Source organism: Carex rostrata, chromosome 35, assembly GCF_964058835.1.
Source record: "Carex rostrata chromosome 35, lpCarRost1.2, whole genome shotgun sequence".
In the NCBI taxonomy this organism is placed as follows: Eukaryota; Viridiplantae; Streptophyta; class Magnoliopsida; order Poales; family Cyperaceae; genus Carex; species Carex rostrata.
Window position 1 is genome coordinate 3,664,776 of NC_135952.1, and position 71,856 is coordinate 3,736,631.

A 71,856-nucleotide genomic window follows, 5' to 3' on the forward strand; every position below is an offset into this window, starting at 1 on the left:
AGGAACAAGAAGAAGTTCAAGTTGGGCTATTATGCTTTGAGGGGTAAAGTGTATGCATTTCTTTCTACTCGTATTTTCAATTTTGAAGTTTAAATAATAAATTTGAAAAGTACAACATGTTATGCATGTTAAAATATGTTCGGAAATCAAATTTTATATTTTTTTTAAAATTTTTTTACTATTTCTTGAAAAAAAAATTAAAATCGTTGTTTTAACATGGTAAAAAAATTAGTACATTTTTTTAAAAACAAGCTTTTTTAAAATCTAAAAAAATAATAAATTTTTTTTTAAAAAGATGTAAAATTTGAAGAAGGATCCGATTTCGTAATAGCCGACCCGATAAATTATGAGTATGGCAGAGTAGACTATGGGCCAACGGACAAGAAAAGAAAGAAAGCGACTAAGATGAAAATGACAAAGCAATGTCAAAAGGAATCAGAGTTTATCTAATTCAATCAATTGATAGATATATTATATATATATACACAATGACATGACCTGAATTAAATTCCCTTTCTATGGAGGGAACCTGTCATGAACCGTAATATTGGCATGCGTGCCATTTACTATGTCGAGGAAGAAAATTAATTAAATACAACCTTCACATTTATCTTCTCTCCATTCCCCTTCATATCTCCATTGCTATGGACCCTAGTTCTACTCAACAAATAAGTCATTTCTAGTTATATTTAATTTTAATTTTTTAATGACTAGAAAATAAACAATGACAAATAATATTGCATATCATTTTGAACAAATAATAATAACTATATTAATAAACAAAAAACAATCACTAATAATTTTAATAAACATACCAATTATTAATAATAATTAGAGGGTTCAAATGCACCATGATTATTGTGCTCCAATATGTTCCATATTCTTTTTCTCCGTTTTCAAAATTTGAACAGTCGATCCGAACCGCTCAATATAATCTTCATGATAAAATATTCTTGGAGACCAAATTTTTTACTTTTTAGAATTTTTTTTTACTATTTTTTAACATAGGTACAATATCACTTTATCGGATGGTCCAGAATCTCTGTAAAACAGTGACTTTGTACCTTTCTAAATAAATAGTAAATAAATTCTAAAAAATATAAAATTTGGTCTCCAAGCATATTTTATTATGAAGATTATGTTGAGCGGTTTGGATTGACTGTTCGGGCTTTGAAAACGGAGATAAAAGATGTGGAGCATATTGAAGCACAAAAATTATGGTGCATTTGAACCCTTTGATGGGTTTTGACGGTTCAAACCCATTGATTAAGTATATTGGGGTTTTGACTGTTCAAACCCATTTGTTTGCTTAAGATGCGGAAAGAACGTAAAACAAAATTTTACTTCTAACTTAAGCCAAGGATTAAACAGGATATGTCAGTATTCCTTTGGCATCAAAACCCAATTTAATCATTTTACAGATCTACTCCATGATTGATTTCTAAAACTTTAATCTACTTACCTATTAAATAGATTAATATAACATATTTATACCTTGATTCCAAATTCTAATTGGAATGCAGCAGAGCGAGAAGAGCGATAGCTGGGAATGACTCGTCTCGGAGTATCAGACGTCTGATACCTCTATCGGTTATCCACCAGGACTAACCGGAGAGCGATTTATTTCTTTTGCCAGAAATACTATAAACCGCGGGATTCTGCAAAAACACTATTCACAGGGAAAAGACGAAAACCCGTAAACACGAATTTTCGGTTACTCAGTTTCACAAATAAGCAAAACTGAAATACCGTGAAATTCATAAAAACACTATTCACCGATCCCGTAAATCTACTAATCAACAACCCGCAAGATTATACGTCAACTACGTATAACTTTCTTTTCTCAACCGAAACACTATTTGGGAGAGAAACCGAGAAAGAGAAAAAAATACCAATTCGATTCGACACAAAACGATACGAGTGAATTATTAAGTTTTTCTCTCATGTACCCCTCTATTTATAGGCTTTTGAGGAGGTTCGCAAAAGACCGAAATACCCCTCAACATATGCCTATTTACAAGGTATGTCATTGAATGGATAAGGATGATGACATGTCATATGGATAAGATCGATGACGTGTCATGTGGATAAAATTGATGACATGTCATGTGTGAAAAGACCAAAATGCCCTTCGGCCCAAATTCAATTAATATCCGTATAATTATTATGAGCAATTATATTTCTTGCGGTTTGTTGTTTCGGTAACTTTTATACAACGTAACGTGTACGTTTATAAATTAACCTGTGTTTTTGCTTGTCATCTTATATAACATTTATAATTTAATTATATCACGTATAATTAATTAGAACCATCTTAATATTAATTATAATTAATTTATAATTAATCAGTAAGATTCTCCGATTAGCTCCTATATGGTGTGACCCAATAAGATCTGTGTTATGTTGGTAAATATAATTAAAAACCGTTTTAACTTCTATAATCATAGGAGTCACCTGGCAGAATGCACTATGACCATCCAATTACACAAATGATGCTGTACTGTACAATATCACGATCCAGTAAACTATTTTACTCGTGTCAATTCTTTTGTCTCATAGCTATCAGATTAGTTTCAAGGTAGGTGTGTGTCATCCTTGCAAACTTAATCTTTTATTGATCTTGAGCAGATTATCAAATATAATTACTCTTGTAATTATACCGCTAGCATATAATCTAACTCTATCCACGGACCCAGTGATACTATAACTCGTACAGAGATACGAGGAACAATAGTACTTTTGGTAAACCATCACTTCCTCAGCTAAGCTATACATACGGAAGTGCTACCGTTATGACTGCTTTTTACGGACAACGTTAGATAACACTCACACATAAACATCTCTTAGTAGGAACGATGAATACCTCATACTGTAGAACTTAACACTAAATGAAAACATTAATGACACGAACACAATTCCATTTAATGTTTCATTCGGGGTCTGTCAAATATCATGTTCCTAGAACATGTATCTGTGTGATTAAAATAACATCTCTTGTCAGTGGTCTGTAAAACTTGACCATCTTTTAATCCACACACTAACCTTGTAGCGGTAATTAGTGTTCCTGCTAATTACCTCGGTCAGAGACTTTTAAGAGTATATATCATCTGTATTGTGAAGTTTCACAATTCCAGTCATGAACTCGGAATGATTCATAAATGCAATAATACTCAAGGCAACAAAATGATTAATCATTCAATTCATGAACAAAGTTTTATGATAATTTATCGTATTATTGACTTCTAGATTATTACAAACTAACACCCTCCTCTAATAATTAATAATTATTATTGGAACTTTTAATATAATAATTGTAACAAAAGTAATACTTAAATTATTGATAGTACAAGTAAAAAAATCACATTACTAAAACAATTACAATCGATATTAAACAAAATTGATATATAATATTTATAATCTATAATTATTTTAATAATATTTAACGTATGGTACGTAAATTACAAATATTTGTCTGAAAATTACTAGAATTGCATCATTAGTGTGGTTCAATATATTTTTTAAAGATAATAACTATCAATTCATTTTCTGATGATTCGATTTTTAAATGTAAAAATAAATAGAAATAATTGACAGGAACTGGAGAGGAAGAGCAAAAGAAATTGATGGGACCAACAAATACGGCATGATGCGACTCAACCATGAATGTTGTATACATTATATAATCTTATTCTTATGTCATATCCCCCAATTCCCTATCCATGTTGTCACCTTTTCCCATCTCTTGTACTTGCACCAATTCCGGCGACTTTTTATCTTTGTTCCTGGTTAGGGGTGAAAACGATAATGGATAATATTCCATTCGTATTTAAAATATTAGATATTTAACATGTAAATATTTAATGAGGAGAAATTCAATTACATTTTTTTTGGTGACACAAAATTACACTCTTAATTTAAAAAAAAAAAAAAATTTAAATAGTCGATCCAAACCGTTCAATATAATACACACACACACATACATACATATACACATACACATATACATATAGAGTTGGGCTAGGGTGAGCCATGGCTTATTGCGGCTTGTGAGCTATGGCTCATTTTAGCCATTTTAAAAATTCAAACAACCGATCCGAACCGTTTATCTTGTTCTCCATATTGAAATGTGCTTGGAGACCAAATTTTACATTTTTTTGGAATTTGTTTGCTATTTATTAAGCAATTTTGAAAATCGCTGATCCAATGGTCTAAAAAAATTTACTGTTTTTACTGTTCACAACAAAATAGCAATTTTCAAAATTTCTTAATAAATAGTAAAAAAATTCCAAAAAATGTATAATTTAGTCTCCAAGCACATTTCAATATAGAGATCACATCTAACGGTTCAGATCGGTCGTTTGGACTTTTAAAATGAAAATACGGCGTGGAGTACAAACGCTTGGTGAGCCATGACTCATCCAAGTCAATCTCTATACATATATACAATTTTTTTTATAAACTCATTTTTTTTATAATATATGTATATATGTATATATAAATATAAACATATACATATATGTATACATGTATTATATTATATATACATATATATACATGTAGAGTCAGGCTACGCTACTTCGCTAATTAAACGGGGTGTTTTAATTCGCGCCCATATCTCTAGTTTCGAACTCCAAATAGCTGATCCAAACCGTTAGATGTTTAATCTATATTAAAATATGCTTGGAGACCAAATTTTACATTTTTTTGAATATTTTTACTATTTCTTAAGATGGTTTGAAAATCGTTGTTTTTTAATACCTACCGTCGAACGAAAACTTAAACTGAGTTTTTGAGGCACTAAACGATATTTTTTTGAAATTCTGATGCTTTAAATATCTGGGGGAAACCTCTCGGGTGATACTCGGATCCGTCTCGTCCTCCCCTTTCCGAAAAGTGGTCATACGCCCAAATCTGACTTTCCTAGCCAAAGTTATGAATGTTTAAAGTTTTTTCGAAAGCTGGACTTTGGAAATTCATAATTATCTGTAGAAAAATCCAAATAAATTGAAATTTGTGTCAATTCTATGTATTTTTTAATGCTCTACATGCTGATATAATCACTTTTACAATTTGATCCCTGTATCTGTCAAGACTTGCTGATTTACCAGAAGAGGTCAAATGCCGCATGCGCCCACCGCATTTGCGGCCGTATGGGCTATGTATATATGTATAATATATGTATATCTAATATAATATATGTATATGTATATGTATATATCTCCATTCTATTATTAAGCACGTTGGGTGTCCGATCCGCCAACGGCTACGATTGAAAGGTTAAACTTCAGATTTAATCTCTGCCCTTCAATTACATAATTTGTCTTCTTTTGATTAAATGCATCTGTTTTATGTATAGAAGTCTAAATTTAGTTAAAAACATACCCACCACATGTGCTGCCACACGATACGTTACAATTAAAATTGAACAAATTCTGAAATTTAGCGATATATTTATCTGTTTACTTATTTTTTTGTATATTTCTCCTCTTCAATTGAGAAGACTCCACCTTCCATTTTTTTATTTCTTTGTTTCCTTACTTCTTCTTCGTTTCTCTTTCTTTGTTTCCATACATATTGGTGTGGGCAATTTAGAATATATTTCCAATATAGAATATATCAATGTGTGTGTGTGTATATATATTCTATAAATTGGAAACAAAGAAGAAGAAGAATATAAATTGGAAACAAAGAAGAATATAAATTGAAACGTGTGTGTGAATATAAATTTCTCTTATAATATGTGTGTGTATATATATATCCTATACATACACACGATAACACTTTTTATTTATGTTTTTTGATATCGTATATATTACATATTGATATTGAATTGTTGTATGATATTTAATATTAGATTCAAATCGAGCTATTATTTGATACCATTGGTACTTAAAAATAAAGAATCATCACATCATCAAATTGTTATCAAAGGTCACGATTAAAGTTAATTAAAAATACATAATCATATAAATTTTCTATTAACATGTGTTTTAATTTTTAAATAGTTATTAGTTTTATTGATATATTTGTTTCTTATAATATGTCCCGTTGCAACGCACGGGTATAATACTAGTAATATAATATATGTATATGTATATGTATATATAATATAATATAATATAATATAATATAATATATGTATATGTATATAGAGGAGGGTTAAAATGCACCATTCCTTTTGTGCTCCTAACGTGCACCTTTCTCTCATATTTTTATTTTCAAAGTTCAAATAGTTGATTTGAACCTTCCAACGTGTTCTTCATATTAAAATGTGCTTGGAGACCAAATATTACATTTTTAGAAATTTTTTACTATTTTTTCAGAATTTTTTATTAAACTAAACAATAATAAAAAATTCAGCAAAGTGATGATTTTCAAAAATTTTGAAAAAATTGTAAAAAATTTCCCAAAAAAATGTAAAATTTGGTCTCTAAGCACATTTTAATATGAATAACACGTTGGAAGGTTCGAATCGACTATTTGAACTTTGAAAATGAAGATATGAGGAGAAAGTGCACATTAGGAGCATAAAAAGAAGGGTGCATTTTAACCCTCCTCATGTATATATAATATAATACATGTATATGTGTATATAATATAAATAATATAATACATGTATATGTATATATAATATAATACATGTATATGTATATATAATATAAGAGGAGGGATCAAGTTACAACAATTTTTGAGTTACAACAAGTTACAACAACAATTTTCTACATTTTCAAAGTCCAAATCGTCGATCCAAACCGTTAGATGTGATCTCTACAATAAAATATTGTTGGAGACCAAATTTTACATTTTTTTGGATTTTTTTTTACTATTTATTAAGATGGGTACAAAAACTAGTCAAATTCGGACCATTGAATTTTGTACCCATCTTAATAAATAGTAAAAAAATTCCAAAAAATGTAAAAATTGATTTGAAGGCACATTTTATTGTGGAGATCACATCTAACGAATTGGATCGATGATTTAGACTTTGAAGATGTAAAACTTGTTGTAACTCAAAAATTGTTGTAACTTGATCCCTCCTCGTAATATAATACATGTATATATATGTATATGTATATGTATATGTATATGTATATGTATATGTATATGTATATGTATATGTATATGTATATGTATATCATTGAGGCAATCTAACTATATTTTCTTATGTATAAATAAAATATTTTTTTTAGAATCAAGACCAAGTCCTTAAAATCAAATCAAAGAGTTACAACATCACTTCATAAATATATCAAATGTCTTATTTTTTGACATACACTCTAAACAAGAAAAAAATTTCTTCACAAAATTATTTAAATCAAATACTAAGATCTCTTTAAAAAAAAAAAGAGTGGACTGCCCGTGAGGGGGGCGGTCCGCTTGTGTTGTGATCCGCCCGTGGACCTGGCGGTCTGGTGGTATTTCTGGACCACCCGTAGGCCTGACGGTCGAGGCATTTATAAAAAAAAATGAAGTCGGAGTGTATTTAAATTTTTTTTTTTTTTAGGGCAGTAATAGAAATGGCCGAGCAAATACATAGCGTGTATATTATACAATTTAGATGTCTGTTTTTGTTTATGAAACCTCACGTGGCAATGTTTGACCAAGTATGTAACATCTTGTCAATGCTTCCTTCTTTATTTTTTCTACCTTTCTTTTCTTCATCGGTTGTTGTGTCCTTCTTTTTTTAGCTGTGTTGAATAGCTTGGTCCGATGGTCATTGGATTCAAAGTGGTTCTAATGGATTCGCTCACCGTCAGATCTGTTTTAAGATTTGCATCCGCGTTTTGCGTATACGTTAAATTTCGTGCGCACGAATTCTAAAACAGATCCGATGGTGAGCGAACCCATTGAAACCACTTTGGATCCAATGGCCATCGGACCCAAACTGAAGTCGTGTTTGTGTACTTCATTTTTCTTTCTATAAACTCTGACGACTGACGAGTGGTTTGGTCCTACGTGTCTTGGTTAAGGTGCCCATTACCTCAGCAATTACCTCCAAATTCTTACCATTTCTATTTTAAACCACATTCCCAAAAACGACCAATCAAACCTTCTTCTTTTTTTGTGGGGGGATATTACAGAGCACATCTAAAGTATGGCTAATCTTCTATATTTGAAGCAAGATTTATTCAACTACAAATACTCTGCGAATCCTATGAATCCTGGTAAATATTCGTCTGGTTGGATGGAGATTGATTAAATCTCGACCGTCCATCTTAAGGAGGATTAGGAGTGTGGGGGTTAAATTTTAATTTAATCTAAACCCTTACTTAGTCAAAAGCCAACCAATTACGCGCCTACAGATTCCACACTTTGAGCCCTGTGCAGTAAATTGGATACTTAATTTGTAAAACAAAACAAAATATAAAGAATGATATGAATATGAGAAGGTGTCAACCAAACCAAACTAAACCAACTGTAAAATCTATAATCGTTTTTATTCTCCTATGATCATGTGTGCATGCTATATATGACCCATCTTTGACCTGAATTCAAGAACACCTTTTTTATTCCTACCCTCACAAACTTATATCTTTACATATCCACATTTTTTTTTTTTAGTAAAACCTTATTATAACAAGGAATTTTCTCTATTCGGGTTTCGAACTCATGACCTCTCACATAGAGACTATGTGCCTTTGTCACTGGATCAAATGTTAGTTCTCTTTACATATCCACATTGAATTTATGATTTGCATTATACACAGTTACAAATTAATATTTTTTTTTATCTTAGCAGTAGTGTTGTAAAAAAATGTCAGCTTAGATCGATTAATCGACTGATTAGTTATTGACAATGATCAAACTATTACGGATTTCTCTGACTAATCAGCCGATTATTTTCAATTAATCGCTTGACGGTACCTTGTCTGTCCGACGAATGCATACCGTTATTTGCAACCCTGCTTAGCACTACTCTACACATTTCTTGTTTAATTCACTATATATGCAGATAGCACCACTCCAATATTTATTATTAAAGACTTCAAATTAATTAAATCGGAATTTTGACAAACATAATAATGAAATATATAAATTATTTTTATAAATTAATTGAATAAAATAAGCTAATAAAATCAATCCGTAAGTTTAGTTGACGTAGTCAAAGACTCAAAGTAGTGAAATTTTTATATAATTACTCATAAATAAAATAATATTACAATGCCCAAACATTGTTATATTATTTTATGAGCGAGTCTATGGTACCATGCATATCACGGATTGTTACCGTGTTACGGCTCTATATTTGAGTTTTCAAATCCTAATGGTCGATCCGAACCGTTCATCTTGTTCTCCATATTAATATGTGTTTGGAGACCAAATTTTACATTTTTTGAAATTTTTTAACTATATTTTAGATATTTAGAAAATCACTTGATCTGAAAATTCTGGACCATCCAAAAACAGTGATTTTCAATAAATCTAAAAAAATAGTAAAAAAATTTCAAAAAATGTAAAATTTGGTCTCCAAACACATATTAATATGGAGAACAAGGTGAACGGTTCGGATCGACCGTTAGAATTTGAAAACTCGACGGTAACAAATCGTAATATGCATAGTACCATAGACTCACTCTTATTTTATTTATGGGTAATTATAATACAAGTCTGTAATATAATAAATCAATCCGTAAGTTTAATTAGTTGACGCAGTCAAAGTAATGAAATTATTATATATTACCCATAAATAAAATAATATAGCAATGCCCAAACAACGTAAAATAATATTACAAGTTTACAACCTGTATTAATATTATTTTAATAATTTACTTAACTATATATTAATTTCTAGGTCTTTGAGCCGTACGGTCAAAGCTGATATAAATTCCTTGTTCACAGAGCGGACCCACACGTCAGTAAATTTTGCAAGATTATGTAACAGAGGAGAATGGAAATTCACATCCTCTCCAATACCTGATAAGAGAATCTTTTACAATTACTAGATCTGAACCGTACTTTTTAACTTGGTACGAATCTCAAAGCCCAAAAATACAGCCCCTACAGTGACCCGAATCCCAAGTTGAGTGAGATTTAATCTCAAACCGTAAAGTGATCCTCTGCAATATCTGTGCAATACCTGAGAGGATACGAATTCGGAGAATGGAGCATATCCAAGTATGAATATATTAAACAGACATTGTATTCTACAATTAATTTAACTATTAAATTAAATCATACTGTCGCTTGGGTCATTCTACAATTAATTTGTTGTCTCCCCATGGATTTTTTTTTAAGAAAAAAGAAAGAAAGAAAGAAGAACTTGCAACAGTAATTAAATAATTTTTTTTGGTGCATTAAAGAAAAACAGCATGAAGATAGACCCAGTTGTCTGACTTATTTATTTCGTCTTAATTGGATGATTAATATTTCATGGAAATAAATCTGCTGTTATTCCAAAAGAATAAAATGAACCGGTTATTCCGATCTCAACCGTAATTTTCGTTGAGATTCGTGCATAAAAATATTTTTCAGAGAGTTTTGCGCATGAAAAAATTTGAACAGTTGAGGTTGTTATAGCAGGTTCGTTGTTGTTCCTTAAGAATAACAACGCATTTATTTTCATATTTCATGCTCTCTTTTCATTAGAAATAAATACGAGCTTGATAAAACTTTACACTGAAATCTAACCTTTTTTTAGGAGAGTGCTATTTTCAAGGGATCGAATCTCCTGCCTCCCTGGGGGCAGAAATTTCCTGCCCCCAGAGTCACTGTTAGTGGGCCCCTTAAACTTTAAACCCTAAACCTGGCCCCACCCATTCTAAACCCGACCCCACCCCGCAGTGACTGAGGGGGCAAGAAAATCCTGCACCCCGGGGGGCAGGTGATCTGCTTCCTATTTTCAATGAAGCTTTTACATGTACCAGTCGGTATTGAAGATGCTACCCAGTAATGAATCATACAGACGACTCAAAATTAATATTGTAATATTTTATTCTTTTTATTTTGTTTACATCCCATACCCCAGCTACCGTTTCTTATTTACTCTTTTTTATTTCTTTTTTAGTTTTTATTTCATGTAACTAAAAGAATTCGAATAGATTTTGTGTGTGTGTGGGAATTTTTTTTCTTTATCAATTGTTTCCTCAGTTGAATTTGTATTAATTGAGATAGATAATGGAGAGAGAGGGTAAAGGGCAAAATAGATATTTGGTGAGCAAGATTTCTCTCACCGCTCAATATTGTAAAAGCATCGCTGAAAAATAGCACTCTCCTTTTTTTATGTTTTTATGATGTGTCTGGATCTGTCAAGTATAGCACGGAGTTAGCATTGTTTTTGAATTAGTGACGATTTTTCTCCATTATTTTACGTTTGGATCACCCTAGGAATGATTTTTTTTAAATAGAATCAAATTTAATATTTTTAACGAAATAAGCACCGTTAATTTAGATTTTACAAAAAATGACTCCACTGATCCTGAGACACATAGATGTTTGCTCCACCGATCCGCTAGATCGGTGGAGCCATTTTATGACCCGTATATATACAATATGACAACATAAATCAATAGTAACAAGATCGGTGGAGACACAAAAATGTTTGCTCCACTTATCCGCTAGATCGATCGGTGAAGCCATTTTATGACCCATATATACAATCTGACAACATAAATCAATAGTAAATAGCTTCGGATCGGTGGAGCTGTTTTTTGTAAAAACAAAATCAATGGTGCTTGTTCTATTAAAATATTTAAAATTGGTTCTATTTTAAGAAAATAAAAGATCCCCTAGGAATAGAACTATTTTTGGAATTAGCGTTGTTCTTACTAACTCATCCAAACGATAAAATAGCACTAAGCCCATATTAGCGCTATTCTTGCTATTTCAAAATTGCATCCAAACGCACCCTCGTAAATTCCAAATTAATAGTATTATTTAGTATTTACATGTCTTTACTGCTTCTAAAACCAAGCTCTTTTTTTGTCCAAAATTTATGAAATAAAACAATTATTCTACTTAATTATCCCTTTCTAAATCATTTGTTATTTTGGTAATCATTTTTTTTTCTCAGACGAAATTCAGAAAAAAAAATAATCCTAGCTATATAAGGGGCATATCTTATGATAGTGGGTGCTTAGCTACCACATGATTTAAAAATAAAAATCATCAAGTGTACAGAAATTTAATTAAAAATTTGTTTTTATTAATTTTTTATACAGTTCAATCACCTCATAAAATACTAAATACATGCTTGCAGTATGGTGAAATTGTTCTTGGTAGTCTGTACCGAACTTTTAAACAAAATATAATAGTTAAAATTATATTTTATAATTACGGAAACTTGAGAAATTTAAGCAACACATTTTACATTTCCACAAATAATAAATTTTTTGTTTCCGTTTAAATTTTTCTATTTCCGTCCATTACTATACACAAAAGGTACATTATGAAATTGTGTATTGACCACAAATAGGTACATTATGAAATTGCAAAATTGTGGCAAAATAGTGGTACATTATGAAATTTGATTTTTTTAGATAAAAATATGAAGTTAACCTATCAATTTCTATTTAATTGTCTATAAATAATCTTCTATCGCTACTACAAAATACATATTTACCATCAGATGTGCTTCCGCACAGATGATATACACCTAACAATGATAATGAGATAATGCAACGTGATAAAAAAATTGTAGTAATTATTAAATCAATTATTTATTTCCTTGTTTGCGGATGCTCCAAAAGTGCACGCTCGCTTAAATTTGTACAAATAAAATTGGTACGATTGTCTAACTATAATCTATCAACTAATTGTATGACCATTAAAGTGTAAAAATAGCAATCATTGATAACATATTTCCCAACACATTAATGTAATTTTTGTTACTTGAAAACACATGTTTAGCGGCCATCATCACATTTTTGACGCAATCGCATAAAAAGATGAATATGGTAATAAAACAAATTCTAGACAAGAAACAGAAAGATTGCTTGAATGATAAAGTAAAACTGAAGAAATAGAGGGAAACAAATAGTTGGATTAAGTGAGGCTACAATACATCGCAATGTGCGAATCGGTCGTGTTATAGATCTATATTACTGTTTTTAAAGTTGAAACAATCAAGTTGAATTGCTCAACATGATTTTCACATGAGTACGTATTTACAGACCAAATTTTACATTTTGTACGTTCCTTTAATATATTCCGAGATAGGTTGAAAATCACTATTTTCAAATAGTTCAGAATTTTTGGATAATGTGATTTTCTACCAACTAAAAAATAGTAATTTTTTTTTAGAAGAAAAATAGTAATTTTTAAAATATATATATATAGGTTGGCTAATATCAAAACGTTTGTTCCAGAGCTGCGCTGAAACCAATTAGTTTTCCAATTTTCAAAGTTTAAATGGTTGATCCAAACCATTAGATGTGATCTTTATATTAAAATATGCTTAGAGCCTTGGAGACCAAATTATACATTTTTTTGAATTTGTTTTACTATTTATTAAGTCAATTTTAAAATTACTAACTTTAATAAACAGTGAAAAATTTATGGATAATTGAAAACAACAACTTTAAAATTGGCTTAATAAATGTAAAATTTGGTCTCCAAACACATTTTATTATAAATTGAATGTTGAACAGTTCAAATCAGTGTTATCAGAACCGGACCGGACCGGCTGGTTCGGCCGGAAAAAATCAGAACCGGGCACCTGTCCGGTTCGGTTCCTTTCAATTACCGCTTCTGTTGTTGTATCGGTTAAAAGTGGTTTTATCGGCCGGTTCATGTCAAAAATTCGCTAGAGAAAACCAGGTTAAACCACGGTTCAAATCACATGTTCTTATTTCGCTAGATTCTTCCTCTTGCAGAAGCAATAATTTTGCAAATCTTCCAATTTCGCTGGATTCTCTATTTCCTACCTTTTCTCCACACGCTGAGATGGAAATAAATAGGGGAAATTAGATTCATGCCACCCCAAAACTTCAAATTTAGAAAAATGCCACCTCAAAATTTTGATTTTGTTAAATGCCACTCCAAAGCTCACTTATTCAGAAAATTGCCACCATTACCAAATTAATAGACATTTGTAATGAAAAATAAACATAATATATTGTATTTTGAATAGTATTTTCGTATATTCCCAAAATACCCTTACTCTTTCATTTCTACACCCATTAGAGTCCAATCCAATCCTCCATTTCTTAAACCGTTTTATAATAAAACCCTCGGTGAGCCTCTCTTCTCTTCCGTCGAAATAAAAAAAAATCTCTTCTCTTCCGTGGAAAAGTGTTGTCGTCCGCCTCTCCTCTCAGTCTCTCGGTTCTGTTAATTAAGGGCCAAATTGAATATGTAATAAAATGGGGCCGTGGCCTTTACTGTTTTCTAAATTCCCTTATTCCTAAGCCATGGCAACACCAATTGAGGGAATTTGTACTTACTAGTTGTAATTGCTGTCTTCAATTGTTAGATTTCTTCAATTGAGGAAATTAATGGTACTAACCATAGGGTCACTGGTACAGTGGCAGTTGCATCCGCCGGTACTAGCGGAGCTGACTCTGGTACAGCGACTGCTGCAGCCAGCGATACCAGTGAGGTGTGTACTGGTTCAGAGAGATTGAGAGTTGCATAAAAGGTTTTTCTGAGTATAAATTTTGAGTTTGTGGTATTTATATTTTTGAGTATAAATTTTGAAGAAGAATCCACGGAGAGGAAGCCGCGCGCAGAGAAGAGAAAGGAATTACGATAGGTTAGATGGGGCTCTGTCGCGTTAAAAGAGAAAGGAATTTGATAAGGGCTATTTCTGTCACTTTACATATACTGCAAATTATTTATTTAAAATTATACATTAATTTGGTAATGGTGGCAATTTTCTGAATAAGTGAGCTTTGGAGTGGCATTTAACAAAATCAAAATTTTGGAGTGACATTTTTCTAAATTTGAAGTTTTGGAGTGGCATAGATCTAATTTCCCCAAATAAATATGAAATTTGCTCTCCTTTCTACTTCAATCAGGCTTTCTCCTTCAATCTCTTGGTATTTCTTGTGGTATATTGCACATAATAGGCTCAAGGACCTTCTGATTTCTGAAGGCATAAACTTGAAACGAAATCACCTAAGAACTTGCATTAGATACTGTAAGTATTCTCATTTGATCATTTAATTCGGATTTGTAGTCTATGCACTTGAAAAGCTTGAATTTTTGATATGATTGTATTGAATAGATTAATGCATTAAAGGTGTTCAATGAAATGCTCAAATTAAAATAACGTTTAAGTGAGAGTGGTAGAGTTGCCAATTACTTTGTCTAATTGTGTAGTAATAAATCTATACATGTTTTTCTCTCAGTCAAATACTTGTGAGTATATTTTTGTACGAAACCAGAATTGCATTTACAAAGGTCGTAGAAGGTAAAATGGTGTACAGAGCTGAAGCAAAGCTTGCATTTGTGTTGTTGGTTCCCAATTAAATTTATCAGTGTTCTAAACATTCAGAATTAGAAGTTCAAAATCTAGTTCTTTATTAAACAAAGATTTGTTTGTGTTCTTTTTAAAATGAACTATTTGATCTGTACTAATAGTCCCAAAGCCGTGATATTGAGAAAGGTAGAAAATGTCATTTTAGACTCACGGTTAGCTTTCTTTTTCTTGGGGGCAAAATGTAAACCAATGAAAACAAATTAACGAGCACTATAATGTTGCTTTGACTGTGGTTGGGTACTTTGTGGTTTATGAACAAATGAGCTACCTCATACTGGTATACACTGGTAACAATAAGATGATATTTTAATGAAATATCTTATAGTCACCATCATCAGATGTAGTAAAAAAGCATATCAATTAGTCATCATTCAGATAATATCATAATAAGTTATATATATTTAAAAAAAAATCAGTAATTGAACCGGTAAAACCATCGATCTGACCAGTGAACCGTTGAACCAGAGCTTTAGCAGTTCGATGTCTGGTTCGGTTCTGATAACATTGGTTCAAATCGATGGTTTGGACTTTGAAAATGTAAAAACTGAAGCGTTTGTTTCATAGCTTAGGAACAAACGTTTTATATTTATATATATATATATAAATATAAATAAATTGGTTTCATAGTATATATTTAAATGAAGATATCTTATATAAATCCATAATACATAATTATGTGCACATTACAAAGTACACCATAGCTTCACTGAGTTGGTATTTTCATCAAAATCTAAATCCCTACTTATGTTCTCTTAAGATCTCCTAGCAAATAATAAAAAGGTTAAATTTTTTATTTAGAAATACACAGTTAGATCTCATCACTTTATGAAAAGAAGTATATATGTTTAATGTTCTTAAGAAACAAAAAAAAATAGAAAAAACTCTACAACTTTTGGCATTTTTGTTAAACGAAAATTAAAAACTCCTTCTTTCTAAGCAAAAAATCCCCACGCAATTTAATTGCTAAGAAAAAAGACTAAGGTCCGTTCGGCAGCTCAGTGGGTTTTGAAAAATTTGAACTAGATTTTACTGTTCACTGTGAGAATAAAAACTCCACTCTGAACAATTTTTTTTTTTTTCACGGTGAATAGTAATCTGCGGATCGGGTCCTAAATATTATTTATATATGTATGACCCAAATTTTGGTAGAATAAAAATTGGCATTGAATCTGAAAAGATGGACTGAAAGACTTGTCACGTTATCCATCTCACATCAAATGGTCACTGTGGGTGGGACCAACCACGGTCCAAGGCACAATATCTTCTATCTCTTGGAAGATGAGATATTGATATTGAGATGAGTTTGTTTGATTGTGATTTGTGTGTATGGATAGAAGAACATGTCACCCGTTTAGAATAATATACATACGTGGTAGGACCCACTTCACCAAGACAGATTGAAGGAATCAGAGAGAGAGAGAGAATGGTAGGACTCCGTCATCACATTTCACATCCCAATGCTCCCGTCTCCCTCTTGCTTTCTCTCTCATCATTAGAGGCCATTACCTATTTACTAATTCAATCAAAATCAAGCATCCCTACATAAGAAATATCTAAGACTCTAAGTTAAGTGAAGGGTGTTATATATGATGTCACGAGCGGAGTTGGACATTCAAACTATAGATACAAAATGTAAATAGAGATCAATTGTATAAAATTTTCAGAATTAATTTTTACAGTACTTATAATGTTTTATTCAAAACTATATAAAAAATATTATATATGAACATTAAAAAAAAATGAGAGTCACCCCATTTGATTGCACTCAATTTGCCCCTGCGTGGTGCAAATTGGGTAGTACTGTATTAATTTTCAACATTCAAATACTTAATCTGAAATTGTTTACTAGTCTTTGAATGAAAATTTAATTATTTGAAGACTAAATTCTTCTATTTTTATAACTTTTTTTTACTATTTTTTAAATAGATAAGAAAATCACTATTTTTGTATGATACTGAATTTTAGATCACATGATTTCTAATCTAAAAATTAGTAAAAACATTCTGAAAAATATAAAATTTGGTCTATAGATACATTTTCATTTCAAATTTATGTTAAATGTTCTAGAAAAATGATTCGAATTCTAAAGTTAAAGATATTGATTCATAGTAGAGATCAATATACACCATATATGCATAGTATCGTACCTCACTCCTAAATGTTAGGCACCATCAGAGGCGGATTTATATTAGAACTATGGTGGTCAATTCGCTCCTTTTTTGTAATTTGTTTATAATTATGTATGATTTTCTATATAATTTACAGTAAAATGTGATTATATTGTAAATTAATTTTTATTATTTCTATACAAAAATTATATAATTAATCTCCATATATATTCGATCTCTATAATTTAAGGGTCTGTTCGGTCGTTTATTGTGCGCGTGGAAAAAAAAATTCACTCAGACTTCATGAAAATCAGTCTGCGCGCACCGTATTTTGGCCACCCAAAAATTTCTATTTCCGTTCCGCCAAACAGACTTTAAGGACTTATTCGGCCTCCAATTGAAAATGAGCATGAGCACAGGAATTGAACTGAAAAGTACTGTTCTCGTGGGAAATAAAAAATTCAGTTTTATTTTCCACGAGAACAGTAACACGGCCGAATATGACCTAAAAGTCTTGTTCCCCTATATACAATATTGTTCCTTTTGCACATGCATGGGCAAGTTTAGGTTGCTCCAATTTTTTCTTCCCATGGAACATTAAATTAAATGTTTAGTGTAGTACTCTTTTAAGTATAAAGGCCCATCTTTTTTTTTTTTTGTTACATTCAAGTTGTCCGTTTATGTTATTTTTGTTTTTATGCTAATGTCGTTATGGCGGGCCTCCTATCTACTCAGTGTTGATCTTTAATTCCGTGAGCAAATTTGTTTTGGAAATGAAATCGTGGCAGGAGTAAAGAGTCTCTGCATAGATAGATAGATAGAGTTGGGTTACGCTGTTTTGCAAAGTAAAATTAGTATTTTACTTTACAATTGTATTTTATAATTTTGAAGTTTAAAATGTCGATTCAAATCATTCAAGTTGATATATATATTAAATTGTGCTTGGAGATCAAATTTTATATTTTTTGAAATTTTTTACTATTTTTTTAGAATTTTTAAAAATCACTTATTTTGATGGTCCAAAATTTTCTAAAAAATAGTAATTTAAAAAAATTCTAAATAAACAGTTAATTTTTTTTAAAAATTGTAAAATTTGGTCTCCAAGCGCAATTTAATATGCAGATCAACTTAAACGGTTCAGATCGACGTTTTGAACTTTAACATTAAAGATATAGACACAAAATAAAACACTCATTTTACTTTACAAAGTACGGTAGCCCAACTCTCTCTCTCTCTCTTCTAGCGTCAAATCAAATTTTATAAATATATAAACGTCTCAATGTACGCCAAATTTGTTTGGTCATCAATCAATTAATTTCAAACTTTTTAATGGTAGAATTTTAATTATTTTATAATAAATGTCCAATCAAATTTTAAATTCATCCAAATTTAATATCAGCTATCTAAAATAATCGAGAATATTTCTACAATTTAATTTTCAATTTAAATAATATATTCAAAATATATATACAATCATAAATGGGAGATGTATGTTACAATTATATATAAAAATAAAATATTCTAAACATATAATACACTGGTTTAATTGGTTTAATTGAATGTGCACATGAATCTGAGACGCGATAATTTGGAAAGTATATTTAGCTTTTAGTGGCAAATCAGATTTGATTATATTAAAAAAAATTACGAGAGCATCCAATTACAAATAAAAACTATATCAGTTTTGTAGAGAAACAAATTATGTATTAAAAATGTACATTGAAAGAGACAAACACGTAATCAAGCTCAAAGCATGTACAATTAACAATCAATAATGCCTCTCTGACACGAATTCACAATACCTAAGGTAACATAATATTTCCTTTTAAATAATCACCGTTCGATCATAATGTCTCTATGATCGGACGATGGAGATCGAAAATTAATTATTCTGTTACCTGAGAGAATATATGGACTACTCTGACATCTCATCAGACGCTTCCACCTCCTGCCTTATCTTCGAATCAATCCAGTCAAAATGAAATCCACCGAATTTTTTTACTCGCTCTCTCTTTCTCTCTCCGTGTAACTTTAAATATAAAACCATGCGGCGCCTTTCTCCAATCCTTGACTGTTGGCATCCGACCCCCACATAGTCTCCTATTCTCTTCTCTTACAAATGAATCGATAGAAAGAACAGAAAAAAGAAGATGCTAGAAACGGTGAAGTACCTAATCGGCTCGGCTGGGCAAAGTGGTTTTGGCTCGAAATCAACAGCTGAAGCAGTTACTACAGCTTGTCTCAACCTCCATCAAATCACAGCTATCATTACTGGCGCCACTTCAGGCATCGGTGCTGAGACGGCGAGGGTTCTGGCCAAGCGTGGTGCTAGACTGGTGATCGCGGCTCGTAGTCTCAAGACAGCAGAGGAGATGAAGAATCGCATCTTAGCTGAGTCTCCTTTGTCAGAGATCATCGTTCTACCTCTAGATCTTAGTTCTCTCTCCTCTGTTCGATCATTCGTTTCAAGATTCCTTTCTCTTCATCTACCCCTCAATCTTCTCATGTAATGTTAATTCAGCTATAATATTTTTATTTGGATATATTATTAGTTATCTTATTGATCGTGAAGAAAATAATAAAAATAATGTAGAAATAATGCCGGGAAGTTTTCTCATGAGCATGCGATATCAGAAGACGGAATCGAAATGTCATTCGCCACAAACTACTTAGGTGAAATTGATAATCTTTTCTTTATAAAATATAAGCTTATAGTTAGGTTAGATGAGAATCGATCGATCATACATGTTTTGTTTGAACTTTGGATACCTTTATTTGATAGGGCATTTTCTTCTTACAAAACTGCTAATGAATAAGATGGCAGAGACGGCAGTTGAAACCGGCATCGAGGGTAGAATCGTAAATGTGTCTTCAAGCATCCATGGCTGGTTCTCTGGCGACTGGGTCCAGTACCTTGATTTACTTACTCGCAACAAGATGTAATCACATATTGTTTCATCTCTTTGTGAAGTCTGATTGAAGTTTAAAATTTGAATTGGTTTTGTTGAAATTTTTGTAGACCGTACGATGCAACGCGAGCTTACGCTCTATCGAAGCTTGCCAATGTTCTTCACGCAAAGGAGCTTGCTGTGCGGCTTAAGGTTAGTTATACTCACTGCTTCCCATTCCTACTGGGCAGACTTTATATTTGATTTTATGAGCTCCAGACAACAATCTTTGGATTCTGATTTTGTTTTTTTTTTAATATTAAAGAACATTGTGTTGTGGTTCTCATTGGAAAAATAATTAAATCTTCATATAATAATCAGCGCTCAACATCGCTGATATCATCTACTTTTCATCGTATTAATTAATTAAAATTTTGTTGACTTAATTGTGTATATTTCGGTCAGGAAATGGGTGCAAATGTGACCGCCAACTGTGTGCACCCAGGCATAGTTCGAACCCGCCTCACGCGTGATCGGGAAGGATTCGTTACAGGTAAGTGACCTGACTCCTGACATATCGAATAGTGGAATAAGATATTTTCTTATCAGTGAAAAATAATATATATACAGCAAATATCCTTCTGAGTTTTGACTATTGTATTGTTAACTATGATGACCATTGTATTGTTGAGAGAAAGAGAGATCCCTGACCGTCCGATTGCATCAATTGTTGCGCAGATCTGGCGTTCTTCCTGGCGAGGAAGCTCCTAAAAACTATTCCTCAGGTAAGCGCGGACTATTTTCTGGGCCCACTGTACGACGTCACCCCCACGCAATCAAATTTTGACCAATCCTTTAACCGTTCGTTCGTTCGTTCCATCGCAGGCCGCTGCAACGACATGCTACGTGGCGACACACCATAGGCTACGGGGCATTTCAGGGAAGTACTTCGCCGATTGCAACGAGGCTTCGCCATCATCTCCGGCGAGTAATTTGCATGAGGCCAAGCGGCTCTGGCTCATGTCAGAGTTGTTAGTATCCTCTCCGTTGGCGTTTAGACTGGATAACTCCGTTGCTTGTATAAGACTTTGCCAGGATGATTCGTTGAGTTGGTCTTGTACTGGAGATGTACGTTTTGTTGGAAACGGAGATGATGGAAGAGGGTAGGTTTGAGCGTAGAGGTTGACTATTTTTTGGTAGGCCAGATTGAAAGGGAGAGAAACGACAGAGCGAGAGATCAGAGAAGTGGCTGATGGTCAGAGTAAGAGTAGGATAAAGACCAAATGTACCGCGGCGCATTAAAAACACACAGCAGAGGTACTGACCAGACCTGCTGTCCCTGTAACCCTATTTTCTCTCTATTTTTATTTTTATTTTATTTTATTTTTTATTTTAGATGGTGGTGGTTGTATAATGTTAGCTTGGTTGGTAGCTTTTTATGACGGTTTAGAAAGGTTTATTCGTTATTATGTGTTTTGTATTATACGTAGTTAATATATATAGATAGAATGATAGATAGAACAGTTCTGGTGGTGGAATAGGTACAGCTAGCTCATTAGCGATGTTTCATGCGTTATATGTATAAGAAATATATAATATATGTATGATTTCTTCACTGGGATTTTATATATATAAGAAGCACTTTTGGTTCTTTAGCAATCTTTATATATATATATATATATTTATATAATTGTTTGTGTCGTTTATTGTGATACAAGGTAACGAGGACCATGTTGATTTTGTTTTTATGTTTGTTTTGTTTGTCAGAACTACCTGCGCATAGCAAGAAATCCTGTTTAAGGCAACGCATGTGAATTCCTTTCTCATGTGATATGGAAAAAAGTAAAATTTTACATGTAATAGCAGAACCTAGCTAGGGAAAAGCTGTATTTTCGCTCGTGAAGCACTTAAATTTCCTTCCTTCTGTTATGACCACATTCTGACGACAGGTGCTCTGATGTCCGTAAATTTGTTTCAATCGGGTTAACTCTAATTTAATTTAATTTTGTTTAATTTTATGTATGAACAAAAGTCAGAGAGATACTGATATTTGGACAAGCGTAAAAGGTGTAATTTAATAATTGTAATTAATAACACAAGCATTGTGCAATTTCACATTATTTACAACAAATTAATGTCATGTCATATTGAAGGTTGTTGATCGTTGTTGGATGTAATGCTTCTTTTTTCTGCAGTACGTAACAAACCTAACATATTTTCGTTAACTAATGTGAATAACAGAGTGGATAATATCCGATTCGTATTTTAAAAATTATATATAGATATCCGATATATATAAATACGGATCAAGCACGAGCTTGGTACGTATTTATAAAATTTTCATTAGATAGTTCTTTGCATGCTTAATACAAGTTTTGTTGCAGTTTAAGTCAAGTAAATTTGTATCATGTCGTGACTAATGTGTCACAATTTTAATCACATTTTGTATCATGACTAAATGCTAGAAGCAAGTATGACACATCAGTTACGACATAATTAGTTATGTTTCATACCGTTTAACTATTTAATTATTTAATTTAAAGTAGGTCATTAAAAAAATTTAAAAATTATCATGTCACGTGTTCAAATTAATTAGGTCGGTTCACATATTATCACGTTATTTTTTAGAATAACAATCACGACATGCGACTGACATGATATATAAGCAACACACATATTGTGTAATATCGTTTCGTACTTTGACAACACTGGTCACAACGTAACTACTTTAAAAAAAATAAAAAATCTAATTGTAAATTTATTAAACCATTCAAACAAGAAGCAACTACAATACTACATTATCTCATGACTTGAGCTGTAGAATTTGCAACATTGTTGTATTGCAGATAACTTTAATTCGACAATCATTCCTTCCAAAGCAAAGTTAATTTTTCAAAGGTGGATTCAAAATTTTTATTGTATGCAAAAAATTAGCGAATTGGATTCAAACCCACTAGTTAATCAGGTATTAAATGAAAACAATACTTTTACTTATAATTTTCAATACTCTGACTTTAAGTTTTCAATACTCTTGATACGTTTGGATGAAACAAAGAATAGAGCTAATTTCAAGTTTGAGAATAGTAACTAACTCAACTTTTGGTTGGATTAGTAAAATAGTGAGCTAACTCATATAGGACAAACAAAGAATAGTGGATTGGTGCTATTCTTGCTCCATCTAAACATCGAATAACTCAAAAGAATAATGCTATTCTTGCTCCATCGAAACACACCCTAATAACTTTTAATTCCAATTATGCTCATAATTCAAAATCCACATTCATTGAAGGGTTCAATTTTTGTGTAGTATGCCAACGACGGCATAAACAACACTCGCACAATTGGCAGAGTCTGCATCGTCTGCATTAACTCAAAAGAGCATCTTTTGAGTTAACACATCTCGACAGTTTGATATTAAACAGAGCAATCCTGTCACACTTTATAATTCAGGGACTCTTTAATATTAGTGTGAATCTAGTCCACACGGATCTTAAAGAGAATCAGATGGTCCAGATGCATTAACTCAAAAGATTCATTTTTTTTTTAGTTAACGCAGAGGATACGAATTCCAATTGACAAGACATGAATAGAATTTTAGAAACTACCAACAGGCTTCTTTTAAACACAGATGAAAGTAGCAAATAAAAGTTGCTCACTTTTGTACTGTGAAAGCAAAAGCTGTCACGGATGTGCGCAAATGTACACTGAATCCGTGCAGCCTCCGTAGCCTATGAAGCAAAGCAGAGGTATAGGTTAGGAGCTCAGGCCTGAACGCTTCTTCAATGCCATATTGCCATGCCATGCCAGTACAGCTATAAGCTATTACTGTGAAATCCGTGTATATAAATTATTTATTATTCAATTCAACCTTGGCTTTAGACTAATTCCTGCTCCGTCGGGCTAGTGTACTTGCCTCCTCTCTCTCTCTCTCTTGTGTAGTCATTTTCCATAGCCGACCAAAGGCTCTAGACTGCTACTCTACTAGCAAACATTGCTATTTGTAGAGAGGAAACTGTATCATTTACTCGTATTTACTCCAACACATTGTCATTGTTTCTTCCTTTGCTTTGTTGCGCTGTGCGCTGTGCGCTGTGCCCAGAAGATACCACTATTTATGATGAATGATACATTGTGAGCTGTGACAACAACAATTTATTACTCGTGAAATGTACCTGTTTACCGTTAATTGGGCCGAATCAACCCGGCCCGTTTACCGTTAATTGGGCCGAAAGTGATACGGGTATTTGATTGTAGAATCGGAAAACCCTCTTTTGTTCTCGTCTGAGCATAAACTCCAGTTAGAGCTCGAGCTCAGGTCAGCAATGGCGTTGCCTGAGGCGGGACAAAAGCTATTCACGCCGGAGACACTCCGCGCCGCTGCGAAGCAGTCTCAGCGCATCCGCCTTGTCCCGCTCTCCCTTCGCCGCGCCATCAAAAAGTATCTCCGAGGTTCTCTCTCTCTCTCTCTGTTTGTGCAAAAGGATTGAATTGAGATGATAAATTGAAATGTTGACTCTTTGTTGTAGAGAAGGGCAATGGGCACATGAATAGGAAGGTGATGCTCCTGTCAGAGTCTTTTTGCCGTGTTAAGGAAGCTAACCTCCAGCTTGCAGCATCTACTTCACGAGCTCTGGTTGAGGACCCACACCGACCTGTTGAAAATCGTGTGGCTCGGTGGAAGATCCAATCAGCCTATGGTGATATTGGTTTACGCTACAGAGAAGAAGAGACAGTTGCCTATGTGGCATCTCGTATGCCAGCTGTCTATACTGCAATCCATCGTGTGCTTAGAGAGGTTTTTTTTTTTGGTTCCTTCTCTTTTAGATTGAAAATTTTCAATGGCCTCTTAGAAATTGACAGTTACCCCCATAGTGGCAAATGAATTATTTGGGTTCGGTTCGGCGGAGTCAAAAAAATCGTGATTTGGGAATAATTCGGGTATAATTCAAGAATGATTCGGAATTATACATTGAGTCCGGACCGAAGATTTGAGTTCCACAAGGGAGCAAAAAAAAAATTGCGAATAATAATTCATAAATTCAGGAAAAAGTCGTAAAATTTGCGAATAATTCGATAAAAATTCGGTCAACCGAACGGTTTGCCGACACCACAAAAAAAAATTTATTCGTGAATAATTCACAAATCTTGTCACTATGGTTACCCCATGCATTTTAGAAAAAAAAAATAGTTTGAAATTTGAAAACCAGCTCCTGTTATTGGCTTAGTTAGCTTTTGTAGGGTTGATATGATCAATAGTAAAGGAACAGCAGCATTTGAATCTTAAAGATAGGATACAATTAGAAATTCACAGTTTGGGATGTGACTTTATCACACTTTGGCATGACAGAGGTGCTATTTAATTGAAATTTTATTAGTTTCTGATTTTACTACATGGCAGGTTAGGCGTAGGTTACCTGATTTCTCTCCCAACAAGGTGTTGGATTTTGGTGCGGGACCCAGTTCGGCTCTTTGGTTAGTTCCAGCCACTTTTCGTAGTCTCTTTTCTCTCCTATGATTAGTTGTCACATTTATTTACCTTTGTTAATGAAGGGCGATGAGGGATGTATGGCCTCAGTCAATTCAGACGGTTAATTTGGTCGAACCGTCAAAGGATATGCAAAGAGCCAGTCAAAGCCTCCTTCAGAGTAAATTAATTCCCTTTTTAGTGCCACCTAATATTACATTAGTATCTTAAAACCAAAAATATTCCAGTTATCCTGAAATTTTCAAAATTTGTGTTTCTCTTGATAGATTTGAAGGGGTTGCCGCTGATTCATAGCTATGACAGCATTCAAGAATTGAACCGCAAACTGGATAAAAAGAACAGGCACCATGATCTTGTTGTATCAGTGAGTTAATTATTTACATAATATGGTGGGCCTATTTTTGAATAATTATTGAACAGTTTTATTTTTGGATTTTCAAATGTAGTCATATGCACTAGGTGAGATTCCATCATTAACCGATCGGATCACAATTGTGCGCCAGCTTTGGGATCTTACAAGCGATGTTTTGGTAATTATTTTCTAATCAGATATTTTTATATTTGAATGCCTTTGCAAATCTAAGTTTTAAGAGTGCAAACGATAAAATTCTCTTTCTCAATGTAGGTATTGCTTGAGCCGGGAACACCGCATGGATCAAAAATTATAAGTCAAATGCGCTCATATATCCTTTGGATGGAAAAACGGGTATGATAAGCCTTGCAAAGTCAATAATTGATTTGTGTTTTTCCTTAAAGAAAGATAAAATAAGTTATTCATGCCCCTTTGTTTTTTCTTTCAAGGGTGTTGTGCTATTCGTAACTTTTTAAAGCACTAAATAATTCTTTTCTTTAGTGGGCTTCCAATAATATTTCTTAGTTTGCAATAGGTACTTGATACAAGTTAGTATTACATCAGAAACTAATCTTCATCTTTTCCCATGATTTGTAAATATATTTTTTTAAATTAACATGGTCAAAGAGAAGTAGGAAATTGGAGAAGCTAGAGAAAAAACAATCAAGCGATGTCACAAGCATTGTTGTCTCCAAACCCACATTAAAGGCTGGTTCTTTTGTTGTAGCCCCTGTAAGTTCTTTTTTCTTTTTTTTTCTTTAGTCCAGGCGTATACAACTCAAATTTGTCTTGGCTTGTTTTTTGTTGTTTTTCTTGGCTCAGTTATGTACTTAATTAACAAAAGTGACTAGGAAAAAGAAACATTGATTCAAATTTTTTATTGTTTTTATTATTGGCTGTATAATTTGAGGGTTTACTGTTCATAATTAGTGCCCACACGATGGGAAATGTCCATTGGAGAACACAAGTAAGTACTGTCATTTTGTACAACGACTAGAGAGGACTTCTTCACAGCGTGTCTACAAGGTCTGTTTTTCTTCATCCATTTTTGTTTTACCCTATAAAATATTATATTTTACGATCCTGCTAACTACTTTTTAACTCTATCAGAGATCGGGAGGCAAACCTTTACGTGGTTTTGAGGATGAGAAGTTTTGTTATGTTGCATTAAGAAGAGGGAAACGACCCCAGTAAGTATGAACTATTATGATCTTTCTTTAGTTTTTTGCACTAAATCTGTTGAGAGTAGAACTAGGGTATATTCTTAAGCTCACCAAAGAGCTTGGTGAGCTTAATTCTAAAACCTATCGAAATGATTTCAAGTAACAAATCCAAACCGTTGAAACTGATTTACTTCACGAGTGATGTGTTTGCATGTCAAATTCATTTTTTTTTTGGATTTAATTTAGTATAAAGTCAAGCGGTAAAAAAAAGAAGGTTTATAAGCTAATTTTAACATGTTCATTTTTTATCAATTTTGGACCGCTTGACTTTATACTAAATCAATTCAAAAATTTAATAATTTTGCATGTAAATGCATCACCTGTGAAATATATTGGTTTCAACGGTTTGGATTCGTTGTTTGACACTAATCCTATAGGTTTTGGAATTAAGCTCACGAAGAATTTGGTACCATGCTAGCTTTAATCAATCTATTGATACCCCGGTAAGCACAAACTCTTATGATCTTTCTTTATTTTTTTGCACTAAATCTATTGATACTTATCTGTATGGTACAGTGTTATTTTTTGTAAGCCAAGTGCAACAAGATCTAATCTAAGAAAGTAACATTACTTTTTCGATATTTTTTTCTTTCTTTTTGTAGAGAAGCTTGGCCACTGGATGGAATGAAATTTGAGACGCTAAAAGAGCAGCATGCCAAAAGGAACCCAGAGGATCTCATTATTGACTATGGTAACTACTTATTTTATATTGTCTTTATAATTAATTTTTGGGCCTTACTGCAAAACAAATTATTTCATACATACTACAGATTTTGATTCTCTCAAGTAGATACCCAAACTGTTTGTTGCTATCTATGTCTACGTAAGTTAGCAACAAAAGATACCAGATTCTGTATTTTCTCATTCTAAAGGTGCATCTCTGATATTTTGGCTTATTACCGAAAGCATGCATGAAAAATAAATAAAACCTTCTTCTTTCTTTCTTTTTCCTATTTGCATCTGGACATATTATCATCTAGCAATACTTGTTATTTCGTGAATTTTTGTAGAGGACCAATTTGAATCTGAAGGAGAAGAAGAAGAGGGATCATTTGAGGATAAGGACCTGGTACCGTACCAGTCTGATGTGGGAGAAACAGATTTATTTCATGGGGAAGGAGGGGATGAAGAGGAAGAAGAGGATCAGTTACGGGCTGGTATGGGTGGCGGGTGGGGCCGCATTATATACATGCCTTTGAGGAGAGGGAGGCAGGTACAGATGGACATATGCCGGGCCACCAAACGAGATGGGTCAGAAGGGGCTTTCGAGCGGGTTGTGGTGACACAAAGCAACAACCCTGTGTTACACCACCAGGCTCGCCGCTCCATCTGGGGTGACCTTTGGCCATTTTAATACTCTTTTTTTTTCATACTGGACTGTATTTTCTTGGGCAAGAATTTATTGGATGTGTTTGTTTTCCCCTTTTTTTTATTATATTTGATAAATTGTTGCTACTCACAACATTAATTTTGTTATAATTTAGTTCATGTTGAATATTTTTCTCTTTTGATCCCTTATTTATTAGTCGAGTCGTGTGAGTCCATATATCTACCTCATAACAGGAGGGCTGGAGGGGACCTGAACAGAATTTCTCAACATTTCAGGTACCTGATAGAAACAATGGGTGGCAGTATCTCTAACCTCCTTTTTCGAGGGTTATATATATAACTTGGCTGCCCAAATTTTGTATCGGCTGCCCGAAACACTGAACTTCCTGGCGGTGCTTAACAGCCACCTGTTATTTCTATCAGGTACCAAAGATGATGAGAATGTGTGTGAATATGCTTCTATTTACAGCTTGTATAGTTAAGCTGTGCTCTCAATTTGACCAGCATATTTTAAAATAGATAGGTTAGAATTAGATCACTGATGATATATCACATCATGCCTTACTAGTCTATTATTAATGTCAAAAATTAAAATTTGCCTTGTGAACCTTTACAAATAACACTATCAAAAGTAACAAAGTATTTTAAATTTAAAAATTAAGAAAATTATTAGTTATAAAAACTTCAGGTTCTTTAATTAACTAAACGTACTAATAAACTAAGAGAAAAAAAACTGCATTTTAATGATTGTCACTTGCACTGATCAGTAATTCAGTATATTAATGTTTCCATGAAGTACAGAACAGTGATGTAGGATATAGCATTGACTGTACTACATTATGGAATCTGTACTTACAGCAGTGTACTTTCATATTGTCATCTTATATATATATATATATCGTCATTAAGCTTTGATGCAACAAGGGAGGGACAATAATTTGTAAAATCGATGCTTCTTGTGTCTCTTATCAATGGAATTTGAAGATGTGATCTCCATATTTCTCTCTCATAAAAAAAAAAAAAAAGAAGTATGATCCTGATCGCTTGGCATTTTGAATGGATAACCTATGTTTGAATCTTCAATGTAAAGGTATGCTTGCCACTTAGTGATTTCTTATCATTTTTTCAGATTGACAAGAAAAAGAAATAAATACTATGTGCCTTTTCCAACCATTTTTGGCTACTAATCACAGGGGATTTCACGTTACTAGTAATGCAAGAATGTTAAGCAAATTAAATAACTCTGCAAGTGTATCTAGTACAATAGAATTATTTTAAAGATGATGATGCATTTTTCATATTGTAAAGACTAAAGATCAAAAAACCCTAATGTTAATTAAATAATGTAGATTATATCATATTGAAAGATTATGTTAGTTAGACTAATATAACCACAGTAATATGAAAAGCATTAATATCAGATATATAATTAAAAATAATAATTTCAATTAAATTAGATTAACTATATTGAATAACATTTTTCCTTAGTCATGTTGATTTCATTACAATTAATTATCTTAATTTTATTAACATAATTTTATTAGTTAGATTAATGTAATAATGTTGTTCACTCAGAATAAATGTACTAATCAGTACAAATTGTAGTTATAATATATTGATACAAAATCATGTTATTAATTGTTAACGTTAGATGATTTATACTAATATTAATATTTTTTTAGTTTTTTTCTGTTATAAATGGCCATAGAAAATTAATTAATTAGTTATATATGTTAATTATATCAGTGCACTTTAGATGGTTATCTTAATCATACCAATCATTAAGGTATATTACATAACTAATTTGATTTAGTTCAGTTATTAGATTATAAAACTAGCTATTACAAAAATCTTATCAGGTGCATTTCTAACAAATAGTATTTGATGGTAAAGAGGACCAAGGAACAAAGGATATTCTGGTAAAAGTATTATGTTTAGAAACCTCCTTAGTTTCTTAACTAAAAGTATTTAAGCATTTTAAAGGGGCTCTTATTTTTTAAGGGGCTCTACTCTGTAGCAGAGCCAGTAATTTCCTTGACGACATTATAAAAATCGGAATTAACAAATAGCATACAAATTGTGACATGTCATTTTTTTTTTTTTTTTTGAAGAAGAAATATAGAGGTCTAGCTTTCAGATTCCAGACATGTCAATTATATTTAATATATTTAATTAACCTTTTTAAATGGTCAAAGCATAATTAAAGCTTTTTTTTTTTCTTCCATTTTGTCAATTGAAGAGTTCACAAAAATTTGCCAGGTGCTTAATTAACCGTTGATTATGGAATATAGAATTTGAGGTTTTTGTATGATTCAAACGAAAACCTTTTAGGCAGAATCATATTTTATTTATTTATTTATTTATTTATTATTATTATTATTATTATTGGGATTGTTACTTGCTCAGAATCAAAACTTACCAGTTAGTTGTTCTCTCAACATCTTGCTTGGGGATTCGTTTAGCTGCTCTCCTAACCAAGATTTATATTCGCATGATCTAATCTGAATTTTATAAGAACCAAATTGATCAGATAGATTAAGTTGCTTGCTGCGAATTTAATAGGACAAAAATGACTTAACTGTTACCAAATCATATCTTAGAAACTTATATTGGAAATGTTCTTCTATTTATTTAATTTTCACTAATTAAGTTGGTTGGATAGGCAGCGGCCATTAAAAATGTTTACATCATTTATTCAAGAGCAATTAATCCTAGAATAAACGAGCAGGGACGCAAACAAATTCTAATTTATTTTAAACAATTTTACTTCATTAATTAATCTTTTGGGGTAAGTAGACTCCAGCAGTGGACGCAAACAAATTCTAATTTCTAAATCGAGTAGGTATTGATAGAGAAATTATTATTGCACCCTATTTTTCACATTCTTTATTTGAATCCAAAAATATTTATATACTTAATGTATAAGTTGTGCATATCAAAATCAACTAGTGTTTATACCTAATATGCAAAGTGTTTAGAATTTTTTTATTATAATATTTATAAAAAAAAGTTCCAAGTTAAATACTTCATTGATGAGTAAAATACAATTTTTAAGAATTTTAATTTTTATAGTTCAAGGTATAAACATTTTTCTCATCAAGTATAAATACTTTAAAAATATATATCAACACATCTGAATGCAAACAATAGATGCAGATAAAGAGATATAGTTATCACCCCTTGTATTGTTAATAATTTCTAAATGTCAACAGAAGGTTTATCATCGTTTAATATTTTATTATAGAGAGAGAGAGAGAGAGAAGACAATGTAATTAACGAACCCGGGGTTAGGAGAATAACAATACCTGCCCATACAAATTATTTCCATGCAAATAGTGCCACCTTATTCCTTTTCTCTATTTCAACATCACACACAATAAATTAATATCATCACATTATTCATATAACCTAATGTCTTTCACTTGATGAGAACTGCACAAGCAAAGATATAAAAGCAAAACATACTGTTTTCTCTCCTCCTGTATCCATAGCATTACATTTTACTTTGTCCCTAACACCAAAATGAAAAGATACTCTTTTATTACAACATTTTGTCTAAGCTTAGTACTAGTATCTTGTTTTGCACCAACTGTGTTCGCAGCAATAGGCCGGTACAGGCGTTGGCCAGTCGGAGGTAGCACTAGGTTCTATGAGTTCAAGGTCTCTCTCTCTCTCTCATGATCAAGTTGATAGTAGTTACATATGATCCTCACTTTTGTGATTTTTGTGGATGTTTGAATTATTAGGTGAATACTATGAAGGTTACAAAGTTGTGCCATACAAGAGATATTGTTACCGTAAACGGAATGTACCCCGGACCAGTCGTGTATGCACAAGAAGACGACCGGGTCATCGTCAAAGTCATAAATGAAGCTCAAACAAATGTTACAATACATTGGTACCTTTGCTTTTCTCATGTGTCAAAATGTTATATATGATTCCATACTCTTTATGATAAACTTATGAGATTTCTTCTTGTTTTTTTTTTGTTAGGCATGGTGTAAGGCAAAGGTTGTCATGCTGGTCTGACGGGCCGTCATACATCACTCAGTGCCCAATCCAACCAGGCCAGTCGTTCACTTACGAGTTCACAATGTATCAGCAAAAGGGCACTTTTTTCTGGCACGCTCATGTCTCATGGCTGCGTGGGACAGTTTACGGACCTATTGTTGTGTACCCAAAGACCGGAGTCCCCTATCCCTTCCCTTACCCTTATGAGGAGCATGTTCTCATCTTTGGTACTTGTCATATATACCTCCAATAGCTAGCTAACCATTTGTAAAATGTTTCCTGTCTAACTTTTGAACAAAATAGAAAGAAGAAGGCAGGTGTAATTGCCTGAAGTTGTACAAAAGGAAACTGATACCAAGTTGTTATTAGCTGATATAATAATACTGAACGATAATTAATGATTGTAGGGGAGTACTGGGACATGGATGTACTACAACTGGAGAAGGCGGTGCTAGCAAGTGGTGGTGGGGCACCACCTGCAGATGCTTTCATCATTAATGGGCACCCGGGCCCATTCTACAATTGCTCGGCTCATGGTAATACCTCGGGACTAACTTCAACAAAAAAAAAAAACATATTTTCAAAGAATATGCAAATCAAGGGCCATCATCCCAGACATTATGATTTTTTACTAGTATGGGACCAAATATTACTACTGAGTGTAATGAACAAGTATTTTAGTAATTTGAGGTACCTTTTCGGCAAAAAAAATTAGCAGAAATGATAAATATTAAAGAGCATAATTAAATTAAGGTACAATTAACAGTTTGAGACCCAACTGCAAAATTGGTATGGGATCCATTGACAACGGAATAGTTTGACAATCTCGACAAGTATAATGTGACATATATTTTATACACACCATATGCATGAGAAATGATGAAATTTGATGCAAGTGTCACCGTTTAATTATAATATATGAAATTTGCAATGGTCCATAGTTAACTGAGTTAAATGATTTACAATTGCATGAAAAATTATACAGAACCAATCTATAATGTAAACAACATGTGTATATATTTTTTTTAAATTTTGTTTGACATGATTTGAGATAGTAGTTTCAAGGTTGTCAAGATAAGGCGTTGCAAAGATATCCCAATCCAAAAAAAAATACGCACAACTAAATTGAGGTGCCATTAACAGTTTGACACCCAACTGGTATGGGTTTAACAATTGGCTTTTACAGTTTCAGTTTGACCAGTTTCACATACTAAAAAAAATGTACACTGTGTGTAACATATTTGAAATAATAACTTAAATTCCAGAAGAAACATCCACATAATTTACCTAATTATCTGACTTTGCAGATATCTACCAAATCAATGTGGTACCAGGGAAGACATACCTCCTCCGCCTCATAAATGCAGCTCTAAACATGGAGCTATTCTTCTCAATTTCTAACCACAAAATGACAATTGTAGAGGGAGATGCTGAGTACACCAAGGCCCAAATTGTGGACCACATAATGCTGGGCCCGGGCCAGACCTACAATGTACTTGTCAAGGCCGACCAGCCCATAGGAAAATACGAAATGGCCTTGGGCCCATACATGTCAGCCCAAAATGTCCCCTTCCAAAATATCTCTTCTATTGGTTATTTCCATTACTCAGGTGCCGCAATCAATTCCTTGACCCAAAAGGCCATTCTCCCCCAATTCAACAACAATCTAATTGTATCTTCTAATTTAAATGGCTTGCGTAGTTTAAATGTGACCAATCTACCCCTGGAGATTGACACTAATTTGTTGTTTACAATTGGACTGAATGTTCAGAAGTGCAACCGAAAAAACCCCAACAGCACATGCCGAGGACCTAATGGGGGCATTTTCGCAGCCTCAATGAATAATGTTAGCCTTGTGAAACCCACTATTTCACTTCTACAAGCATACTATAACATGATAAATGGGCTGTATACCACTGATTTTCCTGGGGTGCCACTAAAGATCTACGATTTCGTCAATGGAGCACCTAATAACATACCAAACAACACACAATCACTGATTGGTACCAAGGTTCATGTATTGGAATATGGTAGCAAGGTACAGCTTATACTTCAAGATACTGGTACGGTCACAACTGAGAACCATCCGATACATTTGCATGGATTTAGTTTTCACCTGGTTGGAGCTGGTTCTGGTAACTACAATCCTGCCACGGCACAACTCAACTTAGTTGATCCACCGTATATTAATACAATTGGTGTACCAGTTGGAGGATGGGCTGCCATTCGATTTATTGCTGATAATCCGGGTAATTTCTTGATAGCAACTTCATTATAACAAATTGCTACTCTATGTACATCTAGAAGTGTCTTATCCTAACATTTTATTGTCCATGTTAAACATGCATTATATTTAGCTTTAATCCTAACAACAATTAAAGTACAAGTTCAATCCTGATTATTCTATAATATTCTTTTTATTTACTTTTGCAGGAGTATGGTTCATGCATTGCCATCTTGAGGTACACATGTCGTGGGGCCTTGCTATGGCATTTATTGTGAAGAATGGTGTGGGGCCCTTTGAGACTCTGCCCCATCCACCAGCAGATTTTCCAAGGTGCTAAGTTATTCTATGGCATTCAATACTATGCAAGGGATGAAGTTTGCCTATTTCTTTTTTATTTTTATTTTTTATATTCCATAAACTTTCTATTTCATTTTGCACCTTTTAATGGAACTTTCATGTTTATTACTTTTTAATTGTATATTACTTACTTGCAATAAGGTGTTGCAGCAATTAAGTGTTGGTAATCACTATGTAAAAGTAATATTACTGTTGTTTTGTTCAACTGTATCATTACCCGCATGAATGGAAAGAGAGAGAATTTATTCATGTCGGAAAATATACAAGACATTGACTACAAGAAATACCAATTCAACTTAAATGAAACTACATACTGTTCTGGTTTTGCACCAAATGCAATAAGAAAGAAAAAACAAATGAAAAAAGAAACAATTTTTATTTACCTCAGCTGCTCTCCATGAACTATAAAGGCATAGCACTTGCATGGTTAGGGATTAATTTTCTCAAAATTCCAAATTTTCGACCCGTCACCAGTGAGACTGGATGTGAAAGCCATCCTCTCATTGCTCTTCAAATTCAAGTAATCAACCTGTGCTGATACAAAAATGAGAAAAAAAAATGTACAGTACACTGAATTTGGAACTATTGTAATAAATTAAAAAGAGAAAATTATGTAAAAGAAAAAGGTAAAACAGAAAATAACCTGATCTGGATCTAGAACCAAGAGACAGAATGCCGCAACGGGCCCCACAGAAGGTTCTAGACGTGTCTCCTTCACTGTCTCTTCACTTATAATTGGAAAACCTGGACTTGGCCCCAAATATTGCATTCTAGACTTTGTTGAACTAGCAAACCATGCCTTCTCTCTTTGCTTGAATAAAAGAAACAATTTATTTTATAATTAGATTTATTTTACTTTTTTATTAGATAAGAAATGTTCAAGAACAGCATGAATGAACCTGAAGTTTTGCCGGGTCTGGATTTGAAGAGTCGATAATATCAATCTTCCCATTAATTCGAAATTGTTCCCATGAATCACTGAAGTACCAACAAATCTGAAAAAAAAAAAAAATTAACCCATAGGTTCTTCAAAGTTCAATTTGGCAACTTTTCAATGCACACCCATGAATAATGGTAACTAAAAGATAAAAAATAGATATGTCACCAAATTCACCCAAATCTCAATATCCTCAGATTAAGAGTCAGAATTTAATATTACAAACAATTTTATAGTAAGCCGAGAGATACCTCAGAAAAAGGAAAGTGCTTGAGCTCTTCAATCTTGTTACTTCTCGTATCTGTGTTGATCTGAATCTTATCAGATCCTTCTTCAAAACCTCTATAAAATTCATCATCAGTATCTAAAGCAATCAACCATGAAATTTCAGCTTGATACTTGGAAAGTTTTATCCATCTAAACCCTAAAATCCTTCATTCTAGTCTTCAATTTCATAAATTAGGGAGACTGATACCTTCAATGGAAAAACAAAGTGAAATTTGAGCAAAACCTGAAAACAACAGTACGATTGGATGGCCTCCCGCTGGTACCGACGGTGGCCTGAGATATAAAAGCAATTAATGGGTAAATTAAATAAAAGCAGAGATTGACTGAAAAGGAAGAGATGGGGGAGAGAAAGGAGTGGGTTTGTTTACAAGCTGAAAGAAGGAAGAATGCTTAAGGTGAGAGTTTGAGTCGAGAGCTTTAAGCAACAGAGCTTTCCATGGAGGTGAGACGCACCCTGCCATCGTTCTTTTCACTCGTTGCTATTTCTCTCTCTCTCTTTCTCTGCATTTCTGATTTTTTACTGATGACGCGGGCTTTTCATACGCCAATCGTTAAGCGGCCCCACATTTCAGTGTAATGGCAGCAGGTCTATTATTTCAGATAGCAACGATGAACGGAAAGAATACAGGCAAAGTTTGGGAGAGGGTATCCTCTGAGATATCTCAACTTTTGCGTGACTGACATGTACGGTGCCTATTCGGGGATAGCGCAGGGGTATTATTATTTGTGCTTTCAGATTCGTGTAGAACGTATTTCAACGGTTAATATTTTCCATGAAAACACTCAAAAGTTTGAGATATCTTAGAGGTTTTGATGAGTCCGGATCTCTGAAGTAACTCAATTTGGAGTTTAGATTTGGACCGTCTGATGAGAATTCAGGTTAATATGATCCGAGGTGAAATGTATGGAGTTCCTTTAATATTCGTGCCATAACAAATCTGAGAATTCGGATCTAAATTCAATATTTTTAATTACTTTAGGTGATATGAATTTATGTTTGTTGTATAGTAAGGTGAAGTAAAACATACTTAAGCTGTCAATAAGAAATAAAATAATAATAATAATAATAATAAGACAAAATAAGAGATAAATTAAACTTAATCTAAAATAAGTTACGGATTAATTTATTTTATATTTATTCTACTTATGAATTAATATTGAATTCATTTGTTATAGACAATGTTCATTTTCTAATATTTTACCTTTTTTAGACTAATTAATTTAAACCATGATTTAAACTGTTGAAGAAAAGACTGTAAGATAGGATCATTATGATAAATAAGTAATTTTATCTCATCAACTTTACCTTCAAAACGAACAGAGGAAAAAACCTCTTAGTAAAGGAAATGAAGGGGACGACAATGGCGATTTGCTCAATTTTATCAATTTTCGTTTGTTCTTAAATTACATAAAATTATGTGAAGTAAAAAAAAAAATGCATACACATCAATTTAAGTACCAAAATGAGAAGTTCACTGTAACACTATGCAAAATATGTATATGGAATTAATAATTGAAAATAATATACAAAATGCTTAAATATGTTTTTCATAGAATAAATCACATTTTAATGTCCACTATCATTTTGTTTAGGCATAACATGATATATTTAAATTACTTTGTTCAATTATATTATATGTTGTTAATTTGAAATTTCCAACTGTTCGAATATTCGAAAGTCAGACAAATTAATAGATACAATAGAGGATTAAGCACCTACTTATAATCTTCCTTTTAAATTTTTGGGCTGATTTATAAAGTTTGAAAAGATTAAGGTCACTTATTCAAACTTTAAGTAATAAAAGTAAATAAAAATTAATGGTGACCAAATGAAATATGGCCACGCGGTGGTCTCTACATGAAACACCCATGCTTAATTCTTCCTTTAATTAAGGATATTTCTTCTCTCTTATCCGAAGAAATAAATAAAGTAAAATTAGAAAACAAAGGATAAATGAAAGATGAAAGAAGGAACGAGAAAAATAAAAGAAAACAACAGAAGGGCTTTTGTTCATATGTCTCTCTCATTTGTGATCATGCTTTTGAGATTTAAATCACTGGTCATGGTAATATCCTCAGGGAGCTATACGATTATTGTCATGGGTAATTTCCTCTCTCATGATTAGAGTTCTAATAACCTTTGAGAAATGAAGCATGTAACTGCTATATCGCTATCAATTGATTTCAAATAGTAATTGATTGAAAATCTTATTCCTTTTTATTTTGTCTTCTTTATATGTCGTTTAAACCCTAACTTGTTAGTACTGAACTACTGATGTCTTATGGTATCGATTTCTACTGCAACCAAAAAGTTGAGATTGTTCAGTTGATGATTTCGCATCTCTAGACACTGGTATCATTCAGTACCGTGTTTATTAATTTCTGTTATGGTATAGTTCACTGGTCAGTGGACTAAATGGTAAAATTTGCTAAATCCGTAAATTAATCATGTTAGAGGGACTAAAGTGAATAATGAAAATATGAAGTATACAGTAAGGCGTAAGCTATAAAATGGAAGAAATGAAGTTAAGTGAGTATAAAGCTCTTGGATTTAAGAAAATAGAAATGTGGTCTTGCCTTGAGCTTGATATAAAAGAAAATAAAATAGAACAGACCTGGACTAGATGTGTATGTGAAATTGATATTTGGATTGTTGAATTTGGACTTGAATTAGTTAAACGGACTTAGACTTGAACTAGGGGCCTGAATTGAATATAAGTGAAAGAAGTTAAGAAAATAATTAAATAATGATTAGGGATGGTTATAACTTATAAGTGTGCTTCGTTATATAGGTGAGTTTAATTGATATCACAAAGCAAAGTATGATTTTAAAATTAATAGAAGATATATATATTCTTTTGACATAGGCTTAAAGAGATTGACGGGACATAATGATTGGCATGAACAAACAATTAGTGACATCGCTTATTGCCCTACGATATCAGGTGCGAGGTTATTGGATTAGTCTGAGATTCATAACTAGGAATTAAATCGTAACTCGTTGTGCATTTTGAATATTTGATTGACTGCATTGATTGAACTGTTGCATCATATGCATAGCCCAATACAACTGAAACTGAATTACAGGTAAGTCCGTTGACTGTCATGTTGATATTGTTTATCGATTGCTTGATTCTTATTGTAAATGATTGATTGAGACTACAGTGACTGAATTGAATGAATATGAAATACTGTAATCCTTGAACCTCCATATAGTGGAGAAAAATGATTAATATATTGTAAAGTTTAGCTAGCTACTAAACTTTACTCCAGGACCCTTATGCGCATATGGTGAATGGCCCCAACTGAATCCAGTACCGGTTGGATAAGGGATATTGAATAAATGTGAATTGTGACTGTAAGACTAATGAACTGTGGTAACTGTCTTATCATTGATTTTCTTTCCGATAATGATAGTATTGTGATATTGATTTCGTATTGTTTCCGTTAATCAGGTGTCATGATAGTTAGAACGGTATAAGCCCTGACACGACAGATACATGTTATAGTATCTATCAGTGTTACCAGATTAGAAATTGTAAAGTTAAGAAATCAAACGTTACCAGACTCAATGGTTGTAAAGATTAGGTCCCAAACATTACTAGACTTAAAGTATTAAAAGATTTTGACCCAAACTATTTATTCTGATAAGATTCTTAGAGTTCTGATTTATTTCTATAATTTTTGTTATTCAATTGGATTATATTATTGAGCATTTGCATTCGTCATTAGGAAATGAACTGTTTATTTCTCGTGCGGTGATTTCATTCTGAATATAGATTTCCTTCGAATCCAATAATCTGAGTGGCAATCAGAACTGAGAAATAATTTATTATTTCTCACTCGTTTCCCCTTGTGGGTTACAGGTTTATTATACGAAGATAAATAGCGCTTCCGGGTAATTGACAGCAGAGCCACCTAAAGGTATGGGATTTGAGTTTATTATATCTGACAAGGTGCAGAGAATATATCTCTAGCATCATCCACTATAAAATGTCAGATAATTGTTGTAAATAAATTGAGATGTGGGAATAATAATGGATGCTATTGGCAATGCATAAAAAGATCCATGCCTTATGTTACGTATATTAATTGGTAAATAGACACGGCTGGAACTGTCGCGCCTCCGGATCGGGGGTGTGACATTCACCAACTTACTAAATATAAATGGGGATTTGCTGAGTATATTTCAATTGGATGTAGGATTATGGTATGGGGATTTGCTGCAAAAAGGTGAATTGGAAAAAAAAAATTATCTGACTGGTATCTGGTTTTGTAACACTCTTATGTGATACTGATATTGATTGCTCATTTGTTTACTTGTGTTAATTCTAGAGCTACATTGATGGCCGGAGTTTGCAATTATTATGTCTCCTTTGTATCATTATTGATTTTTATATTGTTTCTGGTTAATTTTAAGTAGTAACTTAGCTTGCTGATTGTTTGCCAAAGCAGTACAGATCTTTGCATTTTATTTTCGACAGTTACATAATGCCGATTTTTTAATAATATCCAAAAAATAAATAAAATTTTAAAAAATATCCAAATCCCGATTGAATTTCGAAAACTACCCAAACCGGTTATTCAATTACCGGATTTGGAACAAATTTCCGGTTAATGGATTCCCGGACTCAAAACAATATATCTGGTTAATCATTAACCGGAAAGTTATATTTTTTTTTAAAATAACATATCCGGTTAATGGTTAACCGGAAACTTGTATTTTTTTTTAAAAAAAACAGAAAGTTTTAAATTTTTTGTATTGAAATATTAGAAATCTTGAATATATTTCTTTAAAAATAGATGAAATACAATATAATTTGATTTATTAGAAAGACTGTAACAAATAACTCGGATCAATATTTTTCAGGCCGGATTTTTCGCGGCTGTAAGAAAAATTAATATATTTCTTTATATGTTATTGGAAAAAAATAAAAATGCTTAGATTCTGAGTTATTGATTCCGGTTCAAAAGTCACTTCTATGTAATCCAGGAAATATTGTGATCCTTCTAGGACATTTAATTTATGAAAAGTTGTATTTATTTTTGAAAAAAAACAAAAACTTTAAGTTATTTAATTATTGTTATTAAAAAAGAATTATTAAAATAGATACAACTTTTTATAAATTAAATGTCTAGAAGGATCACAATATTTTCTGGATTACGTAGAAATGACTTTTGAACCGGGATCAATAACTCAGAATCTAAGCATTTTTATTTTTTCCCAATAACACATAAAGAAATATATTAATTTTTCTTACAGCCGCGAAAAATCCAGTCTGAAAAATATTGATCCGAGTTATTTGTTGCAGTCTTTCTAATAAATCAAATTATATTGTATTTCATCTATTTTTAAAGAAATATATTCAACATTTCTAATATTTCAATACAAAAAATTTAAAACTTTCTGTTTTTTAAAAAAAAAATACAAGTTTCCGGTTAACCATTAACCGGATATGTTATTTTAAAAAAAAATATAACTTTCCGGTTAATGGTTAACCGGATATATTGTTTTGAGTCTGGGAATCCATTAACCGGAAATTTGTCCCAAATCCGGTTATTGGATAACCGGTTTGGGTAGTTTTTGAAATTCAGTTGGGATTTTGATATTTTTTAAAATTTTATTTATTTTTTGGATATTAATAAAAAAATCGGTAGATAATGCTTTTCTTGTATTAAATGCAGAAAAATCGAGTTGAATGAATCATACCAAGATTTAATATGATTTATAAAATCATATTTATACAACAAAAATACTGTTGTTCATCCAATATTATATGCTTGTACTTTGTTTTGGTTTTTTTTCCTCTCGCATTATATCAACTAACTTATTATGTTTTTCCTTTCTCGCATTGTTTTGGAAATAATGCACTATTATAGTTCATATTATATATCAATTTTTTTTTCCAAGTAATTACGAGAGCAACTTTTAAAATAATACATCAATATTACGCAATCAAAAGCTATATTAATACATTAAAAGAAACTGACACTTATATTTATCAAAATTTCTTCTTTATTTCTTTCTATTTTACCTCCTTTTGTTTCTCCCTTTAATTATGTTTCTTTCTTTGATTTACATTATTTTTTTGCATGTGCGCCACGCAAAAAGGAGAGAAGAGGGTAATGTGCCGCGTGGGCCTGGCCTTAGTGCCCCTGCCACGTTGTTATTTTCTTTTTAAGTTTGAACATTTACAAACTAAACCCTCAATTTTTATAATTTCACATAGAAGTCCAAAACTTTTATTTTTTTGGGTAAATAATTAAAATTATGATTGTGACCTAGACGTAGTTATATAATATTCAATTTTCTTTTTATGTTCGAACCATGCATTGCACATTTATATGATATTCAATTTCTTCTTTGTCAAATGCAATATTGTGAATCTGCATATTTGTATTTGTATATTTGAAGAATAGAAAGCAAAAAATATTTTTTTGCCCGTTAAAATTTTGCCATGTTATAGATAAATAGTTGTTCAGGTTGTAATTTTTTTTTTGCAGTCGTGTAAAATGACGGAGGAAGCCTGACGTATAGTTTTGTGTTTTTCTTTTTCTAAGATTTATGTAAATATAATTTTTTAATCAATATATTTGTTTAGCAGTAATCACCGGTAACTATTAAAAAAAGTTTTGGTGTCTAATAAACTAGAGCAATTTATATTCTTGCCATTATTTATTGTTTTCTGGTTTCCAAACAAGTTAACATTTGACTATACGGAGGAGGTTAATTATATTTATGTTGATACTTTGACTCAATTATTTCATTGAATCCCACAGAGACATGTGCAAAAATAAATAAATAAAGATTTGATATATTTGCGCATCTAACAAAAATAGTGCACAGACTACACACGTCACAACTTTTGAACTTTTTAGAAAGTATGTCAGAATTATAAAAGTTTGAGGTGGTAACTAAATTTTTTTTGACTCGCAATATTTGTTTATTTTGCATGCAGCTGTAACATAATAAGGTTGAACATAGAGGTGCAATATAGAAATTTTACAATGAAATTGTAGTAAATAAATCCCTATACAAGATAAGCCCGACCGACCTCTATTCATTCTCCATCCCGAAGGAAAAAGGAAAACCCATCTCCTCCGACCTGTCCCCGCGCCGCTCTCCTCCGACGTTGACCTCTCTCCGCCGATCTCTCTTCATCTCGTCGCACAGGGTCTCTAGATCGATCCCGTCGAACAACAACAGGGTCTCTTGATCTCGATCTCGCACAGGGTACAATTTTGCAACTTTAGTTTAATAATTATTTTTTCAGTTAGAAACCTTAATTTGTAAATGTTGCAACGATTTCATAGTTTTCTTCAATTACAAGTGCTAATTTACAATTTTTTCATGGGTTCGTCAGAACTGGAAAATCAGCAAATATGAGCAATTGTTGAACTATTCATTATGAGATTTTTCTTATTTAGATAAAAGCTCCTTACTTTAACTTGCATTTGATAACAGGTGCAGTAATGGCTAACTACAAGTGCAGTAGTGTGCCAAAAGGCTGGGCCGAACTAAGTCCGAATTTGCTACCCCTCATTGCACACAAGTTAGACGACATAATTGATTTTATCCGCTTGCGTGCTGTGTGCAAGCAATGGCGGTTGGCCACCGACTTGTCAGATAACCCCCCTCAGTTTCCTTGGCTTATGATACTCGAGTCATATAGAAACCCTAACATCAGTTTCTTTGCCCTTCCCTCTACCAAAATTTTCTCCATTCCTTTTGATTTTATTTCCACCAAGATTAGTCGAGGTTCTAATGAGTTTATGCTCGATAAAAAACATGTAGGGGGCTTCCATAATGAGCATTCTAATATCTCTTTATTAGATCAAGAAGACTATGTTAATGACCATATTACTATCTTTTCACTTATGGTTAACCGGCTTGGTTGCAATGTGAGTGGTGGTGATGCTGTCCATTTTCCACCCGTTGGAAATATATCTGAATTTTTTGCTTTTAAATCAAACCAACTTTCTGAAATGCATGTCCCATATATGAGATACCTTGCACATCACATGGAAAGGATTTTCTTGTATCACTATGGAGATACAACAACACGACCACATGTTGTTGTTCTTCATGACACCACTCGAGATGTAGTATCAACAATTTCATGTCCCAATGAATCTGTGCATGGTTGTTGGTTGATTTCAACAAGGGATGGTGTGTTGTTGGTTGTACATAAAAATGTTCCCCCTCAAGAAGCTTTCAATGATGTACCATATGTAGATAACCGATTTGTGGTTTATCGCCTTGAGAATTACCATGATGATAAGCAACCTCGCTGGACCAAGTTGAGCGGAATTGGTGATATGATGTTGTTTTTGGATGATTGTAATGCATTTAGCTTGATGGCCAGTGATTACGAACATGGATGTAGGGGTAACTGTATCTATTTCATCTCTCATTTCAAGAAAAATCCCATTTTTTTTGGGAGTCAATGTGAGTATGTACTACTTGGGTTTGACATGAGAGAGAACAGATGCTTTGAGGTGCGCTCCCTGGGAGAGGCTACAGCTTTTGCTAGTAAAATCTATTGGTTTATCCCTTCTCATTATTAGTTCTATAAATTAATTTGCTCTTATGTATTATGCAGTATTGTAAAGATCTTATGAATAATGTTTCGGATGTTACAAAAATCCGGGTTTTAAATGTGTTGCAATCTCTCGGACTTTGAACTGTGAAGCAGAACGAGTAACACAGGTTTTTTTTTATCAAGGCTGTATGTATCCTTCTATTTCACCTGCTGTTTCAATTTAGAATATTCTTGTTTGTTTTTCAAGTACTGCCCCATAGTATGTTTCATACTTTAGTTTTTTTTGTATATTTTTCCAGAAGGGGCAGTACAGTTTTTTATTACCAAGGTGAGATTGGTTTCTGGTTTATTAGTGCTTCCTGATCCGTACATGCCACATCACATGCTGGTAAATTAGTGCATGCTACTGCACCTTCTGCTTTCTACTGGTATTGGGTTATTTCAGCAACTGGTAAATGATCACCTCCAACTTTTATTCATGCTTACAACTGTATTTCTGCTTATGTGGGTTGGCTTTTCTGGATTTCAAACTTTTATGAACTCTATCAGTGTAATCTTTGTCTATCATTAATTAGTGCCTACGGGATTATAAAAAATATTAAATAAAAACAATTTTAACAATTTCAATTAACATGACAGTTATGCAATAATGGCTAATAGTATGTGAAGTGATTGTGTGAATATCAGCACCCAACAGTAAACTAGTTGTATCTAAAAATAACAGAGTTTTGATTTTTGAAATACTCATTTTTAAATAATTTGCCTTATTATCAACAAGAAATTTCATGTTGTGCTGTGCAATCATAGAACCAAAATTGCACTCGTGCTTTAAAAAAATAGACATCACAAAATTGAACATGGGAAGATAAAAATCCAAGTAATTAACTTATGAAACAAATTCAAGCAAAACTTTGCACAGAAATATTGAACCATTAAGTGATTATGTTAAAAATAGAATACAAAAGTGAACAGATATTATGTAGACCACCAAAATTAGGCAAGTGAATATTTTTGCAATCTCTACATTAAATCTCTCAAAGTTCTCAGGCAAATTGCTACAAAGCCTTGCAAGGAGTTGAGTCGGATTCAAATTTAAAAACATATCTTCCAAAGAAAAATTCATTTGCATGTAGTGCATCGAATCTAACCTTCCAAACTTCATACCTGCAGTAATTACAAGAATGAAAAGAATGAAAAGATCAAAGGAGTCAAATATAACCATGCACCAAAATAAAACAAGAAAGACAGAGCCTTAATTAATTTATAATATATTAAATGAACCGTACCAGTTGCTATTAGATAAGCAATTGTAAGCAAAACTGGAGGAGTAAATTAGATCCATGAACAAGGGCAACCAGTTGCCACATCATGACGCCAATCGCATGGAAAGCGGATGTCTTGGTTTATATCATTACACCTGTGCCATTTCCAAGCTCGTGAGTCGAATACCTCACGACGGAGGTACAAGGACCTGCCATGCATGCGGTAACGAGAATCAGACAATTTTGAATTCCTGCCCTGATAAACTGGCAACTATTGCAGTAGCTGCTGTCTCAAATCTGTTACATATATAGTAATTAATTACTCAGATTATTCACTTGAATAGTATAAAAAGTTGCAATATGCTAATAAAAGTAGTGAAAGAGTTACATACTAATATGTATGATAGAACATTATTTGAAAATGCTCTATAAAAAATAATAATCTAAATTTAATATATAGATGCAATAGATATATATTACCCTTTAAATTTATAATTGATTAAAAGAAAGTTTACTAAACCAGAATTTATCAATTGCTCATTATTTTTTGTTTATTTCCTTATTAAGGGTCATAACTAACTTTCTTTATTTGGTTTATTTATTATTGTAGGTTAGGTCTTGGTATGATTGAATGAATTTATTTGGTTTATATGAAGGCCTGATTGACTTGAATATTTGAAATTAACAATCTACTACAAACTTCCATTGAAATTAATAATCCATATATAGTATTCAGGGCTGAATACTATTATTTTATAGATGATTCACTAATTTTTAAAATGAAATATTTTTTTCAGTCTAATATATATTCAATCTAGACCATTCTAATTAAGAATATTATCAATTAATGTTATCATGTTAAGAGCAATATTCAAAATGTTACATGTTGTACATATGCATGCGTATGCTTATTTTCATTGTACTCACCATATTAAGTATATTTAAAAAAAAAACTCAAATGGTAGACTTGCTCATAACTTACAATCTAGTAGCATAACCACTATATATGCAATGATGCAACAGCAATCGGATTATCAAATTACAAATCATGCAACAAAAAGATTTCAAAATGCATTTTACTTGTGCGTTCTAGATAAAACTGGTATCAGAAATCAACAAATGCAAATTGTTAATTATTAGAGAGAGGCACACAAATTGAAGGCATTTGAATCTTTCTCCAAAAAAAAAATGAGCAATGGTGAAATAGCATGGGAAAGAGTTGGAACTTGGAAGGGAAAAGACATATGACTTTGATTAGGTAGCACATAAATTGTCTCTTTAATACAATTTGTGCAGGAATAATAAATGACAAAGCAAGTTAATCTATATCACCATGCAATCACATTTTCAGTGATAAAATGTTAAAAAAAATTAAAAATAATAAAGTTATAAGTAACTTGTCAAGTATTTACTGGTATAACATATTTAAAAAATCAACTAGCTACGGTTACAACTTAAGAGCAACTTGTTGCTGAAAAGATGCATTTCTATTCTAAATAAGATTCTTCAAATCCGAAAACAATAGTTTAAATTAAACTATCATTATCATTAATTGAAAAAACCAGTGTAGGTTCTGACAACAACCAGCAGATCTTAGAAATATTGAGCACCTCCAACTTTTGATTTTTGAAGGACTCATTTTTAATTAATTTGTCTTATTATCAACAAGAAATTTCATATAGTGCTGTAGAATCATAGAACCAAAATTGCATTCATGCTTTATAAAAGTAGACATATCACAAAATTGAACATGGGAACATAAAATCCAAGTAATTATATATCTTATGAAACAAATTCAAGCAAAACTTTGCACAGAAGCATTGAACCATTATAATTAAGTCAAAATGGAATACAAAAGTGAACAGATGTTCAGTAGACTACTAAAATTAATTAGGCAAGTGGATATTTTTGCAATCTCTAAATTAGATCTCTCAAGTTCTCAGGCAAATTGCTGCAAAGCCTTGCAAGGACTTGAGTCAGATTCAAATTTAAAAACATCTCCTCCAAAGAAAGATTTATTTGCATGTAGTGCATCCAAATTAACCTTCCAAACTTCATCCCTGAAGTAATTACAAGGAAGAAAAGATCAAAGGAGTTAAATATAACCATATATGCACCAGAATAAAACAGAAAGATAGAGCCTTAATTAATTTATAATATATTAAATGGACCGTACCAGTTGCTATTAGATAAGCAATTGCGACCAGAACTGGATGAGTAAATTAGATCCATGAACAAGGGTAGCCATTGATCATCGTCTATTTTCGACATTTTAAAATTGATTAATTGTTGTGGCCCCCATTCCTCCTCGAGGTAGTTGTTCATCGTCCAAACCATCACTTCGGCATCATCATCATGGACACGCACAATTGATAATTTTGCGTCCCGTAGTGTGATCTTTGCATAGTGTTTGCTTTCGTAAACTGAAAATTCGATAGGAAGGGCGATCTGCTTCAATGTCTCTTTATGCATGTTGAATGCAACGATTCCCTGTGGCGTGAGCCAATGGATGGACCCGTGTGCAAAGACCGCCCCATCATGACGCCAGTCACCTGGAAAGCGGATGTCTTGGTTTATATCATTGCACCTGTGCCATTTCCAGGCTCGTGAGTCGAATATCTCACAACGGAGGTACAAGGATCTCCCACGCGGTAACGAGAATCGGACAATTTTGAATTCCTGCCCTGATAAACTGGCAACTATTGCTGTAGCTGCCGTTTCAAATCTGTTATATATATATATAGTAATTACTCAGATTATTCACTTCAATAGTATAAAAAGTTGCAATATACTAATAAAAGTACTGAAAGAGTTACATATATACTAATCTGTATGATAGAACATTATTTGAAAAGACTCTATAAAAAATAATAAACTAAATTTAATATATAGATGCAATAGCTATATATTACCCGTTAAATATATAATTGATTAAAATAAACTTTAGTACTAAACCAGAATTTATCAATTGCTCATTATTATTTTTTGTTTATTTCCTTATTTAGGGTCATAACTAACTTTCTTTATTTGGTTTATATATTGTTGTAGGTCAGGTCTTGGTATGATTGAATGAATTTATTTGGTTTAATTATATGAAGGCCTGATCGGCTTAGATATTTCAAATTAACAATCTACCACAACCTTCCATTGCAATTAACAATCCATATATATATATATATAGTAGTCAAGGCCTGAATACTTTTATTTTATAGATGATTCACTACTTTTTGAAATAAAATATTGTTTCCGGTCTAATATATATTCAATCTAGACTATTCTAATTAAGAATATTATCAATTTGTTATCATGTTAAGATCTAGCAATATTCAAAATGTTACATGTTGGACATATGCATGTGTATGCTTATTTTTGAAGAAGTTTCTAAGCATACAAATTAACTGATTAATGGGAGAATTTAGGTCAAAATAGAAAAATCCACTAATTTATTATTCTAACTATTTAGAGTTTTGAAAACTAGTCTTTAATTGACATGATGCTGGTTTTATAAATGGAATTTCAGTCATATTATTAATTAATAAAAATCAAGTTGTGCATACCTGAGCTTTGGATTAGGTATGGACCGGCATTGTCCTGTGGCCGGCTTGCATACATAATATCGTTTGTTGAGGTACCCGCCACGAACACAGCAAACAAGACCACGACATTGAGATACAGCCTCAACAGTTGTGTATCTTTCTCTTGCTAAAATCTCTAAATTGTTGAAGTTTTCGACTTGTGTGCACTTCATAGCAAGTCGATCCGGCAAGAAAGAATAATTGCAACCATTGTGAATCAAGTACCCGCTTAGAGTCTTCGATTGGCGTGATTTGAAGTATGGATCGCTCACCAGCTTGTTGAACTTGCGATTGATTTCGAGACAAACTGAGAGATCGTCAAGAGGTAAATAAGTTAGTATTTCAATAATAGCATCGTCTGGTAATGCTTCGTCAATCGATATCGGGGTGCTTGTAACCATGATTAACAACTAATAAGGTTTGATTGAAGTTCTGAGAGAGAAACAGAGAGATGAGATCATGTAAGTTTATGGCTGGAAGCAATGGTTTATATATAAAATTTTGAGGCGGCATAGACTTTTAATATTTTGGGCAACTCTTAAAAAAGAGCTACTATTTTGGGATAAAAAAATTTCAATTTTGAGATGAGTAGAATTATTTCCTTGATTATTTTAAGATTACCCTTAATTAATACTCCTTTCATTCTTTTTCTCCACATTTGAGCATTAACTCTTGGTTATTTTTGACATCAGCATGAAAATAGTAAGTATATATGATTCATTAGTATCCTTATTTTGAAATTCAAATTCATCGCCTAAATTCTAAATAGGCAACAATTTCTATGGTTATGTGATAAATATCACCCAAAATTATAATTGTAAAAAGTGATTCATATATAGGAAAAAAATGAGCCAGCAAAGCATTTTTGATACACATTGACAACTTTAAGAAGGACAAAAGTATATATAAATGGCAATACAAGAGAGGATGTTAATTAGGATTAATATGATATAAGTAAAAAAAAATATATTTTTTTTACTCTCAAAATAAAAAATTTGGCGATGAAAATAGAAGCCTTGACTGTTTTATGTGGGATGGAGATGAATTCTTAACCAAGCAAAGAATGGCGAGAACATGCTATTTTCCATCAATTTGAAACATCATGTTTCTATTTTCTATATTTGTCATGGCATGAATGTACACTTTCCAATAGTCATGCATGTAGTTTTGTAAATTTGGTGCAAATTTTAAATTGGTCAAATTTGTTGGCTAAATGATCTTCTTACGTTTACAAACAAATTGAGTTGAACATTAAAAATGGTTATTTTTAATACAATTTATCCAATTAATTCAAAATGTTATTTATAATATAAAAAATAAATTTATAAATATGTCATTAAACATACATATTGCCTAACAATAAAATACATACATATATGACAATAAAATCTTGGTGTACATCACCAATATCATAAATATAAGACTATCATTTTTCATATATAATATTTTCAACATCCTCATACAAGACATGGATGGAAAAATAAAATCTAAAATTTCAAAATATTTTACTAACTAATATACAGTTAGAAATTTCAAACCAGTGGCATAACCGCTACGCAATAAGGCAAATACAAATCATGCAATGAAAAGATTTCAAAAAAACATTTTACTTGTGCGTTTCAAATAAGACTGATATCAGAACACAACAAATGCAAATTGTTACTTGTTAGACCGAGACACAAAAAATGAAGGCATTTGAATCTTTCTCAAAAAAAAAAAAAGAACAATGGTGAAATAGCACGGGAAAGAGTTGGAACTTGGAAGGGAAAAGACATATGACTTTGATTAGCACATCTAAATTGTCTCTTTAATACAATTTGTGCTGGAATAATAAATGACAAAGCAAGTTAATCTATATCACCATGCAATCACATTTTCAGTGATAAAATGTTAAAAAAAATAAAAATAATAAAGTTAGAAGTAACTTGTCAAATATTTACTGGTATAACATATTTAAAAAATCAATTAGCAACGGTTAAAATTAACTTAAAATCAACTTGTTGCTGAAAGATGCATTTCTATTCGAAGCATCATGTTTCCATTTTCTATATTTGACATGGCATGAATGCATGTACACCTTCCAATATTCATGCATGTGGTTCTGTAAATTTGATGCAAAATTTAGAATGCCCAAATTTGTTGGCCAAATAATCTTCATACTTTTACAAACAAATTGAGTTTAATATTAATAATATTTTTCCAATTAATTCAAATATGATTTAAAATAAAAAAATTGATAAATATGTCATTAAATATACATATATCCTGATAATAAAATACATATATACATTTTTTTTCAAAGAAACATGCATGCTCGTAGGCCTTCTATTACACCCCAAACAGAGTTTACAAGATAAATAGATTTCAAAGCAACACAATGCCTGCTCTAAAAATTATCAATAATTTAAAATTGGATTTGTAAGGCATACATTTTGAAAGAGTGGAATAGTATACATATGGCAATAGAATCTCTGTCTACATCACCAATATCATATATATAGGACTATCATTTTTCATATATAATATTTTCAACATCGGAGAAACAGCCAAGGGTGATTTCAAAACCCTAGCCACCGTTGTTGTCAATTTTTCTCCCTACTTTTTCTTCTCTAGTTCGTTCTTGTCACTCTTCTATATCTCACCTCTCACATAGCTTCTCCCTTCTCTCTCGGCTCTACTCAAATTACCGCACAAGTAAAATGCATTTTGAAATCTTTTTGCTGCATGATTTGTAATTTGAGAATTTGATTGCTGCTGCATTATTACGCAGCGTTTATGCTACACAATAATGCAGCAGCAATCAGATTCTCAAATTACAAATCATGCAACAAATTAAAATATTTCAAAATGCATTTTACTTGTGCGTTTCAAATAAGACTGGTATCAGAAATCAACAAATGCAAATTGTTAATTATAAGACAAAGGTACAAAAAAATTAAGACATTTGAATCTTTCTAAAAAAAATAATAATAATAACTAAATTAAGCAATGGTGAAATAACACGAGAAAGAGTTGGAACTTGGAAGGAAAAAGACATACGACTTTGATTAGCACATCTAAATTGTTTCTTTAATACAACTAGTGCAGGAATAATAAATGACCAAGCAAGTTAATCTATATCTCCATGCAATCACATTTTCAGTGATAAATGTTAAAAAAAATAAAAATAATAAAGTTAGAAGTAACTTGTGAAGTATTTACTGGTATAACATATTTAAAAAATCAACTAGCTACGGTTAAAACTTAAAAGCAACTTGTTGCTTAATAGATGCATCTCTATTCTAAATAAGATTCTTTTTTTAGTAAAGGTTGGAGGTCAAGCCACCCAACTATTTAATACTCTTGTTGTTATAACAATGGATTTCCTCCATCCGGGTTTCGAACCCATGATCTCTCACATAGAGAACATGTGCTTTTGCCACTAGACCAAAGGCTAGTTTTTTATTCTAAATAAGATTCTTGAAATTCAAAAACAATAATTTAAATTAAACTATTATTATCATTAATTGAATAAACCAGTGTTGGTTCTGACAACAACCAGCAGATCTTAGAAATATAGACGGCACAACGCATCAAATCTATCCCGAAATTTTTATTAATATCCAAACAAATATTAAATTTCAAAATCTACATCCTTGTTGACAAGATTTTGAAAATTGTCCAAACAACAGATTTATTTCCCGATTTTAGGCCGAATTACCGTAGATTTATTCCCCGGTTTTGGAATTCCAGAAAAATCTCATTTTTTGGGGGAGTCATTGTGACATGTACTTCCTGGGTTCGACATGAGAGAGAATAGATGTGTTGAGGTGCGCTCCTTTAGAGAGGCTACAGCTAGTTTTTGCTAGTAAAATCTATTGGTTTATCCCTTCTCATTATTAGTTCATTAAATTAATTTTCTCTATGTATTATGATGTATTGTAAATATCTTTATGAACCATGTTTTGGATGTTACAAAAAATCCGGGTTTTAAATGTGTTGCTCTCTCAGACTTTGAACTATGAAGCAGATAGTAACACAGGTTTTTTATCAAGGCTTTATGTATCCTTCTATTTCACATGTTTGTTTTTCAAGTACTGCCCCCCTTAGCTTATAATCACATTATTTAGGTCTCCTGGTTGTTTTTTGGTTAGTTACTATGTATATTTCATACTTTAGTTTTTTTGTATATTTTTCCTACACTGTGGTTTTAGATGTAATTTTACAGTTCTAGAGGTTTTTTTTTTAGAATTTTCCAGAAGAGGCAGTACAGTTTTTGGTTACCAAGAGTGGATTGGTTTCTGGTTTATTAGTGCCACACCACGTGCTGGTAAATTAGTGCATGCTACTGCACCTTCTTCTTTCTACTGGTATTGGGTTGTTTCAGCAACTGGTAAATGAGCACCTCCAACTTTTATTCATGCTCACAACTAGAGATCTGCTTATGTGGGTTGGCTTTTCTGGATTTCATACTGTTTATGAATTCTATTAGTGTAACCTTTGTCTGTCATTAATGAATGCTTACGGGCTTATAAACAAAAAAAAAACAATTTTAACAATTTCAATTAACATGTCAGTTGTCAACTTGTCATGCAATGATGGCTAAAATTATATGAAGTGTTTGTATGAATATCAGCACCCCACAGTTTTGATTTTTGAAATACTCATTTTTAAATAATTTGCCTTATTATTAACAAGAAATTTCATGGTGTGATGTAAAATCATAGAACCAAAATTGCACCCATGCTTTAAAAAAGTAGTCATGTCACAAAATTGAACATGGAAGATAAAATTCAAGTAATTAACTTATGAAACAAATTCAAGCAAAACTTGGCACAGAAACATTGAACCGTTATAATTAACTAATTAAGTGATTAATTATGTCAAAAATAGAATACCAAAGTGAACAGATGTTCTTAGAGTATTAAAAGTAGACAAGTAAATATTTTTGTAATCTTTAAATTAGATCTCTCAAGTTCTCAGGCAAATTGCTGCAAAGCCTTGCAAGGAGTTGAGTAGGATTCAAATTTAAAAACATCTCCTCCGAAGAAAGATTCATTAGCATCTAGTGCATCCAATTTAACCTTCCAAACTTCATCCCTGCAGTAATTACAAGGAAGAAAAGATCAAAGGAGTCAGATATGAACCGTACCAGTTGTTTTTTGAGGAAAAATAAGGAACCGTACCAGTTGCATGTTATTAGATAAAAACTGCGACCAGAACTGGATTAAATTAAATCCATAAATAAGGGCAACCAATTATCGTCGTCATTTTGTGTTAAAAAAATGGTACTGATCGGCAATTAATAGAGTTGATAGCCTTGGGAATAATACAACAATGGTACAGTCATTTTGTGTTAAAAAAATCTGAGAACACGTGAGTATGCATGCATGGCATGAATTCAGGTGTTAATGGTCTGGTGGACCGTTTCTTTCAAATATTCAAACTGGAGATTTTAGCGTTGCTCACCCTGGACCGACTCTTGTAATTAATAATGAGGAATTAAATTTGGGAGAGGGCCGATCGAATAGTTTATGGGCTAATAATAATTCGGCCCATCTTGAAATTGATGGTGCACCACCAGGTTTTGAAGATGGACAGGCTTTTCAAAATAAAAACAGAACTCGGCCTGCTGAGCCTTGCTGGGCCTCCCTTTCTTCATGCACTTCATAACTGCTCCTGCAGCCCTCCATGACGACAGGTCCCCTATTCTTTTGTCTGTAATTGCTTGTACCAGTACCAAGCAATCTGAGAGCATCTACATCTCTGAAACTCTTTGAGTTTCTAATATGATATGGCAGTTTTTAAACTAGTTTCAGGGATGCAGATGAGTTTCTTATTTAGCAACTTTGCTCCAAAGTTTCTTAATAAGAAACCGTTTATAAACTCTGACGTGGCCAAATAATTCGCTGAAATTCTTTTCTCTTGTAATTTATTTGCTGATGTGGCAATTAAGAAACTCTAATTTTGAGTTTCAGGGATGTTAGGGTTTATAAACTTTCAGAGATAAAGTTTCTAAAAATTAGTTAACAGTTATTTAGAAACTCCAAGAGTTTCAGGGATGTAGATGCTCTGAGAAAATTATAAAGCTCCCTTCAAGTACATACCGGAAAATGTCAATAGAGTAAGAAATAAAATTGAGCAATAGCACTCATTTAGTGCCTAAATAGCATATATTTACAACAAATATGTTCTATACATTGCTAGACAAATTTACCAGCTTGGCTGAAAAACCCTAATAAATGAATAAATAACCCTATCTATGAGGACATCCTCTCTGCACACTTGACATCTCAATCTCATTTTCTTTTATACTTTTCGTTTGTTTATATTTACTGAACTCAAGACTACTTCCACAAAAAGTCAAAAACAAAAGGAATAAAGAAAATAAATCAAATCAGAACTCATGCTTGGATCGGCAACCCAAAATTCTGGTATGCCTTGATCCGGCCATCCCATCCTGCTGTAACCACCACCCGGCCCCACGTGTCAGTGCCATTTTGACAAGCAACTTTCAGAAACTTTAACTGAGATTTAGACAATGAGAGATGACTAGGTGTGCCAGGTGAAAGTTTCTCCTCTGGCCACGTGGCGTTTCCATTGGTACCATGCGAGTCATCTTGCATGGAAATGAGAAGCTGGAGGTCTGTTGCATGGGCCCCATTCCAAGGTACAGCAAGGGAAGTATGGTCAGATATGAAATGCTCTGAAGACTTAATGTCCTTTCCAAGGTGCAAATTGCTTGTAACTTGAGATGCTGAGTTTAACAAGTAAATGGAGTTGTCGCTGCAAGAGATTATATTATTTCCTTCCCTACTGAACGATGCAGATACATGGTTTCCATGGTGTTTTAACCCTAGAAATGAACATTTATAAATATATTAACATTCAATAGTAATGATACCCCGAAAAGGAACAACTGAATTGGAAAGGTACTATCTAGAAATAATCTTTAGAGTTCGGGTTTTATTATACATATATAATTTTCTAAACCAACAAGAAGTATTGCATGATTGTTGTAGAAGTACAAATGATTATGATTTAATATAAAAAGCAAAAAGGGGGAAAAAAACCTTTGTATTTGAGTTTTACTTCAGAGCCCTCCAGTATTCTAATTATCGAGTCAGCAGATGCCACCATTAGTTTTGTAGAATCATGAGGGCAAAACTGTAAAGTTACGAACAGTATTTACTAAGCAGCCTAATTTTTAGAAGCCTAAGAAAATCTTAGACATTTGGATAAATAAAAGGAATATTTTGAAAAGTAAAAAAAGGTACCTCAAGACTCGTAATTCTCTTATGAGGAGACTTCTTTTTACCCTGAAGTGAAATCTCAGACTTAAGTTCCAGCTGATTATCTGAACAACAAGAAAAATTAAGTAGGAAATTAAAAATAAATAAAAAATCAGAAGAGTCAGACTCAAGTTTATAAATTTAGCAATGAAAAACAGTAAGTATATTGCGTATGAAAAACAAACAATCAATCAAAACTGCTCAATATGACCTATGTATGAAAATGTAGCTGAGGACCGCATTTTACCTTCTTTTTTAAAAAAAATTTTACTATTTTTTTACATAGGTTGAAAGTTACTACAAAAATAGTAAAAAAAATTCTACAAAATGTAAAATTTGATCTCCAAGTACATTTTCATATGAAGATCATGTTAAACGGCTCGGATCGGCTGTTTGAACTTTGAAAACAAAAATATTGATCCATAGTACGGATAGATAACAAGATAAAAATACATAATTCCAGTATGCAATAAATTATGAAAATAATCACACTAGTACCTGATACATCATACAGCTGGCATTGTCCTGTCATTGTACCCACCACCGCTTTCTGATAAAAAAGACAGTAAATGAGAACCAGAGTTAATTAAAAACTATTGAAAACCTTGTTTACAATTTTATTTTTTGGGTAAAACTAATAAAAACTAAAAAGTTAAATTATAGTTACCTGTCCATCTGGGTGAAAACATATCACAGTTAAAACTTCTTTGGTTTCGATCCAGCTTACAACACGTTTCGAAGAGATGTCCCAAACACGAACGATACCATCAATTGAACCGGTCATAAAGTAATCTTCATTTGAAGGATTAAACTGAACACATGTCACTGCATAATGATCAGAAAAAATCATTTGAATTTGAATTCTAGGGTGCAAAGATAGCTGAAATTCTTAAAATTTGTAATATTGCATAAGTGAGCATCTATTGCATACCGTAGGTTTTGTGAGAAAAAACTTGGAGACAGCTATCTGATCCAAGTTTCCACAGTCGAACAGTTTTATCCGCTGATGCCGATAGTAAATACTAAGAGAAAAAGAAAAGAAAAAAAATATATTTAACAAATTCAAAAAAAGGAAAGATTAGAACAGTTTATCCCAAAAACTGCTTATGTAAGGTAAGGAACTGGTATTATGACCGTACCATTTGTCACAAATATATTATTATTGCAATATTGGGTATTTTGCGTTATTTAAAACCACAAAAATACAGTCTAAAAGAAGTGTAACTAACCTTAGTTTTAGACCAAGAGATATCCAAAACATCCCCAACATGTCCCCGGAGCTCTTGCAATGGCTCCTCCTCTATCCCAAAAACCGCCTCTGGGATAACAACACAAGTTGAACTGCCATGATGCCTATCCTTCTTCTCACCATTATGAATCACAGGGACAATCTGGTGATTTTCATTTATTGTCATATATACACTTGATGAATCATCCCCATGAAAATCAAAGCCTTTATTTCTCTCGCATTCTATTACACACCAAACATGCAAAATTCCATCTTCGCCCCCAGTTGCTAAGAATAAACCATCAGGGCTAAATTTCATGGCAAGTATCGCACCATCATGCGCTTTGAAATCCTGACACATGTGCACCTCTGACAACTCCTTCCAGTGCTTTTTGCGGGTATGAGTCTTGACCCGTTGGACCCCTGCTTCAAGCATCCGGTTTGATTTAACATTATCCGATTCTGATCTATTAGACTTATCTTTTCCATGAGTTTTGATACCGAGCCGCCTCAACCAATTGTGCTTTCCACTTCTATCAACATGTTTAGAAGAATTTGAATTTTCTTCCTTGTGCATGAGATTTAAAACAAACTGTGAGGACCCAAAATTACTATGAAACTCTCCACCTGTAACAGTCTGATTGGACCCCACCTCACGCAATCTCGTCAGACTGCCATCTTGTGCCACGTCATCAATCACAAAAATAGAACCACTATCCATGTTCTTTATAAACAAATCAAATTCCACACCAAAAGCTCCGTCAGTACTGGTACTAGACCATCTAGACAGAGAAGATTGATTCGATGATGAAGATGACGGCATCGATGACGTGTGATCGCCATCTGGCATGGCTCTCACTGCATATGGGCCTTGATCGAAACTCTCATCTATTATTATCTCATTGAATGAAATGGGTTCAAGGAGTTCAGGTTCAACTGTTGAGGTCGGGCTTAGGTTCAGGTCAAGACCCATTGACTTGAAGAAATTCTCACGGCGTTTTTGTACACTTTCTACCCCATTTAACCAGATTTGATAGGTTGAATCTAAATTCTGGTATAAGTCATGATTTGTTGGGGCAATTGGGGTTGAGTTTGATGAAACTGGAAAATCTTCTATTGAATCGAAGAACAATTCATCTTCCTTTTCATCTTTTACCGATAGAGCTTCGTTTTGTTCCATGATTGTGTGCTTAGAACTAGTGAAATCTAAATCAAACAATGAAGAAAAAGGAATGGAAGGGTTAACTATCCCAAATAACTAAATTTATGTTTTGTAACAAGAAAAGGAAGCAAATTTTTGAGGTAGCAGCACGGGAAAGAAACAAAAGTGTTGAATATTGAGCAAGAAAGTAAAAAAGAGAAGTTGATAATTAATTGCGGTAGGAGAAGAGGATACCTCACCTTCTATGCAACCATGAAAGGAAGCATGAGAGAGAGTCAATTTCTTCTTTGGTGTCTTTCTCTCTTGCGTCGCCACCTACCGACTAAGAAGCGCTATCAACTATTCAACTATCGAGAGGAGAGGGAGGGAGAGAGAGAGAGAGGGTTTTATATTTGTTTCGATTTCGAGAGAGGACTAATCTTAAACTAAACAGGGGAGGAAGAAAACAAAAGCAAATAATAATTTAAAATTACGAAAATGATAGAGTATTCCAACCGTTCGATTTTAAAAAGATTGTATACAATAGTTTAAATCTATACCGTTAATATTTTTTTTGAACGGATAGAATTAGATAGCAGGGCTCTGTTATGTACACAGAATAACAGCAGATGACGGGCCCACATACCCCAGAAAAGATGCAACGCGGGACCCACAGTTTTCAGTGAATCAGGGAAGTAGGGAACTAAGAATTAAATCAGACGAAAAACCTGTACCATTTTCTCTGCGGTAAAGGATATATTTCTGGTTATATAGAGGCCGTCCAATCATAATTCGGACCAATCCGGTCTCAGGGGATTCTAATCGAACGGTGTAGATCTAAACATAAATATTACGTTACCTTATGTTTTATGAATTTGTCTAATGGCGCACGGACTGAGACTAATTTCAAATCTCCACCACGTGATTTAGGTGGGCAGCAAATCAGCAATGCAACATCATATTTTGAATTTGGTCTTTAAACACGCTGCATTTTAGAAAAAAAAAGAAAAAAGAAAAAGAAGAAGAGGTCAACCCCCTCGCGTCTTCAATATGACCCGTTCCAATTGTTCGTTAGGAATTGAATTTGACCAGCTCGATGGTATGCATCGAATTAATATTTATCAAGCAAAAGCAAAAAAAAAAAAAATATATATATATAGAGGTTGGCTAAGATCAAAGTGGTAGTTCCTGAGATTTTGTGCTACCAATTCATTTTTTAATTTTCAAAGTTCAAAATGTTGATCCGAACTGTTCAAGTTGGTCTCTACATTAAAATGTGCTTGGAGACCAAATTTTACATTTTTCTGAATTTTTTTACTATTTATTAAGCCACTTTGAAAACCGCTGATCCAATGGTGGCTTAACAAAACATTAAAATTAGAAGCCACCGTTGAATCAGCGATTTTCAAAATGACTTAATAAATAGCAAAAAAATTCAGAAAAATGTAAAATTTGGTCTCCAAGCACATATTAATATGGAGAACAAGATGAACGGTTCGGATCGACGTTTTGAACTTTGAAAATTGAAAAACGAATTAGTAGCACCAAACCTCAGGAACTACCACTTTGATCTTAGCCAATCCAAACGATTGAATTAGCTTAGATTTGATGATATATTTGAAATTCTATAATTATTATTTCAGGATATATATATAAATATGAATGTAACTTTATTTGGTTATGGCGTGTCATATAATATGGAAACTAATTCTATAATTTAGCAGGGATGTTGAAAAATCACAAAATTTAGATTTTATAAGTACAACAAAAATTGAAAAGTCAATTACTTTTTGTTCCTCTTCTTTACCATGTATTAAATGCACTTCGATTTTTAAATTTTAGCATGGGATATAACAAATTCAATGATTTATCTTGGGGTTTGATTTTGATATTATTATGCAAAATAAAATAGTTATATAACTTAAATAAAAAGACTCATGTGATTGCTCTATTTGTAGCAATAATGGGATGCTATCTTGTATAAGGTGTACTGAAAATTTCTACTCCATAAAAATGATTAAATTATAAACTTTTTTATTCATATCCATCCGAATTTATTTCTTATCCTTATATATTATATATTATATTGTGATAGAGTTATATTTTTTTTTCATACCTTCTCCTTAAAAAGTTTTTCTTTCTTAGTAAAAAGTTTTATTTATTTAATTGTGTTGTGTTTTATTTAGTATATTAAATAACGGTATGCGGTCGTCAGACGGACGAAGTATTGTCAAACGATTAATCGGTATGTGGCTAATTAATCAGAATTATGCGGACAATTTAACGTTTTTATTAAATTTAAGTATATATATCTTAATTTATTAAAAAAATAATTTATTTAACTCATTAAACTTATCAAATAAACTTAATTTAACTTAGTTATACTATTATAATATGACACTATGCTTATTTTATCTTAATGCATAAGCACTTTACATGTGTAAGTAACACATTTATTTAATGAAAAAAAAATTCAAGAATTAAGCGTTTTCAAATACTAATAAAAATAAATGAAACATTCCAATATAAAATCACTAAATTTAGTTTATGATAACAACTTAGTTTCAAAAATGAATATGTCGTACTAATTGAAAAAATTATATCAGTAAGTAAGAAAAATATATGGTATATAATTAACAGATGAATTAATCAATTTCAAAGTAAGTAAGAAGAAAAAAATATATAAAAACAATATTAGATGTATGTCTAAGCACAAATAAAACTACAATACATGTTTTATAAAACTTATTATCACACACTATTACAAAAAAAAAAAAATCAATGTGGAAAAAATATTCGCTGGAATAAATTGGAATAAAAGGAAATAAATAGAAATAAACGGAAATAAAAGGACAATTAAATGGTAAAACGGCCGATTAATCATTTTCATCCACAAACAGGCATCCGTTAAGTATATTCGTAACGGTTTAGCTGCCGTTAACGATTAAATGACCATTTAATCAACTGTTAAGACCATTTTTTACAACACTAGTTTTATTATATAGATTTTTATCATATTATAAATTGTGTTGGTCATTAGCATGGAGCATTAGCAGCATTTATTATTGTGAACTTCTTAATTAGGTGGCAAGTTTAACTAGGAGAACAACCCCAACAACTACACAGAGTTATGAGTTTCCCCTCTAATAGAATATATATACCTAACTTTCCACTTATTCCTATGTCATCTTTAACTTGAGCCATAGTTATCCTTTGAATCATGCTAAAGATGACCAACATTGGTCCTTATATATATTTTTAATGAGGAGGGTTCAAATGCCTTCATTTTTTGTGCCTCCACCATGCCTTCATTTTTTAAAACTTTAATAATTCAAAATTTAAAACTTAAAAATCAAAATAAAACCGTTGGATATGATCTACATCATTTTATCTATGCACATGTAAAAAATTATGACATTTCAATTTTATTTTGATTGTCATCAAGAGCTTGTAAAAAATGCATTAATTTGGATGATTTCTAGACGTTGATTTTTGAACATATTGATTCACATAAAAACAAAATTGAAATATGATAATTTTTTATGAGCATATAGAGAAAATAACATAGATCACATCTAACGGTTTTATTTTGACTTTTAAGTTTCAAATCTTGAGTTATTAAAGTTTTAAAAAATGAAGGCACAAAAAATGGAGGCATTTGAACCCTCCTCATTTTTAATTACGTCATCTTTAACATGAGCAATATTTTTTGTTTGGATAATATCTTATTTTTTGAAACTCTGATTTCAAAATGATCCAAGACTCTATAAAACTTGTTTGATTTACAAACTAAACAATAGAAGTTTCAATAAATTTGTGAATTTGACCGGCTCTTTTGGACTCTAATTCTTCTGTCATTTTTTATTACCTCTAATGGAATAATACATTTTATAACTTTCAAATTTTATGAATATTTAGACTTAGTGATCTTTTGAAAGTGTAATTTTTGTTTTATCAAAGTGCAATTTGTTGCTTAATTAAAATTTCTGAAAGTGAAGGATTTTTAAAACATGTTATTTGATTAAAAAAGATAATTATGTGTACATTGATAGAGTCAAAATAAACTTCAAACAAGGGTCAATATCATTAAATTCAATAATAATTTTTAAAATAAGTATGAAGCCGTTAGAATTTTTAAAAATAGATTAAAAAAAATGCTTTATATCCCTCAATTTCTATCTTCTAAAAGAAAAGAAAACGAAAAAAGAACTAAATTATAATATGCTACTTTAATTGTGCGTTAATCTCCACAGACACCATGATTGATAAAGTAAGTTTATAATATTATTATAATATTTGATGTGGTAATATGTGTCTTTTTAAGAGTAGGTGAGTTATCAATGGATCAACACCAAAGTCACCATCTAATTTAATAGAAAATACCAAAAAAAAAAAAACCAATTGTTTGCATCATCTATTAATTGATCTCATCTCATCTCATCTCATCTCATGCCCCGTTTACAATTTTGGAAGCATATTATTTCAATATTAATCATCCAAATTTGTGTATTGAAATAGCTGCATTTTTCGCACATATGCAATGATACTAGTATAATAATTAGTTTTATAATATTTTACAAATAGAACATCAAAACTCATTTATTTCGCACATATGCAATGACATTACTAATAAAAAATAAATGTGCAATCAATTTCAACTAAATTGTATTTTTTTATAAAACAAGAAAATTCAAAAATACAAATATATCTTCCGACAAATTCAATTATTAATTAAAGAACAAGACATGCAAATAAAAGTAATATTTTTAATATTTGTTCTTACAACAAAAAAACAATACACTTAATAACAAAAGTACTCACTAATTATTGGTCAAACATATCATATTATTTTATTTTATATAATTACCCTATAGAGTAACGGGTACGAAATAGTATTTACCCGTACCCTTACTCATTTAGCTAACGAAAAAAAATTCTTACCCATACCCGCCCTATCGAATACGGTACGGATCGAGTAAACGATTAAAAGGATATGATTGACACCCCTGCCTATATATAAATACGTGGCATGTTGATTGCACAAATCTTAATATTTTTGCACGGATTTTAATGCAGATACGACTTTGGCCTGATTTCGGACTGAATTTGATCATATATCTAACAGACCGCCTCTAATTTCCCGTATTTTGCCCTATTTTCTTTGTAACAAAAAAAAAAAAAAAAAAAAATCATCTTCACCGTCTTAGTTTTAACCATTCAAATTAATTACGTTGATATTTTTCATGTATCCCCCTTCTTAGTTTGAACTTTGAACCATTCAAATAATTATGTTGATCTATTCCATGGTTGCATAGCCAAACCAATCCTCACAAAAACAAGCGAAATTTGAAATTTGAATGCTGTTGCTGTTAACATGGTGCTTTCAACTGACCTCATCTTGATAATAACTATACTAAAACTTTAGTGTTTTTTTTATGAGAAAGATAAGTTAATTAGATACTATTTAGTCGGTCAATTTTATTGGCAATATATTTCCTCAAAAGAAAAGAAAAAAAAATACTTCAATGGCAATACAATTTTATTTTATTTTTTTTTGGTGGGGGGGAGAAGACCATGGCAGAAGCTGACAAGTTTATTGGCAATTTAAAGTAAATTTAAATGAGATCAAATGACTACCTCCATAAAATTAAATCATACTTGTTAAAAAAAACATTCTGCATTATATATATATACACACGTGACACATCTTTATTGATGGATGAGTAAACGATGAGTCAATTATAAAATAAGTGAAATATATCTTATAAAGTCAGACATGTTCAATCAAATCAGGTGTTTAAAAAAAAAAAAATTAATCTATGACATTTCTTGCATATATTGACCTGGACAATGCTCAAAGCTCAAACCATCCACATCTAGCTTGCAACAGATCACAAGTTAATGGGCTTTTTCATTGGAATGTTAAAAAGGCTGTAACAGCCCAATTACAAGTGGGCTCAAATAAGCCCATGCTAGTGATTTGCATTTAGTTGTGAAACAAAGAGTAAGCCCAACACGGACATTCTACATATTTCACGAGGATTCAAATGCCTCGGGTGCATGCCATGTTATTCATATTTTTAAAATTTAAATAACTAAAACTGCTTAATATAACTTTCATATTAAAATATGTTTGAAAATCAAAATTTATATTTATTGATTTTTTTTCTTATTTTTAAAGATAAATACAAAATCACTATCTTTGAATAGTCTTGGATTTATGAAACAATGAAGCTGTATCTATCTAAATAAATAGCATTTTTTTTAAATATATATAATTTGATTTTCAAACACATTTTAATATGAAGATCATATTGAGCAGTTAAGATCAGCTATTTAAATTTTAAAAATAAAGATAAAAATAAGAGATACAGATGAGATATAAAAGACATGAGGTATTTGAATTATTATCTCTCCTCATCTTATATTATATCTTCTTTAAAACATTTCTGTTTTTTTTTTAAAATAACAGCCCATTGCATTACCAGCATAAATTTGTACATTTGAACCCTCCTCTATATATATATATATATGAGACAAATGATGCAAATTCTAGTGCTGTTTAGGTTTTTAGGTCAAAACTCCTAAACCGCTAATCAGTCATCAAACCACTACCTGACTCTTTCAACTCTTATTTCTCTTTCAATTTTCATCTAAAAAATCATGATTATTCCTGGCTCCATCTTTAGAAAGATGATTGAAGATTTACAAATTCAACTATGAAAATTCTATATATATATATATATTTCACTTTTAGAAAGATTATAAAATGATAAGAAGGTTAAACACTCCGTCCAAACAATTTGACCGACACATTCTATAATCTGTAACCATCATAAGTTTCTTTCAATATATCCACAGATTGCGCTTAATTTGTTAGTTTTTGATGGGAATATCTTTGACTGGATCACAACTTAGTCAATTAAGAGAAACTCTCGAAAATTGGTCACAAATTAGTCAGAACATAGTCAAATAATTTCTGCTGAAAAACTAAACTAAGATTTAATTAGCTATATTATATAGGGGCTTCCCTCTGTGCATGTGCTAGCTCTAATCATCAGCTATATATGAAATTAATTTAACTTAGCGTTTAGTTCTTTGTTTTCTCGTTTTCTTTTAAGACATGAGACTTCCTATGATCTTCTCCAACTTTTTTTGTAAATAACTCTTTTTTATATATATCTATCAATCTGTTGGCGGCACTTCGCCGCCAACCATCCAAAAAAAAATAGAAATTAATTTAACTTGTAACTAGCTAGGCCTTTTTGTGATTAATTCTCTTTGATGTCAATTTATTGCCAGAACCAATGTCACACGTTCTACAGATTTACAATCCAAAACCCACAATTTGATTCTCATATATATATATATATATATATATATATATATTTGTCTGAAAAACAGCGATATTCAATAAATCTAAAAAAATAGTAAAAAATTTCCAAAAAATGTAAAATTTGGTCTCCAAACACATATTAATATGGAGAACAAGATGAACGGTTCGGATCGATCGTTAGGATTTTGAAAAGTCGAATATTGAGCCGTAGCACGGGAGGCCTCTTAGCTACCCATAGCATATTAGCCAAATCCTATATATATATATATATATATAGTAGTATTGTCCATTTTCCTTTCAAATTGATTAAAAACCGACAATATATAAGTGATGTTTTCTTTTCTCTAATATTCTCTCTCCCAGTCACAAAATTATCAAGGAAAAAAATATGAATCACTAAATTATGCATTTAAAACAGTTACAGATCTGCCAAACAAAGTTTATGGCAATTTCAAACCGTTACAATGATCGATCTCAGGAACTGTTACAGTACACTGAAAATCATTATTATTCTAATATATATATATATACAGTTTAAAAAACAAACAAAAGAATTAATATTGTATTCATCTTATATATTGATTACAAATATATGAAGCCTTAATTTAGATCTTATATAGTTCTAAATATCTCCATTAATCATCTCCTACGTACCGACCAACATTTCATTATAGTTTCTATACTTTACAAGGTTATGAAATTATCCGTTCTATATATATATTATTGTGTTCCATTTGGAACTCTTCTTCCATATATAAAGTAGAATTAGGGGTGTTCTTAAGTTCACCTACCTTTTTTATGATTTCAACTCTAAAATTTATTGGATTGATTAAAAATGACAAATCTGAATCGTTATAATCCGTTTACCTTATGAGTGATGCTTCGACATGCAAACAAAATTAAATTTTCGAATTAATTTAGTATAAAATCAAGCAGTCAAAATTTGAAGGTTTATAAATTAATATTAATGCATTCATCTTTTCAGCATCTTTTGATACATGTAAATACATTACTTAAAGTAGATGCATTTCAATGGTTCAAATTCGTTATTTGAAGCCAATATGATAGATTTTGAAATTGAGTTTACATAAAAAGTTGGTGAAATGAGGAACACCCTAGTTCGATCTACTCTAAGGCTCTGTTTGATAGTACGAGAGAAAAGGGAATGAGAATAGGATTTGGAAACTTTTGAACTAATTTCTACGGTTCATGTTAGAAAAAAAAAATCAGTTCAAGTGAAATTTTTTTTTTCTATCTAAACAATAATTTTGTTACAACAGGCGAACAGGTCCTAATTTTATATATCTAATAATTATAAAAGTAATTCATGCATCTCCAGAAATGTCCCACTGTACAATCTCACCAACAGCAAAGTTATAGTCGTTGACAGCAATAAATTTACCGCATGAAAAAAAATCATTGATTCATTGAGATATTAAAAAAGGGAGTGCATGCATGAATCATGATGCATACATGTAATGATGCAAATAACTATTTTCGCAGTTTCGCTGACGCTGAGAAACAACAGCATGCACAACTGCCAACAGTAACCCGCGCCGCACAAGATCTGGAGACCATTGACGTCAACAGAAGTCAATGTAATGTGAGCGAGCGAGAGAGAGGCAGTAAGTAACGTAAAAGATGTATAAATTAAATGCAACTATTTCCCATAATCAGTGGAGGGGAGTTGAGAGGTGAGAGAGGATCGAGATTAATTAGATTTAGATTGGAGAGGGCAGAGCAGCTCGTATCTCAAAAAAGGACCAAGAGGGAGGGAGAGAATGTTTTATGGGACCCACAACGCATGAAAAGAGTGATGGGTGTTTGCTTCAAAGTTCAAAGTTCAAATGCAAGGTGGGGTCGTTGTTATTAGTTTATTAAAGACACAAAAAAAGGCATGCACGATGCACCACACTACACACCAGAGACCAACTCACTGTGAACTGTGAAGCGAGCGTCATCATTCTATTTCTCACAAATACATTTACAATTTCATTCCTCCATTTATTAACCAAACTGGATACCTCCGTTAATTCCTCCTCAATTTTTTGAGTTACAAACTTAATTTGAATGTACGGAGGATGGTTTACACACAGAGGCGGCGAATTCACAATTTTTGTCAGGAGAGCAAGAAAATAGCGAACCGGCTTTAAATAGTTAATCATGTACTAGATAAAAAAAATGCTCCAATTTTTAATTTTCAATGCTTTAACTTTAAATTTCAATATTCTAAGTGGACAGAGGAGGCTCGCTCATGTTTACAAAATTAATTTAAGATATTCTCTATATATAATTAACTAGCTAGTTACATTTACAAAATAGCTATTAGTGTATATACTTAGTATTTTAGTATTCTAGTATATTTTTTTTTATAGTTAGTGATATATAGTCGTTAAGATTTCAAAGATTAATTTGCAAAGACATGTAATTAAACATGATTAACAAAAAGTATATCATAGATCAAGATATATATGCTCAAAGGCGCAGCCAATAAATGGGCTTGCCCCCACCTGATGACTTCAAAAGAAAAAGATTAATTTCTTCATTTTTGTAATAATGTTTTGGTAAAAATAAAAATATACATTATTGTAATCAAGAACAATTGCAAAATTATATTCATATTAAAATTAATTATATATGATTTATATGGCTTTTCTATATATTCATGCTCATATATGTTTGTTGCACAACAAAATGAGCAATGCTTACTAGTAATTAAATCGACGATATTAAAAATAAAAAAGGAGACAATCCACCAACCTTTTTTAGAAAGAAACGCGAAGGAAAAAAAAAGCTAGAGTTTTGAGAGTCGTCTGCATCACGTCCTCCTCCCCACTCCCGCCCCATTACTCTACCACTGAGCAATTCTTCTCCTCCGCCCCACCAACTCTCTCCACCATTTCTCAATTCACGGATCCGCCCTTCTAGCCATTACTAAGCAAGCGCTTCCATTTCGGGTCTAGACTTGTTTCTTTTCTTCGATGAAGGAAGATAGAGTGGTCAAGCTACGTCTAGCATTCGGATCTAGTCGTAGCTCTGTCAATCGGGCTTGCCGCCTCTCTGTTCTACCATGGATCGTGTTGCTCGATCGGATAGTATTTATCTTTCTTTTTGTTAATTTCTATAAATTAGGTATTACGTTTTTATTTTTTTGTTTTGGATCATGATGATGATGGTTTTGGGTGATGATGACGTTCCTCTCTCTCTTCTATCTCTCATTTCCCTGCCTCTTCTCTATGTCTCTCTTTCTCCTTTTTTTTTCTTCTCTTCTTCCCTCTGTTTTATCTGTGTTTTCTTTTAAATAACTCAGGCACAAACCTCATCTGAGCACAAAGGCTCGTCTGGAGACTCTCCCTAGCTTTGATTACAACAGCACTGTTTTGTGCTACCGATAACATATTATGTAGGCTCACAACCTACCAATCCAAGCATGAGCATAGAAAATTCTACAGACTCACCGTCTACTAATCTGAGCACAGTAACTTTTGGTTCTGATTTTTCTTGTTTACTTTTATAAGGGGATTTCAATTGTAATAGTGTAAGTACTAGTACAGATATTGTATGTACTAGTATAAAACAATGTGTAATTAGTTTTGTCATGGTTAATGAAATATCGCCCAAGGGCTTTCGACCAAAAAAAATAAAAGAAGGCACGATCAGTACCGTATAAATGGAGAGGATGAGTGATGAGAATATAAGTGGGGCCAGAGAATTATTAGGTGGGAGAACTTTCGGTTGAGGCAGGTGAAATTGATGTCCGATTTTAATTTCTTCTTTGTTTCTTATATTTATCTCCTTATGACAGATTGTATAGCTGGAAAGGCAAAAGAGCGTATAATACAATACACAGCAAAACAAACTTGAATCAATTCATTTATATATATTCACTGAAATATATAAAAGCATATATATATATACTTCTTTGAATTAATGCATGGGCCATTGCTGCTGGTGCAAACCGTGCAAAGAACACTTTCCAAATCAATTCATTTACATATATTCACTGAAATAAAAGCATAAATACTTCTCGGAATTAATGCATGGGCCATTGGTGCTGGTGCAAACCGTGCAAAGAACACTTTCCAAATCGATTCTCCTCAATATCATAATAAAATATTACTATACGACAGGAAATATTTAAGGCACCGATGACAAGTCACAAATCAAACAATGTCTTTTATTATTATTATTATATATACACAACTTATAATACCAACACATAACACAACTGTGCTCATAATATATATACCCAATTAATATAAACATAATTTATTTAAAAACCAGAGAAAGATCATGAAATCAAGTACTGTTTATGCAATTAAGTTATAATATATATAACAATTGATCTGCTATACCTTCTGAATTATATAACAATTGATCTGCTATATATACTAACACATAACAATTTATTACATGCTAATGAACCTTTCTATTAAAATAGAAATAAAGTTTGATGGATGGTGCAATACCACTTTCCAGTTTGACCCTACTTGAGATTGTAATGAGATTTCCACATGGGAAAAGAATTAAATATATATATATATATATATATATATATATATATATAAAGAGAGAAAGACCAGGGAAGAAGCCTAGATTTAGTGCGGTACTACCTACTTGTATCTCACTTCCAACTCCTCTCCTTGCTATCTATTAATCTATCTATCACTCTTTTCTTTTCTTTTCTTTTCTTTTGTTTAGTTAGTGGTTTTATGAGTCATATGTCTAGGCAAGAATCTTGGTTGGATGATGAGACCTGACATTAATTCACGCCTCTATACACAAACACAGCAACAGAAAACGACACATAAATTTACCTATAAAATAAAACAAGGGAAAAATTACAGGAAAAACATTTGGACTTTTCTCCACTACAG

The 71,856-nt window shown here is 32.1% G+C and overlaps 7 protein-coding genes across 9 annotated transcripts; 4 read left to right on the plus strand and 3 right to left on the minus strand.

Moving 5' to 3' along the window:
- The first annotated feature begins 19,600 nt into the window (after nucleotides 1-19,600).
- On the plus strand, nucleotides 19,601-21,955 carry LOC144549466 (short-chain dehydrogenase TIC 32 B, chloroplastic-like). Its single transcript, XM_078298208.1, has 7 exons — nucleotides 19,601-20,032; nucleotides 20,120-20,199; nucleotides 20,309-20,465; nucleotides 20,546-20,627; nucleotides 20,880-20,967; nucleotides 21,153-21,199; nucleotides 21,300-21,955. Exons 1-7 carry the CDS (start codon nucleotides 19,677-19,679, stop codon nucleotides 21,579-21,581), a joined length of 1,092 nt encoding a protein of 363 aa, XP_078154334.1. The 5' UTR covers nucleotides 19,601-19,676; the 3' UTR covers nucleotides 21,582-21,955.
- Nucleotides 21,956-24,681: 2,726 nt separating this feature from the next.
- On the plus strand, nucleotides 24,682-28,969 carry LOC144549457 (copper ion binding / methyltransferase). Its single transcript, XM_078298199.1, has 12 exons — nucleotides 24,682-24,863; nucleotides 24,941-25,209; nucleotides 25,813-25,886; nucleotides 25,965-26,059; nucleotides 26,166-26,263; nucleotides 26,346-26,429; nucleotides 26,525-26,605; nucleotides 26,879-26,983; nucleotides 27,182-27,277; nucleotides 27,362-27,441; nucleotides 28,077-28,165; nucleotides 28,485-28,969. Exons 1-12 carry the CDS (start codon nucleotides 24,737-24,739, stop codon nucleotides 28,826-28,828), a joined length of 1,542 nt encoding a protein of 513 aa, XP_078154325.1. The 5' UTR covers nucleotides 24,682-24,736; the 3' UTR covers nucleotides 28,829-28,969.
- Nucleotides 28,970-29,763: 794 nt separating this feature from the next.
- LAC6 (laccase 6) lies at nucleotides 29,764-35,644 on the plus strand. Of its 2 annotated transcripts, none has more exons than XM_078298250.1 (6): nucleotides 29,764-29,893; nucleotides 32,550-32,701; nucleotides 32,797-33,041; nucleotides 33,222-33,350; nucleotides 34,122-35,063; nucleotides 35,248-35,644. In XM_078298250.1, the coding sequence occupies exons 2-6, from the start codon at nucleotides 32,559-32,561 to the stop codon at nucleotides 35,376-35,378; spliced, it is 1,590 nt and encodes a 529-aa protein (XP_078154376.1). In that variant the 5' UTR covers nucleotides 29,764-29,893; nucleotides 32,550-32,558; the 3' UTR covers nucleotides 35,379-35,644. The 2 variants fall into 2 exon arrangements, with proteins under 2 accessions (XP_078154376.1, XP_078154375.1); XM_078298249.1 differs by lacking the exon at nucleotides 29,764-29,893 and adding an exon at nucleotides 31,948-32,463.
- Nucleotides 33,930-37,147, minus strand: LOC144549497 (Pyridoxamine 5'-phosphate oxidase family protein). 2 transcript variants are annotated; one of them, XM_078298253.1, is made up of 7 exons: nucleotides 36,992-37,147; nucleotides 36,847-36,896; nucleotides 36,587-36,677; nucleotides 36,298-36,393; nucleotides 36,042-36,209; nucleotides 35,782-35,927; nucleotides 33,930-34,781 (listed from the first exon to the last, which is right to left on the minus strand). In XM_078298253.1, the coding sequence occupies exons 1-6, from the start codon at nucleotides 37,082-37,084 to the stop codon at nucleotides 35,826-35,828; spliced, it is 600 nt and encodes a 199-aa protein (XP_078154379.1). In that variant the 5' UTR covers nucleotides 37,085-37,147; the 3' UTR covers nucleotides 33,930-34,781; nucleotides 35,782-35,825. The 2 variants fall into 2 exon arrangements, with proteins under 2 accessions (XP_078154379.1, XP_078154377.1); XM_078298251.1 differs by lacking the exon at nucleotides 33,930-34,781 and having other exon boundaries at nucleotides 35,625-35,927.
- A 6,556-nt stretch (nucleotides 37,148-43,703) lies between these two features.
- On the plus strand, nucleotides 43,704-45,282 carry LOC144549674 (uncharacterized). Its single transcript, XM_078298449.1, has 2 exons — nucleotides 43,704-43,857; nucleotides 44,095-45,282. Exon 2 carries the CDS (start codon nucleotides 44,097-44,099, stop codon nucleotides 45,189-45,191), a length of 1,095 nt encoding a protein of 364 aa, XP_078154575.1. The 5' UTR covers nucleotides 43,704-43,857; nucleotides 44,095-44,096; the 3' UTR covers nucleotides 45,192-45,282.
- Nucleotides 45,283-48,367: 3,085 nt separating this feature from the next.
- LOC144549285 (F-box protein At5g49610-like) lies at nucleotides 48,368-50,404 on the minus strand. The gene is made up of 3 exons (XM_078298005.1): nucleotides 49,986-50,404; nucleotides 48,605-49,153; nucleotides 48,368-48,488 (listed from the first exon to the last, which is right to left on the minus strand). The coding sequence occupies exons 1-3, from the start codon at nucleotides 50,402-50,404 to the stop codon at nucleotides 48,368-48,370; spliced, it is 1,089 nt and encodes a 362-aa protein (XP_078154131.1).
- A 5,715-nt stretch (nucleotides 50,405-56,119) lies between these two features.
- On the minus strand, nucleotides 56,120-60,022 carry LOC144549464 (uncharacterized). The gene is made up of 8 exons (XM_078298207.1): nucleotides 59,904-60,022; nucleotides 58,504-59,708; nucleotides 58,206-58,296; nucleotides 57,942-58,099; nucleotides 57,773-57,824; nucleotides 57,260-57,339; nucleotides 57,056-57,149; nucleotides 56,120-56,838 (listed from the first exon to the last, which is right to left on the minus strand). Exons 2-8 carry the CDS (start codon nucleotides 59,680-59,682, stop codon nucleotides 56,387-56,389), a joined length of 2,106 nt encoding a protein of 701 aa, XP_078154333.1. The 5' UTR covers nucleotides 59,683-59,708; nucleotides 59,904-60,022; the 3' UTR covers nucleotides 56,120-56,386.
- Between the last annotated feature and the right edge of the window lie 11,834 nt (nucleotides 60,023-71,856).

Bases quoted from the DNA above. Each gene is read 5' to 3' on its own strand.
- LOC144549285 (XM_078298005.1), bottom strand. From the start codon at position 50,404: ATGGTTACAAGCACCCCGATATCGATTGACGAAGCATTACCAGACGAT. The intron at 49,154-49,985 runs GTATGCACAACT...TATATATAACAG, and splicing joins ATACCTAATCCAAAGCTCAG to ATTTGAAACGGCAGCTACAG. The intron at 48,489-48,604 runs GTACGGTCCATT...TAATTACTTCAG, and splicing joins TGCTTATCTAATAGCAACTG to GGATGAAGTTTGGAAGGTTA.
- LAC6 (XM_078298249.1), top strand. From the start codon at position 32,326: ATGAAAAGATACTCTTTTATTACAACATTTTGTCTAAGCTTAGTACTA. The intron at 32,702-32,796 runs GTACCTTTGCTT...TTTTTTTGTTAG, and splicing joins ACAAATGTTACAATACATTG to GCATGGTGTAAGGCAAAGGT. The intron at 33,042-33,221 runs GTACTTGTCATA...TAATGATTGTAG, and splicing joins GGAGCATGTTCTCATCTTTG to GGGAGTACTGGGACATGGAT.
- LOC144549674 (XM_078298449.1), top strand. From the start codon at position 44,097: ATGGCTAACTACAAGTGCAGTAGTGTGCCAAAAGGCTGGGCCGAACTA.
- LOC144549466 (XM_078298208.1), top strand. From the start codon at position 19,677: ATGCTAGAAACGGTGAAGTACCTAATCGGCTCGGCTGGGCAAAGTGGT. The intron at 20,466-20,545 runs GTAATCACATAT...AAATTTTTGTAG, and splicing joins TTACTTACTCGCAACAAGAT to ACCGTACGATGCAACGCGAG. The intron at 20,968-21,152 runs GTAAGTGACCTG...ATTGTTGCGCAG, and splicing joins TCGGGAAGGATTCGTTACAG to ATCTGGCGTTCTTCCTGGCG.
- LOC144549457 (XM_078298199.1), top strand. From the start codon at position 24,737: ATGGCGTTGCCTGAGGCGGGACAAAAGCTATTCACGCCGGAGACACTC. The intron at 25,887-25,964 runs GTTAGTTCCAGC...TTGTTAATGAAG, and splicing joins GGACCCAGTTCGGCTCTTTG to GGCGATGAGGGATGTATGGC. The intron at 26,430-26,524 runs GTAATTATTTTC...TTCTCAATGTAG, and splicing joins ATCTTACAAGCGATGTTTTG to GTATTGCTTGAGCCGGGAAC.
- LOC144549497 (XM_078298253.1), bottom strand. From the start codon at position 37,084: ATGGCAGGGTGCGTCTCACCTCCATGGAAAGCTCTGTTGCTTAAAGCT. The intron at 36,897-36,991 runs GTAAACAAACCC...TTTATATCTCAG, and splicing joins ATTCTTCCTTCTTTCAGCTT to GCCACCGTCGGTACCAGCGG. The intron at 36,210-36,297 runs GTTCATTCATGC...CTTTTATTCAAG, and splicing joins CAGACCCGGCAAAACTTCAG to CAAAGAGAGAAGGCATGGTT.
- LOC144549464 (XM_078298207.1), bottom strand. From the start codon at position 59,682: ATGGAACAAAACGAAGCTCTATCGGTAAAAGATGAAAAGGAAGATGAA. The intron at 57,340-57,772 runs GTACTAGTGTGA...CTTGTTGTTCAG, and splicing joins CCAGCTGTATGATGTATCAG to ATAATCAGCTGGAACTTAAG. The intron at 56,839-57,055 runs GTTTTTTTCCCC...GTTCATTTCTAG, and splicing joins AGTAAAACTCAAATACAAAG to GGTTAAAACACCATGGAAAC.